Source organism: Bos taurus, chromosome X, assembly GCF_002263795.3.
Source record: "Bos taurus isolate L1 Dominette 01449 registration number 42190680 breed Hereford chromosome X, ARS-UCD2.0, whole genome shotgun sequence".
Taxonomy (NCBI): Eukaryota; Metazoa; Chordata; class Mammalia; order Artiodactyla; family Bovidae; genus Bos; species Bos taurus.
Window position 1 is genome coordinate 32,494,042 of NC_037357.1, and position 72,089 is coordinate 32,566,130.

General features: G+C 42.1%; 1 pseudogene; it reads left to right on the top strand.

Annotated features, from left to right (window-relative positions):
* Nucleotides 1-70,655: 70,655 nt before the first annotated feature.
* LOC782715 (pyruvate dehydrogenase E1 component subunit alpha, somatic form, mitochondrial-like) lies at nucleotides 70,656-71,856 on the top strand (annotated as a pseudogene).
* The last annotated feature ends 233 nt before the right edge of the window (nucleotides 71,857-72,089 follow it).

Consider the following 72,089-nt stretch of genomic DNA (forward strand, 5'->3'; position numbering starts at 1 on the left):
TTTTTTAAGTGTGGCATTAATATTTAAACACATTAATAATTAACATAATTGCTTATTATTGTTATTAATTATTATTCAAACTAAATATTTTAAAAAGTAGGTTTCTGTAATACTCTTTTCCCTCTTTGATTTTGTTCAAAGATGATTATCCTTTTATTGAAAGAATCTTTCCTTTAAAATTATTAAGAGTGTTGGTTGCTTTGGCAAGCTAGGGCATAGTCCATTTATAGAGAAGCTTTACTTAAAAGCAAAATGTCAATGACTTGGTGTAGTCCACATGTTGAATATGCTGTTTTGGGTCCCAAGTCGGTTACTCTCTCTTTCTCCACACAAACATACATATAGTATCTAGGTATATGGTCATGCAGTTCAGCCTGATTTTGATTATGTAAATATGTGAGTACTCAACTATTTATCTATTGAACATTTTAAAGATTTAAATAGCTGAATAGTTCTTTCATTGACTCTTTAACATGAACATTGTAGAATCATTACAATGAATTGTTAACATTTAATATAAATATATGTAAAATAACAATGGGTTCAGGTTGATCTCATTTGGCAGGCTGTATAAGGAGATGATTAAACGTGTTTTGTTTCCATTATGTACAGATACACATATGTTTATGTGACCCAGGCAACAACATAAAATGTACTGCCTACTGTGGGTTGTAGTCGGAAAAGTTTAAAAGGCAATGATTAAGCAAAAAAACAGCCACAGCTTATTCCAGTTTTGTCTGTGCTTACCTTGTAGTGGGTTGCTCCCTCCGGCACAGAAGGGTGAGAAAGGGTCGGAGAGAAGGTGGTTTAAATGGAATGCATCACCCGGTGCGTCATAGCCCGTGATGGTGGTGAAGTGTTGGTTGTCCAACTTGAGATACACAGGACCTAAGTGAGAGCTATGTGAAAGGAATTGCCTGCCATGAGTCTGGAGTGAATTCATAATTGGAAAGCTTTCAAAAGGAAGTTTCCCTCTGTGTGTCCAGTGTAGTTGGCAGTAAGAAATAGGGAATGACATTGAAAACCTTCTCTTAGCATGGACTCTTGACTACAGAAATGTGGGTGAGTGGAGAGAGTCAACTTCTGTTCTCTGCAGGTGGAACAGGCCTGGTTTTCACCTTCCTATTTAAGGCTTTATTTACACCGAGGACTCTGATGACTCTCATGATGCACTGAAATACATTCATAAGGGCACACAGTTCTGGTAATTAAGTTCTGAAGCTTTATTTGCTTGTGATTACATTTCTAAGGTTGCCGTTTAAAACTGCATTAAAATTAAGAAGTAGGTTTGACAGGCTGTTGACAGCGCAAGGCCTGGAGGCTCAGGCAATTCACAGGCCAAGTTAGAGCCCAAGGAAAGCCTTCAGCTGCTTTGTATGGCTTTGGTTATATGTTTATTTACTTAGTTTTGGAGACAGTTATTTTTAAGTACATTTAGAATTTCAAAATCTATCAAATATGGTTTAAAAATAAAATTAAAAAAAAAAAAACATGTTTTTGACTGTGCTGAGTCTTCGTTGCTGTGCAGGCTTTTCTCTAGTTGCAGTGAGCGGGGGCTACTCTGCAGTGCACACTTCTCTTGTTGCAGAGCACAGGCTCTAGAATGCTGGCTCAGTAGTTGTGGCACTCGGGCTGAGTCTCTCCACTGGCATGTGGCATGTTCCCAGATGAGGGATCGAACCTGTGTCCTCTGCATTAGCGGGCAAATTCTTTACCACTGAGCCACCAGGAAAGCCCTAATTTTTTTTTTATATTGTGGTAAAATACATGAAATATGAAATTTACCATCTTTACCATTTTTTAATTTTAATTTTTATAATTTTATTTATTTATTTTTGGCTGTGTTGGGTTTTTGTTGCTGCACAGGTTTTCTGTAGTTGTGGCAAACCGGGGCAACTCTCTAGTTCTGGTGGCAGGCTTCTCATTGCCGTGGCTTCTCTTGTTGTGGAGCATAGGCTCTAGGTGTGCGGGCTTCAATAGTTGTGGCTCCCGGGCTCTAGAGCACAGGCTGTGTAGTTGTGGCACATGGCCTCCCAGATGACTCAATAGTAAAGAATCCCCCTGCCAATGCAGGAGTCACACGAGATGCAGGTTCAATCCCCGGTTGAGAAGATCCCCTGGAGAAAGAAATGGCAACCCATTCCAGTATTCTTGCCTGGAAAATTTCGTGGACAGAGGAGCCTGGCAGCCTACAGTCCATAGGGCCACAAAGAGTCAGACATGACGGAGTGACTGAGTACACATGCATGGGCTTAGTTGCTCTGCAGTATGTGGGATCTTCCCGGATCAAAGATCTAACCCATGTCTTCTGTATTGGCAGGCAGATTCTTTACCACTGAGCCTCCTGGGAAGCCCATATTTACCATTTTTAAATATATGTTTCTATAGGGTTAAGCACACTCACATTGCTATGCATGGAAACTCCAGAATCATACATGGGTTTGAAGCCAGAATGGTATAAGAGCTTTAATGTAAGAAAGCTTTTACTCTATGATTTTAACGATGTTTTAGTATTCTGTTTTTCTGTTACTCCACCAGTGTTTTTTTTAATTCATGCTTCTGAAATATGTAATATAAATAAAAGGAAATTCTTGGTTACTTGCTCACTGCTATCCCCTCTCTGTACTCCTTTCTTGAAAGTTCTTGGTCAACTCAGTTTATCTTGTAATTATTTTTAAAGGAGTCTTGACCTTTTATTTCAGGCTTCCCAGATGGTGCTAGTGGTAAAGAACCTGCCAGCTAACGCAGGAGACTTAAGAGACATAGATTCGATCCTTGGGTTGGGAAGATCCCCTGGAGGAGGCAGGGCAACCCACTCCAGTATTCTTGCCTTGAGAATCCCATGGACAGAGGTGCCTGGTGGGCCACAGTCCCTAGGGTCACAAAGAGTTGGACACAACTGAAGCAACTTAGCATGAAAGCATGCATGACCTTTTATTGCAAGAGACATGCAAAATTTCAGACTCAAAATGGTGTGGAAATATTAATACTTTCTTCTGTAGGACTCATTCCCTGGAGAGGGGCATATCTCTTGGGAAAAATTAAAAGATTTCAATCTTGTGTTGTTTTGCAAAAATTTTGGTCTAATTCAGTTTTATGTGCCATCCATATATGAGTTGTAAAATCATTTTCATTCTAGCTTAGCAACTGCTTTACAAATAGCTCTCTTGGTGATTTAACCCTACCTTCAGTGAAAGCTCCTCATGGAAGTTGTTAATGGCATATGTATGTAAAGGCTTTCATCCCAGCCTGCATGTTGAGGTCTGACTACTGACATTGTTTTGGATTGAACAAGAGAGTTGTCTAGGACTCAGGGATGGGTGTGATGAATAGGAAGCCCATGAGGCCAGGACCAAAACTCACATTTTTGCTGATGGCTCTGATGACAATGTCCTGTACATAAGGATCACAATTCATTAAAAAATTGATGTGCAGTTTGCATACCTGAGAGTAGTGAATGCAGTGTCCATTCTCTGGGACAGAGGAGGGGGTTAGATTTTACTAGAAACTGCATTGACCATGTGGCTTCATATCCTGTATTAAATGTAGCTGTCACATCATAACCCATTGTATATCTTAGATTCTTCCCTTGGAAGCTGATATCTTGCCTGGCTTGTATAGATGATTAAATTCAAACATGGGGAACCTCAAAATTATTGACATTTGACTTTGGGGTATTTATTTCTTGCATTGTTTCCTGTAGATATTGTTAGCTCTGAGTATTCAGAGGTTGATGGCATGAGAAAGTGATCCTAAACACTTCAGTAAGTTGGCCACAAAACAGACACTGACCAAGTACTGATGTTATTAGAATAGGAACTCTGAGCAGAGCCTGGTCTACATCCTGTACCACCAAGGGTCATTTAGAAATGGAAGGGCTGCCCCGTCTCTTCTCGCTGTGGGTTTTCAGTCTCCCTACTGCACTCTCATCATCTTCTGTTGCCTTTTTCTCTCCATGGGTCTTGTCCAGCCTTCTGCCTCTTCAGGGCAGCCAGGGAGGGTGTGAAGTGGACTCCATGGAGAAGAAAGAGGGGGAACAAATGAAACGTCTTTTCTCGTAGAATCTTTAATCTGTCGTATCTTCTTGACTATTTACCTAGTGATTTATCTCCCTCTCATGAACCCAAACATACTCATATTAGAGCTAATTTAAGTTTGGATTTCTTTCTGACTGTAGACATTTTCTGAATCTTGTATATATAAAGAATCACTATTTGCATCTCTGGAACACTGCCTTTCTGTTTTAGGGTTAGAAGTGGAGGATGGTGATAGAAGTAGAGGTTTTATATTTTTCTAACTATAAAAGGAATATATTTAATATAGAAAAATTGAAAGTTTGAAAAGATAAGAACAAATCTACCAGTAGCCAGTCCCATGAAGACCATTACTATTAGCATTTTGATATACTCTTTTCTATTTGTTTCTTAAGTGCTGTTGACCTCATACTGTCTCTTTAGTTTTACTTACTTTCTAAAAAACGCTTTTCACCAAAATACTTCACTGTATTACAAGTTCTTTACAATGCTTTTAATGACTTCATAACATTTTGCTGGGTTCATGGACTGTTAAAAGGGGGAGGGGAGTGTGGGTTGAGGAGTCACAGAGCATGTTGAGTTTTTAGATAACCAAGGATTGTAAAACCCTTTCAACTAGTAAAAAATACCCTAACGAAACGTCTCCTCCTTTGTCATTCGTATGTGTTGTGTCAGTTAACTCTGCAGTCACCTACTTCTGGAATGTGGGGCACTTTATTAACTTTAGTCTAGAAACAGTTGATCAATGTTAACACACTTTGAAGAGAGCCTCTTAAGAAGTTAGGGTTGTAATTGACTCTATCTCAGCTCTGTGAAGTTAGAGAAGATATCGTTTGTTACCTTATTTTATGCAGATGTGAAGGAGAAAGAGTCCAGTTGTAGGTGTTTAAATGAAGTTTAAAAAAATGAATTTGATTAAAACTAAAAATTGAGGAAGTTCTAAAAATGGAATCCCTTATGAGGTATCTCTCACAGTAATTATGCTTCAAGAAGAGGGATGAACACAAAAAATTGGAGTTGTTTTTGGATCTTATATAGCAGAACACGTGTAATCAGTTTCTGAATGTCTTCCTCTTTGTGAAAAAAATAGTAAAGAGAGGAGTCAGGATATGTCCAGAAAAGTTTGGAATGGTAACAGGCTGCTTTAATCAGACAGTTAGGTGGCTGTGGTATTTGGCCTTTTTCTTTTGTTCATCTTGGCCTTATAATGTCCTGCCTTTGGGGTCAAGGCTGCTGTCTGCTTGACCTCCCCCGCCAAGAAAGTAGGCAGCAACATCACTTCTGACCTTGATTAATAGATGCACTTAAAAGTCAGCAGGGCAGCAGGAGAGGCTTGGAGAAGTCACTGCAGCACTTTATCAAGTGGAAGTGCTTAGGCTCCGGGACAGGCTTCTCAACTTACAGTTTTCTGTTAACACCAATAAATGTGCTTTAAGATGGCAACAGATGTCTATAAAAATAGATAATTTTTTAAAATTCTTGATCATATATTTTTGAGAAATGTTGGATTAAACAATTTATTTACTGCAGTATGTATGGACGTGAGAGTTGGACTGTGAAGAAAGCTAAACACTAAAGAATTGATGCTTTTGAACTGTGGTGTTGGAGAAGACTCAAGAGTCCCTTGGACTGCAAGTAAATCCAACCAGTCCATCCTAAAGGAGATCAGTCCTGGGTGTTCACTGGAAGGACTGATGCTGAAGCTGAAACTCCAATACTTTGGCCACCTTATGCGAAGAGTTGACTCATTGGGAAATCCCTCCCTGTTGCTGGGAGGGATTGGGGGCAGGAGGAGAAGGGGACGACAGAGGATGAGATGGCTGGATGGCATCACTGACTCAATGGACATGAGTTTCGGTAAACTCCGGGAGTTGGTGATGGACAGGGAGGCCTGGCGTGCTGCGATTCATGGGGTCGCAAAGAGTCGGACACAGCTGAGCAACTGAACTGAACTGATTTACTGCAGTAATTTTTTTTAGTTTATTTTTATTGGCTGTTCTGGGTCTTCATTGCTGCAGGGGCTTTTGTTTAGTTATGGCATCCAGAGGCTACTTGTTGCTGTATTCAGGCTTCTCACTGTTAGGGCTTCTCTTGTCATGGAGCACAGGCTCCAGGTCATGCAGGCTTCAGCAGTTGTGGCTCCCAGACTCTTGAAACAGGAGCTCAGTAGTTGGAGTGCACGGGCTTTCTCTGTGGTATGTGGGATCTTCCCAGATCAGGGATTGAACCCGTGTCTCCTGCATTGGCAGGTGGATTCATTACCTTTGAGCCAGCAGGGAAGCTCTCCAGGAGTTACTGAACATTTTTAATTTGCTTAGGGGCTCTTTTCAGCTTTAAGAAGGGAGAATAAAGTAAGAAATATCTTCAAAACTCATTTTGCCTGTTTAATCCTTTTTTAGGAGGACCTCTGTTGATGTCTGGGCTTCCCTTGTGGCTCAGCTGGTAGAGAATCCACCTGCAATGTGGGAGACCTGGGTTTGATCCTTGAGTTGGAAAGATCCCCTGGAGAAGGGAAAGACTACCCACTCCAGTATTCTGGCCTGGAGAATTCCATGGACTGTATAGTTCAATCAGTCAGTCAGTCAGTTCAGTCACTCAGTCGTGTCTGACTCTGCGATCCCATGGACTGCAGCACGCCAGGTCTCCCTGTCCATCACCAACTCCCGGAGTTTACTCAAACTCATGTCCATTGAGTTGGTGATGCCATCCAACCATCTCACCCTCTGTCATCCCCTTCTCCTCCCGCCTTCAATCTTTCCCAGCATCAGGGTCTTTTCAAATGAGTCACTTCTTCACATCAGGTGGCCAAAGTATTAGAGTTGCAGCTTCAGCATCAGTCCTTCTGGTGAATATTCAGGACTGATTTCCTTTAGGATGGACTGATTAGATCTCCTTGCAGTCCAAGGGACTCTCAAGAGTCTTCTCCAATACCACAGTTCAGAAGCATCAATTGTATAGTTCATGGGGTCTCAAAGAGCTGGACACAACTGAGAGACTTTCACTTTCACTGTTAATATCTTGGTCTAAAAACATTTGTAGCAGAAGCAGGATTTTGTATCTAGGGGATGTGGATGAATGCTTTTCAGACTTGACTTTGATGTGATTCACCTGGCGATCTCATTAAGCTTCATCTCCTAACTAGGTGCATCTCGGGTGGCCCCTGAGACTCTGTGTCTCCCAGAAGTGCCCAGGTGATGCTGCCACTGCTGCTGCACAGACCATGTGGAAGAACAAGCTAGTTAACTGTGGATTAGTAGTTGCTGACCTGGGGCCCGAGGAAGATGAATACTTGCCGGGTGGTTTTAGTAGCCTTCCAGAAGGTTCCCTTCTGGGCCGGGTGAGCTGATTGGAAGTTGCTGATGCCTCTTATGTTGAAAGGAGGATTTCCAGAGGGAAGCTAGAGAACTAGATCCCCTTAAACTCCAGGACTGCTGGGTGAGCGGTGGGGTGTGTGCTCTGTGTCTTGTTCTGGCTGAAGGAATCACTGGTTCTGTTCTCTGCGATTGTCATGGGCCTTTGTGTTAGAGTCGAACTTTGTAGGGGAGGAGGGAAACCATTTGAGGAAAGACTCTGATGATTTGTTAGAGAAAGGAAATGATGTCCAAACAGATTAGATGAAATAATTGGTAGGAAGACTAGAAAGGAGGGGATTCAGTGGAGGGAGAGGGAGACCTAAATCAGTGTCAGGGGAATTGACCTCGTCAGCACCGATGCAGCACAAGGCCCATTAGACTCTGCTCATTACAGACAGGGAACCTGGGGAGCAAGCGACCCTGTTTTGAACCCTGCACATGGTGAAATCTGCTGTGTCAGCACACACAGAGAAGTGATGGGAAGGGTGTCATCACTAGAAACACTGAAAGGAAATCCCCACAAGACGTGAACTAAGTTCTGATTCCACAGTGTGGCTATTAGAACGTTTTGGGAGAGAAGAGGAAGTGACGGACCCTGGTGTGGCCGTAACGTGGGCTTTCAGTAGACCTCAGATGTAAAGAGGGCTTCCCAGGTGGCACAGTGGTAAAGAACCCACCTGCCTATGCAGGGGATGCAGAAGACGTGGGTTCAATCCTTGGCTCGGGAAGATCCCCCTGGAATAGGCAATGGTAACCCACTCCAGTATTCTTGCCTGGGAAATCCCATGGGCAGAGGAGCCTAGTGGGCTACAGTCCTTTATTGTGCCCTTTGCATGTTACAGTGTTCCATTGGTATCTCTAATTTTCTTGAAGAGATCTCTAATTTTTCCCATTCTATTGTTTTCCTCTATTTCTTTGCATTGTTCACTTAGGAAGGTTTATCTATCCTTGCTGTTCTTTGGAACTCTGCATTCAGATGGGTATATTTTTCCTTTTCTCCTTTGCCTTTTGCTTCTCTTCTTTTCTCAGCTATTCATAAGGCTACCTCAGACAACCATAAACTGTATGGAAACAGCGTCAACTGTATGGAAACTTAGATGAGAAGAAAGGGATTCCAGGCATAGAGGATATTGTGTGCAAGATTCAAATGTTTGAAACAAGGCATATTCTATATGACTGTATAGATTGGTAATTCCTAGTTAAAAGTAGTTAGTGAAACTAATTGCTTTTGTTTATTTTAGTCTTGGGAGCCAGTAATTGTTTTGACCTATTTCTCGTGTTTATGTAATATGTCAGTGAAGTTGGAAATGTGTCTTAAACAATTTTGAAGGAAATAATCTTAAATGGCAGCAAAAGATTATTTGGTTCCAAATGAAAAAAATTCTTACTGATAACCAGTTACTCACTGTAATATATTGCTAGGGGGATTACAGAGCTCCTCCTGCTCTGAAAAATTTAATAGTTTAGACCAGAATTGGTGAACTTTTCCTGTAGAAGGTCAGATACTAAATATTTTTTATCAGGAAAATGGCCAGAGGTACATGAGGCACAGCTGTGTTCCAGTAACACCATGAACCTGGCACAGCAGCTGGGTTTGGCCTGTGAACCCTGAGCCCTCCTGCCTCGGGTCACTAGATGAAGGCAGTTGAATGGTCTGGAGACCTCCAGGTGTCCTTTCCGGTACTGTATTTCTAAGGTGCTTTGTATGGTTTTGGTGAGTAATTGAAGAATAAAAACTCGAACTAGTTTCTAAGTCTTCCTTCTGCCAGAGGACTGTACATTATCACCTTTATTGATTTTTGCAGCTTTCAAAAACTTGTGTACAAATTAACAAGAAACATTAAAAAGACTGATTTATTTCCAGAGCCAACAAAGAGAAGATAGCTACTCCAAGGTGTGTTTCTTTTGCACATTTCTGACTTGGCAGTAGTGTAGGAAAGGAAAAATGAACTTTATTTCCTCTTGAAGACTCCACACAAAGTGACTTATTGAAGTCTTTTCCACTACAAAGAAATAATTAGCATTCAAGTGGATCTATAAGTTTTAAAGCAAGCAAATGGCACCCCACTCCAGTACTCTTGCCTGGAAAACCCCATGGATGGAGGAGCCTGCTAGGCTGCAGTCCATGGGGTCGCAAAGAGTCGGACATGACAGAGAGACTTCACTTTCGCTTTTCACTTTCCTGCATTGGAGAAGGAAATGGCAGCCCACTCCAGTGTTCTTGCCTGGAGAATCCCAGGGATGGCAGAGCCTGGTGGGCTGCCGTCTGTTGGGTTGCACAGAGTCAGACATGACTAAAGTGACTTAGCAGCAGCAGCAGCATATATTATTCAGTGTATAAAAAAAATTCTGTATATGTGTATATGTTTCATATATATGTGTGTATGTGTCTGTGTGTGTCTTTCATATTGACTACTTACAACAGAGTTGAGAAACTTGAGAAAGGAATCTGGGAAGGTGGTGGGTTTCATAGGTTTTGAGGGGGTAATATCCTGCCTTATTCCTTGGCCTGGGAGTCTGGGTTACCAGGTGATGTGGCAGTGGGAGGAAGTCACCACTGGCTGTGCAGCCCCTGCTGTGCTCTGTAGAAGGTCCTAGACTGACAGAAGGTGGAAGTCCCTCTGGGGGTTTACAAGGCTGTTTAAGGAGAGATGAGCTACATATGCAGGTGGAGCCAGGAGACACACCAGTGACAAATACTGAGAAATGTTTAGTGGACCAACCAGTGGATTGGTCACAGGAGGCTCAAGACTTGGGTGAACTTCACACAGCATTTGTGTGGGTTGAAGGAAGGGCAGGATGTGGAAATAAAAAGAGATACGGGGATCAGGGGTCATGGCAAAGGCTTGGGCATGGAGGTGAAAATACACACTGTTGTCAGAGTAAAAATCAGACCAGCTGTCTGGCTAGAGTGGGGAGTTTGCAGAAGAGACACGCAGCCAGGATTATGTAGACATTGAGAGACTGGCCACTTGGGTAAAGTCTTAGAATATTGTCAGTGAGTGCATAAGGAGCATAAACTGTTTTAAAATAATTTTTTTAAATAAAAAAGTAGTATGTAAGGAGACATTTTAGGGAGGTTAATCTAACCTGTGTGAAAGTGCTAGAGGCCAGAATGGTCAGGGGGCCAGGAGGGTCATTCTGTTGGGCAGCCCAGGATGATAATGTTATAGAGAGAGCAACTTTAATACAGAAATAGATGCTGTATTTGAAATAATATTTGAATGGTTTTTGAGGCTTTGTTTATGGGGAGGAAAGAGGCTATTACTTAAACATTTTTTAATTTCATTTTGAAATGATTTCAGACTTAAACGTATAAATACCACAAAGAAAGCCTTATAACCTTTACCCAGCTTCCCCAAATGTTAACATTTTATGTAACGTGTCAATACCAGCATTGACACTAAAGTAGCTCAAATACAGACCTCATTCACTGTCTGCCAGCTGACCTACTAAGGTCCTTATTCTTGTCCAGTATGGCACTCAGGATCGGATTGTCTTTCCTTGTCAGTTTCCTGTGTTTTCCTCCAATCCAGGATGTTGCTGCTGCTGCTAAGCTGCTTCAGTCGTGTCCAACTCTGTGAGACCCCATAGATGGCAGCCCACCAGGCTCCTCTGTCCCTGGGATTCTCCAGGCAAGAACACTGGAGTGGGTTGCCATTTCCTTCTCCAATGCATGAAAGTGAAAAGTGAAAGGGGAGTCGCTCAGTCGTGTCTGACTCTTCGCGACCCCATGGACTGTAGCCTACCATGCTCCTCCATCCATGGGATTTTCCAGGCAAGAGTACTGGAGTGGGGTGCCATTGCCTTCTCCATCCAATCCAGGATAGATTCTCTGTTTTTCTTGGTCTTTCCTAACCTTGACAATTTTTGCAGAATACGAGCTAGTTATTTTGAAGAATGTCCCTCAGTTTGGAGTTGTGTGATGTTTTCTCACAATACATACCATTTTTTTTTTTTTACAAAAAATATCCTGAAAGTGCCTTTTTCAGGGTATCATATTATTAATAGCAAGCAAGTGATGTCAAGTCTCATGATTGGTGATGACTTTTATCACTTAATTAAGATGGATCTGCTGAGCTCCACTGAAAAGTGCCTATTCTTTCCTCTATTCCTTAATAGCTTGTGGGGAAACACTTTGACACTATGCAGATGTCCTGTATCTCAGAAGTACTTTTGTTCTCTTGTTTTGGCATCCATTGATGATTCTTGCCTGCAACGCTTGGTACTTTGTTCTTTGCCTAATGGTGATATTCTTTGCCTCTTCTCATTGCATTTAATAATTGAAAGAATTCTGTATGAAAGAGCTGTTTCCCCACTGTGCCCTCTGTCCCATGTTTGTTTATTCAGTGATTTAGATCAGTCTGGACTCCTGGGTGTTTATCCTACTGGTATAATGTAATACTTGCATTGTTTTGCTGCTCAAGTCCTGGATTGGGCAGGTGGGAGCTTATTCACATTGGCTGCTGAGAAAAGGGTTCATCTTGGAGTCCAGGTGTGACTGGGGGGTTGATGTTACTGAAGGTAGGGAATTCAGTGACAAGTGGAGATAAGTAAGCTGCCAATTTAACTGCTGATCCAAAGTCTTTAGTCACCTGCTTCCTAAACTGTAAAGGCTTTTCTATGATTGCATTAACTGAGGAATCCCACCCTGTTAGGCAGTTATGTTCTTGTTTGTACACATGCTGAAAAGAAAGATACTTTTCCAAGGAAAGAAAAAAAAATCAAGTTTATGACACTTCGGGGTTTGTTTCCATGGTACCTATTGTATATTTTTTCCCAGAAGCTGCTGCTTCCTGCTAATTTATCTCCCTAGGCAGGCAAGATTGTGAAATATTTATAAATACTAGGCCCCACTTTAATTTTCTCTTTTGGCTTTTAAGTGGGGCAAACAGGTTTATACTAGAAGAGAATCCTCAATAGTGGAAAATGGAAATTAAGTCTAATGCTCCTGATGCCATTAAAAGGGGGATGTCCTTTCAGAAGGTGTGTAGGTAGGATGCTGCTCTGCAGACATGAGGCACCTTGGCTTAGGGCTATGTCTGGGATGGGGTGGATAGAAAACACACACCACAAGAACAGGTGCAGATTGTGATTTACTGAGACACTGACTCTTTGTTCTACACAAACCAGAGTAAGAAGCTCAGTCACAGACCCCAGGGCTATTTTTTGGATGGCCTGCACCTCTGCTGTGTTTGAATCTCTGGTGAGCATGTGAGGGAGAAGATGGTCGAGGAGTGCGCCCAGCTTCACAGTGGAGGTGGGCGATAAGAATTTCAATCACTGTTTTGTTTTGTTTTTTAGTTTTTTCTCAAGCCAGGGTGCATTAAAAGCTACCCTGAGGAGCTTGAAAAAAATCCTACTCAGACTGCTCTCCTGTAGGTTCTAATTCTGTAGACCGGAGCTGTTTGATGATTTCTTCAGTTTCTTTGATGGTTCTAATTTCCATCCAGGGTTAAGTGCCTCTGGATCTAGCAGAGACAACTATCTGTGACATCTTCATTCAGTCATATAGGCTTGCTTGTCATGTGATTCTGAAATTGGCATATTCTATGTTATAAGATAAATATATGGGAAAATAACTACAGACAGGCTTGGGTGGCAAACTTCGGTGAAATTCTTAACCTCTTCAAGTCTAACTTTATCATCTGCAAAATGAGATTAATAATACCTCAGAGTTTTTCCAAAGTTAAGCAGTATGTTACATGTAAAATAATCAGTACAATCTCTAGCCCACGGTACAAACGCATTTATTATTTAGTAACATGCACCATGTTACAGTAGAGTGGTGACTTTGGAATCAGTCAAAATTTTCCTCCAGCCCTGGCTGTATAAATTTCTAGCTCTGGGACCTTCAGTTCAGTCGCTCAGTCGTGTGCGACTCTTTGTGACCCCATGGACTGCATCAGACTGCAGCACGCCGGGCCTCCCTGTCCATCACCAACTCCCAGAGTTTACCCAAACTCATGCCCATTGAGTCGGTGATGCCATTCAACCATATAAACCTCTGTCATCCCCTTCTCCTCATGCCTTCAGTCTTTCCCAGCATCAGGGTCTTTTTAAATGAGTCACTTTGAAGTGTCTGCTTGTGAGACTGGCTGTGACTTTTCTCTTAATTTAAGGAGCCGAGTGTTGGACAGCTGGACTCCTGGTCTGAAGGTCAGGTGAGGAATGCTCAGCTGCAGGTGTGCACAGGCTCCTGAGAGTCTCCACTCTGCTTCCTCCAAGACGTGATGTTTTATAATGATTTTTTTTGGGTGTGTGCTGCGTTGGGCCTTCTATAAATACAGGTCCCTTCTATCAGAGCTCTGTAAGGACCCTTTGGAGGTCCCTGGGGGAGAGGGCCACTTCTCTGGCTCTCTAGGTGGGAGTGAGCTGCCCCTTCAGGAGCTGCAGGGGGCGGAGGAGGGCCAGGTGGGCATAGGGATGGCGCTTCTCTGCCTTGGCAGGTGAATAAGGGTGGAGGTGTTAGAGTCAATGGATGGGCGTATGGTCAGCTTAAAGTACATCTGGACCAAGAAGAAAAAAAAGTTCAGGACACATGTCTTCATTTCATGGAGCCATTTTGAGAAATAACAAAACTGAATGACCAGCTTTTTATGAATATTTTTCCAAGTAAAGGTATTAAACCCCAGCAAACAATACTAAAACTACAAAAATAAACAAAGAACCACTGTCATTTATTATCATTGTTTGTTCTTACAGAAATGAGACTACAATACCCTGAAATATAGGAAAGAATATTCAGAAAAAATGATGCAAAAAAAAAGGAGGAAAGATTCTCAGAATAAAGACGTTTCTTTGAGTTAACTAAATTTAGTTTTGTCACCATCTCCTTATGGTATTTTCTTTTTTTTCCATTTGCCACAGATGGGAAAAATTTCATCATGGCCTAGATTTGGACGGATAGAGCTTCCTAACCTATTTGAGTAAGAAAGACCCCCCCTTTTCTGTTGAGGCATAGTTTACATACAGTAAAATGCACAAATCTAAGAGTACAGCTGGATGAATTTTTAATTATTACACATACCTATTGTGGCTCAGCTGGTAAAGAATCCGCCTGCAATGTGGGAGATCTGGGTTCGATCCCTGGGTTGGGAAGATCCCCTGGAGGAGGTAAAGGCTACCCACTCCAGTATTCTGGCCTGGAGAATTCCTTAGATTGAATAGTCCATGGGGTCACAAAGAGTCAGACACAACTGAGCGACTTGCACTTTCACTTTCATGTGACCTCTGTCTACAGGAAGGTCTAGGGGATTTTCACACCCTAGATGATGTCTTCATGTCCCATCCCCATCAGTAACTGTCCCAGGCTGACAACTTGTTTCTAATCAAAAACTTGGCAGGATCTGTAATCTTAGACACCACTGAGCAACTCCGTAGTGGAGATGAGAGAACTACAGTGAATTAACACTTTACAATCCCATGTCTAATTAATCTTACTAGTATTTATGTAGGTTTTGATGCCTTCCACATAGGTTAGACATGATTTATTATGTTGAGAAACAGTGCTTTTGTGTACATGGAAATGTGCATCTCTTTAAAAAGCTCCAAGATCACCTCCACCCACTTCCTCCCATAAGGAATTGAAGCCCCTAAGTCTGAAAACCACTAGCTTAGGGCCCAGGTCAAGTAGTTGCAACAGGCTGGGATGGGGGCTGTGATGATAGTTGTATTACTTCATGTAGAATCTCTCTGTCTCTTTTTTGTTCTTTAATAGATGATGGTATCAACTTTAGATAAGTCTAAATTTTTTTTCTTAAAAGCTAAAACTGCCTGTACAAGCATACCTCAGAGATACTGTGGGTTTGGTTCCAGACCACTCCAGTGCAATGAGTAGCACAATAAAGTGAGTCACATGGATTATTGTGTTTCCCAGTGCATGTAACAGTTATTTCACTGTAGTCTATCAAGTGTGCAATTGCATTATGTCTAAAAACAATATCATGCAGTTCAGTTCAGTCACTCTGTCGTGTCCGACTCTGCGACCCCAGGGACTACAGCATGCCAGGCTTCCCTGTCCATCACCAACTCCCAGAGTGTACTCAAACTCATGCCCATTGAGTCAGTGATGCCATCTAGCCATCTAATCCTCTGTTGTCGCCTTCTCCTCCCACCTTCAGTCTTTCCCTGTGTCAGGGTCTTCATGAGTCTGAGTCTTCAGCAAGTCATCTGAGTCTTCAGCAAGTCATCATCTTTTTGTTAATGAAGGGTTTGAAATTTTGTGAGAAGTACCAAAAACAGAGACACAAAGTGAGCAAATGCCATTGGAAAAATGGCACTGATAGACTTGCTGCATTCAGCTTGCCACAAACCTTCAGTTGGTAAACATAATGTCTGTAAAGTACAGCAAAGGAAAGTGCAATAAAACGAGGTCTACCTGTGTCGGTCTTTGGGCCTAGCTGTGAGCAGACTCATAGGATTATTTTTTGCTCCTATATAAGGCTGTATGTTGGACTGGTCCTTGCTCTCAGTTTTGTTGCTGATTGATATAGACTGAAAAACAATTGGAAGGTGTCCATTAATCAGATTCATGGAAAAGAACCATCTATCCAAGAAAGAGCATACTTTGGGTTTACCAGGAGTAGAATGTGGCAACAGTGTGGGTTTATAGTCTAAGGACTGATTAATGCTCTGGGTTTAGAGACAAAGTGCCAACATGATAGCCTAGGCTGGGTCATTTTCATTTGTCTGGTAGTAAATTGAGTATCACATGAGAATTACTTTCACAATTTTGATATGTTTTTCATTCATTTGGTACTATGTGAAAAATCATACTACTTTTTTGAGCCTTCATGTAAGTCTAAGTACCACTGTCCCATTGAATGAGATGAGGGTCTGTCTGTACTGCTATGAACTGGTTACTAAAACTGTAACTGGAGACAGAAGGAGGCCAAGAAAAGCCAAGTGTTCAACTTCAGAGATTAGTAAAATTCATGTTTTGCTGTGGCAATCATATTGGCCTTGGAGCCGTCACCTCTGTATCATAATGTTTGTATATAGCATCGGGGCACTGGTGAGATCCCTGTGTACTTAGAACAGCTTCTGGATTCAGTACAAGACTGAAGATATGTGGGGAGTAAGAACTGCTGTGAGTGTTCACACTCCTCCCTTCCAGGCATCTCTGATTTCTCCACCACCCTCCTCTCAGTCCTATAGGTTCAGGGACTTAAAGTGGATTGTTGCTGACCTGGTCCACAAGTCAAGGAGGTTGTTGGTTAAGAGCAGTGGCCACTCACCTCATTTTCTTTGCTTTGGTGGTATTGTTGTTCAGTTGCCAAGTTGTGTCTGACTCTTTGCGGCCCTGTGGACAGCAGCACATCAGCCTTCCCTGTCCTTCACTATCTCCCAGGGTTTGCTCAAACTCGTGTCCACTGAGTCAGTGAATTGGTGGTATTAGTGACAGTATTTATCTTTATCCCAATGATGTTTTGCCTGGTGCAAATGGATTGTCGAAAGCAGTTTGAAACACGGTATGATAAATTGCAGGTGGGGGTAGAAAGAGATCTTGCACAACTGAAACAGTAGCTTACTCTGAGAGCGGGAGCTTGATTACTAAGTAATAACTACACATGACAGCAGTCATGGCTTTACCGTGTTTTAGGAAATCAACTCAGTCCTGCCCACCCTGCTCTCCTCCCTGCCCCTGAGACAGAGCGAGTCTTTCCCATTGAGAAGGTAGGGCTGGGTCACTGGCCTCATCTGGCAGCCCATTAGAAGTGAGTGCTCTGAGGCTGTACCAGAATCATATTAACAAGGCCCCCCAGGTAATTCCCACTCAACACAAACATGGAAAGTCCTGTTCTGAGAAATGTCTTCCTGATCACCCATGAAGAAACAAGCCAGTGCATCTGTCTAGTCACCGTTTGCAGTTTGAAAGTTTAGTCTGTTTAGTAAATGTTTTGTTGTATCCTGCCAGGTTCCAGGTGGTGTCAGACACAGAACAGGCAGAGGAGCTGTATGTATTGTTCTGAAAATGAGGATTAAGATGATAAAAGTGCTTTACAAGCCCAAAGATGCTGGCTAATTGATGGTGTGAGGGATTAACACTTTGAGCATTTGCTAATGAAAGTCATCCATAGAATTAGAAGTTAATATTGACAGTTTGGTCTAGTTGCCTGTTCTGTTGCAATCTGTTTTCTTGTGTTGTTTCAAAAAAAATCCATTTATTTGACTCTTAATCTTTCTTTTGTCTTACTGCTAACCTGCAACTGGAATTGTACAGTTGGTACAACTTAGAATTGCCTTAATGACCTCAGAGTATCTTTTAAATCTTGACCCAAGAAAGTAATATTTTAACTAAAGCTAGAATAGTTGTTCAGATATCTCAGCAGAAATGTTTACTACCTTATTTTTCCATCATCCATGAAGATAAAGCATCTCATGGCATTTCTTCATTTTGTTGGTTACTGGGTGATTTCTAGGTATTTGTGATTATTCCAGACATAAATTTGTATTTCTGTTCTAGAAATACAAATAAATCTTGGCATCTTTTGGTCCTTAAATAGAAAATATAGGAGAAAGATAGTCTTTTACATGATACATGTGTTAAAAAAATCATTTTGGTGTGACTTTTTTCATATGGGAGAGTGGGTTTCAATGAAATTTCTGTAAATTGAAGAACCTTATTTCAGAAAGTTTTCTTCATTTGGTTTTTCATCTGAGGCTGATAAAGATGGAAAAGTAGGCATGAAAATACTGCTTGTAATATCCAGATTGGGGCATTCTTTGAATTCAGCTGTGTATTTTACAATGGATTACAGAAAGTATTTGTTCAGGTGGTTAGCATAATCTGTCATCCAGCTTTGTGGGTTTATGATCCAGGCTGCTTGGTGAATTGCTTAGACCATATTAACATTCAAATTTATTGTTCTTTGAGACAGATATTAGGCTTAATTTCTGTTTGAAAAGTAGAAAACAAAACATCTTACTCCTTACAATGGTGTAGCTTGGTCTAATCTTGGAATTATTTTGTTCTCAAAAAGATGAGATAAAAATGTGTAAATGGCTGCAACAAAGTTGATCACCACTTATCAAGGCAGAAACATTGTCTTTAAGTAAAGGACTGCTAAATTTATTCCTTAATTTATTCAAATGTATGTATTCAGAGAACTTGCTGTGTGCTTAGACTGTTCTAATGTTGGGGTTTAGTCATGAGTTACATGTACATAGTCCCTTTTCTCCTGAAAATTATTCTCAAGGGAAGAAAGCAAGTATTATTCATTTGGAAAGATGGGATATTGTTATATGTTAGGTGATGTAAAGAACAAGTGTAAGAGGATATGTTTCTAAGCTTCTGTAAGGAAGTGATATTTGAGCTGAAATCTGAAACATGAATAAGAAGTGCATGTCATTTATTCTTGAGTTGCTTGTCTAAAAAGCACATGTATACCTGTGGTGGATTCATTTTGATATTTGTCAAAACTAATACAATTATGTAAAGTTTAAAAATAAAATAAAATTAAAAAAAACAAAAACAAAAACAAAAACAAAAAAAAAAAAAATAAAAATAAAAAGCACATAAAATGGATGGTATTAAATTTCTTTCTTTTTTTTTTTTTTGGGCAAATGGGTGGCAACCATGTCTTACTGTGAATGGCTTTGCTTTTGTCTAGGAGAAGCTGCACTGGGTCAGAACTGGTAGACCAGCTTCTAGAACACTGTCCTTTCATCCAGTGCAGATCTATGGCCATAGGAGTCTGGCAGCTCCTACTGGACATGGGAATTCTGTCATCAGGTTAGTAGTATGTGTTCTAAAGGCACAGAATCCAGAAGCTCTTAAAGTGCCTGACCAAAATGTGTTTGGTTTTCTAGATGATATTATAATCAAGATGGAAATTGTTTTTGCTGGTAAATATTTGTGTTCTCTTATAAATGAAGGAGATCAGCCCTGAAATTTCTTTGGAAGTGATGATGCTAAAGCTGAAACTCCAGTACTTTGGCCACCTCATGCGAAGAGTTGACTCATTGGAAAAGGCCCTGATGCTGGGAGGGATTGGGAGCAGGAGGAGAAGGGGATGACAGAGGATGAGATGGCTGGATGGCATCACTGAATCGATGGACGTGAGTCTGAGTGAACTCCTGGAGTTGGTGATGGACAGGGAGGCCTGGCGTGCTGCGATTCATGGGGTCGCAAAGAGTCAGACACGACTGAGCGACTGAACTGATAAATGAAAGTGGCAGGTCATCTTTTGTTATTTCTCACACCTTTTGGTACTTGCTGATTCATTAACTACAACCTGTAAGAGTCTTTCCCTCACCCCATCTCTTCTCTACTCAAAATGATGCTCATGATTTTTAAAAAGATCACTGGACATCTTTAGTTGCTCTAAATGTGTGATTTGTCTTGCTGTACTTAGAATACTCATCAGAAACTGACTATATGAATAGAAGGCACATGCCATTTTAATTGTATAAGGAATCATGAACAGCTAGAAATACGATCTATGAAAATAAACTGTTTAAATAGAAAAGAAAATTGATGTTAACCAGACACTAAAATTGGACAAGGAAATGGCAGCCCACTCCAATATTCTTGCCTGGAGAAACTCATGGACGGAGGAGCCTGGTGGTCTACAGTCCATGGGGTTGCAAAGAGTCAGACATAACTGAAACGACTTAGCACAGACACTAAAATAGATAGTGAATATCTCTTTTCTTTGTTGAGTCCAGGGAATTGAAGAATTAGAAGTCAAGAAGATTGACAGCAATGAAGACCCAGCACAGTCAAAAATAAATAAATAAATAAATAAAAATTGTAAAAATTATGTAGAAAGCAAAGGGATATAGGCTTCCTAAGGATTAGTCATTCCTCTACTTTCACTGCTAGATGTGGACAATGCTGCCTATTTTCTTTTTTTTTATTATATTTTTTCCTTTTATTTTATTTTTTAACTTTACAATATTGTATTGGTTTTGCCATATATCAACATGAATCCGCCACAGGTGTACACGTGTTCCCCATCCTGAACCCTCCTCCCTCCTTCCTCCCTGTACCATCCCTCTGGGTTGTCCCAGTGCACCAGCTCCAAGCAATGTATAGAACAGTCTTTTGGACTTTGTGGGGGAGGGAGAGGGTGGGATGATTTGGGAGAATGGCATTGAAACATGTATAATGCTACCTATTTTCAAAGTGAACTGCACAGAAAAGTTAATTCTTCATCGTGGTTGTTAGGATTGTATTAATACAGAAAATTCAGATGAAACCTATTTTTGTTTCAAAGCTGAGGTCATATGCTTAATGCTCTTACATTACTAAAACCATTGAAAGAGCTAACAAGTCCTGATGTTTGTTTATTTAGGGGATTGCATCATTCATAATGGTTGAAATATTAAAAGTAAAATACCTAGAGGGTTGAAAGGAAGATAGATTCTCTGAAGGAGTAGATTTGAGACCAAATGTTAGAGGACGTCTACTCAGAAAATCCAGCAAAAGCCAAGTCTACGGATCAATTGCCTACCTGGGTGCAATTTGCCTAAGTGCATTCAAACCCTTTTTTTTTTGCATTTGATCCTGACCTTTCAATACAGTATTCCTTTTTACAGGTAGAAAAATTGGGTCTTCAGTTAGGAAGTTGTCCAGAAAGACAGATCCCAATAATCAAACTGCAGACTTTGTTCTTATAACTAGAGACACAGAGAACTAGAGACACAGACATAAAGAACACAAGGGGGATAGGGGAGTGGTGGGATCAATTGGGAGATTGAGATTGATATATATATATATATCAATATGTATATATATATATATACACATACATACATACACTATTGATATGTGCACACTAAGTCACTTCAATGGTGTCTGACTCTTTACAGCCCTTTGCAAAGTCTCCAACTTTGACTGCAAAGAATATAATCAGTCTGATTTCAGTATTGACCATCTGGTGATGTCCATGTGTAGAGTCTTCTCTTGTGTTGTTGGAAGAGGGTGTTTGCTATGACCAGTGCGTTTCTTGGCAAACCTCTATTAGCCTTTGCCCTGCTTCATTCTGCACTCCAAGGCCAAATTTGCCTGTTACTCCAGGTGTTGCTTGACTTCCTACTTTTGCATTGCAGTCCCCTATAATGAAAAGGACATCTTTTTTGAGTATTAGTTCTAGAAGGTCTTGGAGGTCTTCATATAACCATTCAACTTCAGCTTCTTCAGCATTCCTGGTCAGGGCATAGACTTGGATTACCGTGATACTGAATGGTTTGCCATGGAAACGAACAGAGATCATTCTGTCATTTTTGAGATTGCATCTAAGTATTGCATTTCAGACTCTCTTGTTGACCATGATGGCTACTCCATTTCTTCCAAAGGGATTCTTGCCCACGGTAGTAGATATAATGATCACCTGAGTTAAATTCACCCATTCCAGTACGTTTTAGTTCACTGATTCCTAAAATGTTGATGTTCACTCTTGCCATCTCCTGTTTGGCCACTTCCAATTTGCCTTGATTAATAGACTTAACATTCCAGGTTCCTATGTAGTATTGCTCTTTACAGCATTGGACTTTACTTCCACCACCAGTCACATCCACAGCTGGGTATTGTTTTTGCTTTGGCTCTGTCTCTCCATTATTTCTGGACTTATTTCTCCATTGATCTCCAGTAGCATATTGAGCACCTACAAACCTGGGGAGTTCATCTTTCAATGTCCTATCTTTCTGCCTTTTCATACTGTTCATGGGGTTCTCAAGGCAAGAGTTCTGAAGTGGTTTGCCATTCACATCTCCAGTGGACCATGATTTGTCAGAATTCTCCACCATGAGCCATGCATCTTGGGTGGCCCTACGTGGCATGGCTCATAGTTTCATAGAGTTAGACAGGGCTGTGTTCCATGTGATTAGATTGGTTAGTTTTCTGTGATTGTGGCTTTCAGTCTGTCTGCTCTCTGTTGGAGAAGTATATGAGGCTTATTGAAGCTTCATGATGGGAAAGACTGACTGAGGGGGAAATTGGGTCTTGTTTTGATGGGCAGAACAAGAAAGAAAGAAATGCCAAAGAAAGGCAATGCCAGAGAATGCTCAAACTACCACACAATTGCACTCATTTCACACGCTAGTAAAGTAATGCTCAAAATTCTCCATGCCAGGCTTCAGCAATACGTGAACCATGAACTTCCAGATGTTCAAGCTGGTTTTAGAAAAGGCAGAGGAACCAGAGATCAAATTGCCAGTATCCATTGGATTATCGAAAAAGCAAGACAGTTCCAGAAAAACAAACAAACAAACATATATTTCTGCTTTATTGACTATGCCAAAGCCTTTGACTGTGTGGATCACTTCAAACTGTGGAAAATTCTGAAAGAGATGGGAATACCAGACCACCTGACCTGCCTCTTGAGAAATCTGTATGCAGGTCAGGAAGCAACAGTTAGAACTGTACATGGAACAATAGACTGGTTCCAAATAGGGAAAGGACTAAGTCAAGGCTGTATATTGTCACCCTGCTTATTTAACTTATATGCAGAGTACATCATGAGAAATGCTGGGCTTAAGGAAGCACAAGCTGGAATCAAGATTGCCAGGAGATATATCAATAACCTAAATAACCTCAGATATGCAGATGATACCATCCTTATGGCAGAAAGCGAATATGAACTAAAGAGCTTCTTGATGAAAGTGAAAGAGGAGAATGAAAAAGTTGGCTTAAAGCTCAATATTCAGAAAACTGAGATCATGGCATCTCATCCCATCACTTCATGGCAAATAGATGGGGAAACAGTGGAAACAGCGTCAGACTTTATTTTTGGAGCTCCAAAATTACTGCAGATGGTGACTGCACCCATGAAATTAAAAATGTTTACTCCTTGGAAGAAAAGTTATGACCAACCTCGACAGTATATTAAAAAGCAGAGACATTACTTGACAACAAAGTTCCGTCTAGTCAAGGCTATGGTTTTTCCAGTGGTCATGTACAGATGTGAAAGTTGAACTATAAAGAAAGCTGAGTGCAGAAGAATTGATGCTTTTGAACTGTGATATTGGAGAAGACTCTTGAAAGTCCCTTGAAATTCAAAGGTATCCAACCAATCCATCCTAAAGGAAATCAATCCTGAATGTTCATTGGATGGACTGATGTTGAAGCTGAAACTAATACTTTGGCCACCTGATGCGAAGTTGTTACCCATTTGAAAAGACCCTGATTCTGGGAAAGATTGAAGGCGAGAGAAGAAGGGGATGACAGAGGATGAGATGGTTGGATGGCATCACCGGCTCAATGGAGATGAGTTTGAGTAAACTCCAGGAGTTGGTGATGGACAGGGAGGCCTGGCATGCTACAGTCTGTGGGGTCTCAAAGAGTCGGACAGGACTGAGTGACTGAACTGAACTGATATGAGTAGATGATCCGAATTGGGAAAAAATATGATTTAGCTGAAGCTGGAATAAAATAGTAACTGACATCTTATCCTCTAGCTTAGTTGTGACTTTCCTAAGAAAAAGCTCATCAGACATTTCTGCAGATAATCTAGAAGCAACATATGGGGAATTAAAACCCATGAATGATTATCACATGAAGACACTGAGTCACTATATGATTAAAATGAATTAAAATGAATTCATTAGAGGAGGTTTGGGAACAGGACTTGAATCGTGATATGATGAATCTGACATGCCTTTGTTTATCCACAACATTCATAACAAGCTTATTTCAGTATACTCAATCACAGATTAAAAATTTTAATTAGTAGCTTTTGTATATTTAGTTTCTAGAATACATTGAGATTAGAGGACAAGTGGTATTATCCTCATGTTATGGGTAATAAAAATAGGTTCAGAGAGAAACACCTACAACCATAGCAAAAATGAATTACTCTTGATTAAAAAAAGACAATATTGAACAGTTAATACAGGCTTTTAGAAAAGATAGAAATGTCAGAATAAGACACTAATAGGTTGATTGTAGAGAATGCACTTTGTGTCATGAACTATGTGATGTGCTTTATATTTCTTTTTCTTTTTTTTAATTTTATTTTATTTTTAAACTTTACAATATTGTATTAGTTTTGCCAAATATCGAAATGAATCTGCCACAGGTATACATGTGTTCCCCATCCTGAACCCTCCTCCCTCCTCCCTCCCCATACCATCCCTCTGGGTCGTCCCAGTGCACCAGCCCCAAGCATCCAGTATCGTGCATCGAACCTGGACTGGCGACTCGTTTTGTACATGATATTATACATGTTTCAATGCCATTCTCCCAAATCTGCCCACCCTCTCCCTCTCCCACAGAGTCCATAAGACTGATCTATACATCAGTGTCTCTTTTGCTGTCTCGTACACAGGGTTATTGTTACCATCTTTCTAAATTCCATATATATGCGTTAGTATACTGTATTGGTGTTTTTCTTTCTGGCTTACTTCACTCTGTATAATAGGCTCCAGTTTCATCCACCTCATTAGAACTGATTCCAATGAATTCTTTTTAATGGCTGAGTAATACTCCATTGTGTATATGTACCACAGCTTTCTTATCCATTGTCTGCTGATGGACATCTAGGTTGCTTCCATGTCCTGGCTATTATAAACAGTGCTGCATTTCTTATTTCATCTTCAGATGAATTGTATAAAATAGTTTCTATTATTTTAAAGTGAGGAAACTGAGGCATACAGATCAGGTAACCTATCTAAGGTCACACACGTGGTGTGTGGCATGTTCCATGTCTGTCTGGCTCTCATACCCGCACTTTTAACACCTGCTAGAGTGTGTGCCTAGGAGTTATGGGGGTCATTCTAGCTTCCCTTCTGAGATGTGATAATCAGAAACTATAAAATTGTTAGACTGACTCTGAAATGGTTACAATTCAGTGCCACTGGCACCACCACTGTTCACAGAACACCTTGCCATGGTAAAGCAAATTCAAATAGGATGCATCATTCGACTAAGTATGGAAATTTTCTTTAATGTAGCATGCTTTTAATATAGGCCAGAAGTTTCCCAGGAAAAGTCAAGGAGCATTTCAGCAAATTTTAAAAAGCTTTCTAAGAAGGAGTTGAATTAAGCTAGAGGTGGCTGTGACTTTCTGTGACTCCGTGGACTGGCATTCTCTGGCAGCTCTTCTTAACTGTTTCCTATCCTGGACTCAGAAGTGTGTGCAGTCCTGATGGGTGTACCCAGAGTAATGGGGGCATAAGGGGGTCTGCAGTAAACTTGCAAGCAGTCCTCATGGTTTAGCTCCACTCCTTTCTCCCCCACTGAGGAAGCAGATTGGAATGCCAGTGAGAGGACCTTGTTACAGGGAAACCCTAAGTCTGGTGTAGGTTCTAAAAATGAAACTCTTAGAAAAAATTTGGTTCCTGGTATTAACTGCATATTACTTGCAGTCTTTTGTCACTCCGATCACCACATACAGTGCTATGCCTGTGGAGTTGACAGTCACTGTAGCGTGCATTGTCAGCACATTCTTTTTCTCTTGGTGTGATCGTGTACATTTGGGAATGGTAATTCCTCTGGGAAAATTGGCAGTGGGGAGCTATAGACCTGTTTAATCCCATATTATAAGTACAAACTATGAAAAGACAAAATTAATGAACCCACTGCAAGTCTCTTCTGGAGAGAAAATATCTTTTTTTTCCCTCTGTACTAGAGGTATAAGCAAACTTCTAAGCTCTGGTAAAATGTTTTGGGCCAAATTTTTTTTAACCTAATCAAAGATTAGATTATCCAGACTCAGAATGAACTATAGTCAGAGAAAAGGAAGGTGTCCAGGGACATCATCCTTTTCCAGTTGTGTTGTCACAGCTCTTCCTAAGATTCAGTGCTTATGATCCCATCATAACTTCTGTTCCAATCTTGTGATCTCCGTTCATTGTAGCCTGAATCCTACGGTTGTTTATTTCCTCATGCCCTTGTAAAGTTCTGCTGTTTCCTTGTCTGGTCAGGTTCTTCCCTCCCCTCAAGGGGGAGCCCAAGTCCTACCTTGAGCACAGAGCTTCTGTGATGTCTGCAGTCTGTGGCAGCCTTGTGTAATGGACACAAGTGTGTGTGTTAGTCGCTCAGTCGTGTCCGATTCTTTGCAACCACATGCACTGTAGCCCACCAGGCTCCTCTGTCCATGGAATTCTCCAGGCAAGAATATTGGAGTGGGTTGCCATCCCCTTCTCCAGGGAATCTTCTTGACCCAGGGATGAACCTGAGTTTCTCACATTGTAGGCAGTTTTGTTACCATCTGAGCCAGTGAAGCCCTCACTTTTAGTACTTTACTGCTCTTGCTGTTTGTATCAAAAAATTTTTTTTTCCATTTTCCTGTGTCATTCTTGGTATCCTATGGTATCCATTCCACTATATTATCCATTTATTTTTACCCATTCTAGTGAAATGCCCTCTAAAGTCCTCTTGACTCATTAACTTACATTGTATGTCCACAAGCTGAAAACCCAGTCCTGTGGTTCTTTCAATACCTTTTTGATATCTGAAGGCTCTGAAGTTCTGCCTGTGCAGTTCCACACTGGGGTTCCTCTAATTTGCTGTCTTCTCTCTAATCCCTTTAACACTATGCGAGGAAACTGCCTCTTGTCTCTGCTGCTGCCAAGTCACTTCAGTTGTGTCCGACTCTGTGCGACCCCATGGACTGCAGCCTACCAGGCTTCTCCGTCCATGGGATTCTCCAGGCAAGAACACTGGAATAGGTTGCCATTTCCTTCTCCAACCTCTTGTCTCTATGTAAATATAATTCTGTTCTTTAAGAATGGGTTTTTTAAAGAGAGACAGATTTTTTTTCCATTAAAATAAAATGTTTAAATCAGGAAAATGGAACTATTGCAGGTTTTTAGTCTCATGTGAAGAAAAAAACTCCTCTTCTATACAAAATAACTTTTAAATCTAAGCTGAGTAGATCATTTGAAAGAAATGAGTGCATTGGTTGTCAAGGGTAATCTCCGGGGGAAGAAAGAACAGTTGTGGTAACTTATTCAAACTGAAAGCCAAATCAAGTCAACCAGAATGTACTTTTTTTCTAACTCTTTTCTACTGCTGTGTAGGGGGGAGGAAAAGTGGAGGAGGGTAGGAATATTGAAGTCTCGCTGTAGCGAAAGGCAGCCTAATAATTCCTTCAGGACGAGTAAGACATGTTTCTCTCTTAACACTGACTCGTTGGAGAATTAAGCTGTGTGTCATCTTGGCTGTTTTCATTCAGCCACCTGTGTTACAGCCCTCCCAGCTTGCCAGGGGAGGGAGTGGTGGTGCTGTGAATAACTGAGTCTGTGAATCATGATACATAAAACTGTATTCTACCAATTACAGGGCAACTAACATTTATGCTGCTGTTAAAAGAGTCATAGAGGACTGCTAAAATTTAAATCACACTGCACTCAGGCAGGTAAAGAAAAATGTAACTTTGTTTTTCTCTAAGCGGTCTGTTATTTGCTGTTCACATGAGCCTCTGTCCTGCTGGATCACCAGAAAGAATGAAAAGAGAAGCCCCCATAATTTTAGCCTAATCAAGTAAAATTATTCTAGCAAGCAGATTTTTAAAAACTTCTTTGATTAGCTCCTGAGCATAGTTTGGTAAAATGGTTCAGTCTGTCTGTGCTCTCTCCTTGCTCCTCTGCAAGATAGCTTTTGGGGATATGGTGGGTGCTGTGGGCCCTTGACCCTGGGCTCCCCTGTCAGGGTGGCTCTTTCCCATGCCCACTGATCTTGCCTAGTGACCCTGGAGTATAACTTGGGTGAGCTGTTATTGTGGAGCCAGGGCCTGGCACTGGGTCTGTCTCTCTGGGCTTGATCAGTGCCCTGTGGTCCTGGCCAGTGTGCCCTCCTGGATGTGTGCTGGCATTCTGATGCCCCTGAGGCCCACAGACCTCCATTCATTCACCTGCCCTCTGCTCTCTCTCCCTGACCTTCCCTCTATCCTGTTTAAAAAATCATACCTGTTCATTGTTGTTCCTGTTAATGAGCAGAGCACTTAATTGGATGGCACCTTCAATTCCTCACTAACGAACTGTAGGGAAAGCTCAGGCCAGTGGGTTAAGAGGATTTTGTTCATATTCATGACTCCATGGTCTAAATAGAGAAACATATGGGTGGGTTTTGAAGGTAGAAGGTACAGTAAGGAGAGCAGGAAGTCAGGAAGATGCGTGGCGTGTTGAGACAATCCAAGGCAGCTTGATATGTCTGGAGCAGTAGGTCACAACCAGTGGAACTCAGAACCTTAAGAGGAGTGGGGAGCAGGCTCAGATTGGTTACAGGGGTCTGAAAATCTACAGGGAAGCCAAGCATTATCTTTGTATTGAATAAAGAGAATGACTTAACTGTATATAGATGCTGCTGAAATAAGTAAGATACAATTTACTTGAATTCATGGTAATATTTTGGTCATATATTTGCTTAACAGGTACAGAGTTTATGTGTCTTTGATCTATTTCTATGTTAAAGGGGACCCCCCCACACACACTAATAAGATGGGCTTCCCAGGTGGTTTAGTGATAAAGAATCCACCTGCCAGTGCAGGAGCCACAGGAGATACTGGTTCGATCCCTGGGTCAAAAAGATCCCCTGGAGAAGGGAATGGCAACCCACTCCAGTATTCTTACCTGGAGAATCCCACAGACAGAGGAGTCTGGTGAGCTACAGTCCATGGGGTCACAGAGTCAGACACAACTGAGTGACTGAGCACAGCACGCAACTACTTAAAAATGGGAAACAAATAAACAAATGGCTTGGGCTAACCTAACCTAGCAGTGACAATAATAATTTTTAAAAATAGCAGTAATAGTTAATACTTATATGTACTTACCACATTCTGAACATTTTACATGTGACTCATTTAATGCTTACAACATTTGGAGCTGTTCTGATTTTACAGACGAGGAACTAATATTGTGTAACTTGCCCAAAGGGCAGGCCTCTGTACTTGGTGGCAGCAACGTGAACTGAAGGCAGAAAGCAAAGCATGGTTTGAAACCATGATACCTTAAAAATTAAGCAGATATAACCTGAGATCTCATGAATCTAGTTTGGGTTAGAGAGGTAAGACAAGGATATCAGTATTTTTTTTTTTTTTTTAAGAAGAGGCTGAGGCACACCAAGGTTGAAATCTACTGGTCTATGACATTAGTCCTACAGAAAGAGCTCTGCTAAGTGACAGGGAATGTGAAGGTTAAGTAAATCACAGTCTCAAAATATTACATAAAGAAGCCAGATTAATTTTATCAGGACATAAAGATTTTATTGAGCATGATACCTGTCACACTTGGCTAACACTTCTGAAATTCTGTAAATTTAGCTTCATAAACATTTATATCTGGAAAGGGATTTTCTAGGTAACTGAATTTGCTCTTCTTAGTTTTCAGGTAAGGAAAAGGGACAAGAAATAGAGAGCCTAGGAAAAGACACCCTCTTGCCAGACTCTTCACTGAGTGACTTACTTAACAACATTCATGTACCTTCAGGTTTGTGTTAATAACTGTGCTAAAGCCTTGTAAGAGATGTGACCACATATATGTAAGTAATGGAAGGCCTTTTATGAGACCAGTGTTATTATGACAAAGTTAAGAAAAGGAAACTGAGTGTAAACATGAAAACTGTAACAAATATTACTGAATGGGATCTGGCAATATATAAAAATGATAATATATGATAAAATGATATTTATCCCAGGAATATTAGGGTGATTCAACATCTAAAAATCGCAGTATAATCCACCATATTCAGTCCCCATAAGAAAACCAAAAGTATATGACAAACTCTGCAGATGCATGAAAGCATTTTTAAAAATTCAACATTCATGATAAAAAATTTTCAGAAAACCGAGAATGTAAGGGAATTTCTTCAATCTGGTATAACCTTACATGAAACATATAGCTTACATCATACTTAATAGCAAAAGACTGAATACTTTTCCGCTAAAACTGTGAACAAGGCTAATATATTGCCTTTTATCACTGTTTCCAACATGAGCCAGTGCAATACGGCCAGACAAAGAAATGGTATACAGATTAGAAGGAAAAAAAAATAAAGCCATCTTTCTTTGTAGATGACCTAATAATAAACATAAATTATATACAGAGAAGATTCCAAGGAATCCACAAGAAACCCACTAGACCTAGTAAATGGTTTAGCAAGATTGCAGGCTATAAGATCAATGTACAGAATCACATTTCTCTGTACTAGCACAAAAAAGAACCTATGAAATGCTTAGGTGCAAGTCTTAAGAAAGTGTGTAAGAGCTGTATGTCACACACTTCATAAGCCTGATAGTAAAAAATCAGGAATTAAGTAGGGAATCTATTCATGTTCATGGATTGGAAGCTTTGATATTGTTTAGATATTAATTCTCCCCACATTGGCCAGTCACTTCTATGGCTGTCATCTCCTGCCCTGTTGCCCTCACTATACCTATATAATATAAAACCCATGTTTGGAAACATTGACCTTTAAGCAGGGAGTGTCTGGAGCTCAGTCTTCTTTTTTCTGCTGTCTCTCTGGATGCACCGTCACTCAGTCATATTTTTAATATCAACTCCACAGTGATGACTCCCATAATTCAGATCCCTGTCTTCTCCGAGGACTTTATTATATAATAATAGCACCACCACCAATTCCTGCATCACCTCTGACCCCTTTATTCTCCTTATCCTGCCTAACTTGTCCTTTTTTATCTGACATGTGTAAGCACCATGAGAAATCCATTGGCATCCTTAATTTCTGAGATGGTGCTAGATTAACACCTAACTGGAAAGATCAACTGCAAGTCCGCATTCCTGCTTCCCCAAACTGCACTTTGTATTCTTGACTTTTTCTGATTAGATTCTCATTTTATGATCCTTGGAGAGGACGAAATACTGGATGAGTAAACAAAGGTTTTTTGAGTATCTCTCAAAATTTTTTTCATGATGAAACTTGGCATAAGTTTTGTATTAGGGTCATAGTAAAAACTGCTATGAAATCAGCTGTTCTCAGTCTTTGTTATTACTCATCACTCCTTCTCCTAAGGAAAAACTAAGTCCTCTAAAATTTCCATTGTTTACAGATAAGACTTGCTCCAGGTGTGGAAACAGACTGCTTTTCTCTATCAGTTTAGGAATAGAATAGGAATTTTAACAAAAATTAAACTTTTAGGCTTGCTTGGGCCAACATTTGAAATGTAGCTGTTTAATTAAATAGTAAACATTAGTTCTCAAATCTTCAGTGTGAAAAAGTGACATCAGTAATATTTTATTCAGTTTTAGGTGAATGTGTAGCTATATGTCCTGGACCCTTAATGAAACCTGTCACATTCGCAACTTTATCCTGTTTGGTAAATTTCCTCTATAAGCGTAACTAGTAGCCTGATGCTATGAAAAGTCACCTTCTCTTGAGAAGTTTGAATAGGTATTTGTATTCATGATATCAGTGATCTCAAAAAAATAAAATCCAATTGTCACGCAACCAGCATCCCACTTTTTCTTTTTGTTATAGGAATTTGCTTTGTGAAGCAAAATAGACCTATCTGGTTATAGGTGTTATGGGAAGATCTAAGGTGGGATAGTACTTGAGTGTCAGATATCCTCTTGGGGTCCGTAGGTGTTGGATGTGGTAGAGATTGACTCTGTGCCTCTTGAAGAACATTCTGTTGTGGTGTCGAGAACTTGGTGGCAGTGGTTTCTTAGGGAAAAAACTAAATCTGGCCCAGGAAACATTTCTGGGGGGGGGAAAAAAAAGGTCCCTAATGCTTTTCGTTGCCTGATATTTAACAAGGATGGAATGGACTCTGGGTTGTCCAGGAAAAGGTGGATTCTGGCGTTGCCAGCTGACCGGTCATTGCTTCCTGACATGATGGGGACGAGTCTGCTCTAGACTCACTCTTCTGCCTGGGCTGCAGGTCCTGCCCCTCCTTGATGACTTCGTGTGCCTGCTTTCTCAGTTCCTCACCCTCTGTCGTATTCTTACTTTTGCTTCCATCCTTTTTGCTTTACAGCCAAACACCTCAGCAAAACACCCAAACTCGTTAGCAGTAGCAGACATGCCCTGACTGTCCTGGCCTTGGCTTTGCCTCTCGCCATTTCCAATTTCCCTGTGCTGATCATCCTGCCAAGTTCCAGAACCTCACCTTGGATAGCACTTCTCCCAAGACGCCTCTGAATCACAGATCAGGCTAAGTGACTCTTGCTTCTGTTGGCAGAGTATTTCAAAGATGGATTTTTCTAAGCCAACTAAATAGTCTGTAGGTTTTGTTTTTCATATATTTGTGTGCTGTGCATCTTCTGTTTGTTGTGGAATCATGTTTGACAGATTCCTGTATAGTTTGTCTTGGTTCTGGTTCGTTCCATGGCCTAGAATTTCACCAGCCTCTTGCTGGGGTCATCTGAGATTCCTGCTAAAACCTGGCTTTTCCTCAGCTCCTTCCAAACATGGCAGGGCAGCAGCAGCCTGGCTCAGGATGGGAGGTAGGGACAGGCCTGCCCCAATCCCCGGGCCACCCTCTTCCTGACAGAATTCTGATTTGGAGACAATGTGTTCCCCACCTTCGTTAAGTCCCAGTCTAGATTGTCTAAGGTGAAGGTTGATGTGTAGTGTGTATATAAGAAGCACTCAAGCTAATGACAGGCCCTGTGGTGGCACTAATGGCAACTTAACATAGAAACTGACTGAGGCCACGTCTCACATTGTTAGCGTCCTCTGTGGGGTGCAACATGCTCATGCCCAAGATAGTGCTGGCTCACATGTGCATGGAAGGTCATGTGTGACACCTCCACTGGATTAGCATGTGCCAGTTATTCATGGCCCACACCTCTTGAACCACTAGACTCCAAACTTTTGTCTGTTTTATGGCTGTTGGATGCATTTAACACATTTTCCTCTAGGAACCGTGTTATGTGTGGAGTGGTAGCTCCTGGCAGCTCAGTGAACATGCTATGCAATATTGAGACAGACATAGATAGGACTTGTGCATTTTTAAAGTTACATCAATATACAAATGTAAAGTGATCTTATTTACATAATATTTCTGTAAGAAATACTTCCAGCTTTACATCCTGAAATTCTAGGAAATTTCTTCCACTGTTGAAAAGGAAATAGAGTTTTCCAACTCCAAAATGATACCGGTTGCTCTTGAACCTTGAGGTACAAGTATTTTGGTGAAAACCTCAGTAAAGTATGTGGGTTTTATCTGTTATCTGGAAGATGTATGGTAGCTTAATTTTGAAAGACTTCATTTGAAAAGACTTAATTGGAAACCCATTACACTAATTCTCATGAAGGAATTTTCACTAAGAGAGTTCTGGAAACACTTGTAGGGATACCAGTTAAACTCAAGTTTCTAGAAATTGTACTAAATCTAACTGGTATAAAACAAAGTCTATTATCCAGGTAATGTCTCTTGTGAATTGCTGCCTGAGGCTTTTTGTTGAAACTAAACACCGACTGTTCAGCCCTCTCAGAGCTGAGAGTCTCTGTTGGGAGATTTTTGGGGGTGGGGAATTTTCTGCAGCTTCTCTGGTGCAGTGTGAATTGTGTAGATAATTGTGAGACAGTTGGCTGGGTTGGAAACTGTCACCAAGTCTGCACTAATTATTTCTTAGGGGAAGATGAGTAGTGATTGTGACCGTCAGTTACTGTTATTTTGTTTAAGGTATTTGCAAAGTCACCGTCTCTTTAGTGTTTGATATTAGAAAGTTATTCATGTTGGATTTTAGTGACAAGGGAGTAAGAGGAGGGACTGCTGCTGGAAGCTGGGAGGATGATGGAAGAGCTGAGGGGAATAGCTCTGGGGTATAAGCAGGGTCCCTTAGTTGAGCTGACTGCAAAGAAAAAGTTGAACTCTTGAGCAGCAGTCATCTGGTGAGGTTGGCATAGTACTCTCTGAAATTTAAGGTCCTCAGTTAATTTCTTCTACAAAGATCTATTGAATGCTTCATATGGATGATGTTGTGCTCTAAGTGTTAGGACTGTTGGTGGTGGTGTTCAGTTGCTCAGTCATATGTGACTCTTTGCGACCCCATGGACAGCAGCAGACCAGACTTCCCTGTCTTTCATCATCTCCCATAGTTTGCTCAAACTCATGTCCATTGAGTTAGTGGTGCCATCCAACCATCTGGTCCTCTGTCGTCCCCTTTTCCCACCTTCAGTCTTTCCCAGCATCAGAGTCTTTTCCAGTGAGTCTGCTTTTCATATCAGGTGGCCAAAGTATTGGAGCTTCAACTTCAGCATCAGTCCTTCTAATAAATATTCAGGATTGATTTCCTTTAGGATTGACTGGTTTGATCTCCTTGCAGTCCAAGGGACTCTCAAGAGTCTTCTTCAACACCACAGTTCAAAAGCCTCAATTCTTCAGCGTTCCCCCTTCTTTATAGTCCAACTCTCACATCCATACATGACTACTGGAAAAACTGTAGTTTTGACTAGAAGGGACCTTTGTTGGCAAAGTAATGTCTCTGCTTTTTAATATGCTGTCTAGGTGGGTCATAACTTTTCTTCCAAGGAACAAGCGTCTTTTAATTTCTTGGCTGCAGTGATTTTGGAGCCCAAGGAAATACAGTTTCTCACTGTTTTCATTGTTTCCCCTTCTATTTGCTGTGAAGTGATGGGACTGGATGCCATGATCTTCATTTTTTGAAAGTTGAGTTTTAAGCCAGCTTTCTCATTTGCCTCTTTCACCTTTATCGAGAGGCTCTTTAGTTCAACTTTGCTTTCTGCCATAAGTGAGAGGGTAACAGGCAGGAAGGCCAGGGGTCTCCAAATGGAGGAAATAGCCTGCAAGTGTCAGACATTTTTATCTCTCTTAAGCTGGCAGGAGGAAACAAACTAGCAATATTTTTTCCTTTTTCTATACAAATTTAAAAGGAGATTCTCTTAAAATACTGTATTGCCATAATGACACCTGGTTTCACCTGAAGTTAACTATTCTCAAATCTAGAGATAACCAATGCATTTCTCTTATGGAAATGTTTATTTTAAGCTATGCTAATGTACTATGCATTTACCCCAAACTCTGTCTTCAAGTCGGTTCTGCCTCTTGGCTCAGAACCTACTTGACAAACCAGTATGTTATATTCAGATATTGTTCCCCTAATCTATGTAAATGAAACTATTTGTATGGTGCTCTGCCCTTCTTCAAGATTCAAGTTAATCATTTTATGGCCCGGGATGAATCATCTGGTGCCAAGATTATCCCAAAATGCATCTTATGGGTGAGGGGCCTGGTGCCATTCTGAGTTTTAAGACATTCCTTTCTTTCATTAACAGACTGCTAGTGACTATATAACATCCAGCTAAAGACTAGCAGGGAGGTACTCTTCTGCCCCTTTCTGATGCCTATGTCAGAAGCTTTCTCTATCTCCTTTATACTTTAAGAAAACTTTACTACACAAAAGCTCTGAGCGATCAAGCCTCATCTCTGGCCCCATTGAATTCTTCTCCTCCGGGGGCCAAGAATCCCGGTGTCTTTTTTCATTCAACAACAACCTTTCATAAGGATGTGTCATCTGCATATCTGAGGTTATTGATATTTCTCCCTGCCTTGATTCCAGCTTGTGCTTCATCCAGCCTGACTTTTCACGTGATGTACTCTGCATGTAAGTTAAATAAGCAGGGTAACAATATACAGCCTTGATGTACTCCTTTCCCAATTTGGAACCAGTCTGTTGTTCCACGTCCAGTTCTAACTGTTGCTTCTTGACCAGCATACAGATTTCTCAGGAGGCAGGTAAGGTGGTCTGACATTCCCATCTCTCTAAGAATTTCCCACTCTTTTCTGTGATCCACACAGTCAAAGGCTTTAGCACAGTCAATGAAACAGAGTAGATGATTGTCTGGAATTCTCTTCCTTTTTTGATGATCCAACAATGTTCGCAATTTGATCTCTGGTTCCTCTGCCTTTTCTAAATGCAGCTTGAATATCTGGAAGTTCTCAGTTCACATACTGTTGAAGCCTAGCTCGAAAGATGTTGAGCATTACCTTGCTAGCATGTGAAATGAACACAATTATTTGGTACTTTGAATATTCTTTGGCATTGCCTTTCTTTGGGATTGGAATGAAAACTGACATTTTCCAGTCCTGTGGCCACTGCTGAGTTCTCCATATTTGCTGGCATACTGAGTACAGCACTTTCACAGCATCATCTTTTAGGATATGAAATAGCTCAGGTGGAATTCCATTATCTCTACTAGCTTTGTTCGTAGTGATGCTTCCTAAAGCCCACTTGACTTAGCACGCACAATGTCTGGTTCTCGGTGAGTGATCACACCATCATGGTTATCTGGGTCATGAAGATCTTTTTCGTATAGTTCTTCTGTGTATTCTTGCCACCACCTCTTAATATCTCCTTCCTCTGTTAAGTCTATCACCTAACAGAAACCTAATGATTTTTGTCCTGTATTGTGCCCATCTTTGTATGAAATGTTCCCTTGGGAGCTCTAATTTTCTTGGAGATGTCTAGTCTTTCCCATTCTGTTGTTTTCCTCTGTTTCTTTGCACTGTCCACTTAGGAACACTTTCTCATCTCTGTTTGATATTCTTTGGAAGTCTGCTGTAACCAGGAACAAAACAGGTGGAAATCTCTATTCTCATGTCTAGGAGGGAAAGACAATTTCATAAATAAACAGATTTATGTCAGTTAACAGTGGTACCCCCATCCAAGGGCAAAAGAGAAGCCTCAGCATGATGGTAGGAGGGGAGAATTCATATCTACAATAAAACCCCATTCTCACCAGAGATGCTCAGGGGCCTCAAACAAACCTTGTATGCACCAGGATCCAAGGATCCCACAGAGACTGAGCCAGAAGTGTGTTTGAGCATCTCCTGTGGAGGTACGGGTCAGCAGCGGACTGCCACAGGGACAGGGGCTTTGGTGCAGCAGACTTGGGTATGGCATAACCCCTCTTGGAGGAGGTCGCCATTAACCCCACCTTAGAGCTGCCAGAACTTATACAGGGCTGGGAAATAGACTCTTGGAGTGCACAAACAGGACCTTGTGCACCAGGACCCAGGATAAAGGAGCAGTGACCCCACAAGAGACTGAGCCAGACTTGCCTGTGAATGTCCAGGAGTCTCCAGCGGAGGCATGGATTGGAGGTGGCCTGCTGCAGGGTTGGGGGCACTGAGTGTAGCAGTACATGCATAGGATCATTGGAAAGAGGTAACCATTATCTTCATTACCTCCACCATAGTTTACCTCCCAGGTAAATAGCAGGGAGGGAACACAGCTCCACCATCAACAGAAAATTGAGGAGGGTTCAGGATGGGGAACACATGTATACCTGTGGCAGATTCATTTCGATATTTGGCAAAACTAATACAATATTGTAAAGTTTGAAAATAAAATACAATTTAAAAAATTTAAAAAAAGAAAATTTGATTAAAGATTTACTGAGCATGGCCCTGCCCATCAGAACAAGACCCAGTTTCCCCCTCAGTCTATGCTATCAGGAAGGTTCCATAAGCCTCTTATCCTTCTCCATAGGGGGCAGACAGACTAAAAGCCACAATCACAGAAAACTAACCAATCTAATCACATGGAACACAGCCTTGTCTAACTCAATGAAACTATGAGCCATGCCATGTAGGGCCACCCAAGATGCATGGGTAATGGTGGAGAGTTTTGACAAAACGTGGTCCACTGGAGAAAGGAATGGCAAACCACTTCAGTATTCTTGGCTTGAGAACCCCATGAACAGTATAAAAAGGCAAAAAGATAGGACACTGGAAGATGAGCCCTCCCAGGTTGGTAGATGTCCAATATGCTACTGAAGATCACTGGAGAAATAAGTCCAGAAAGAATGAAGAGACGGAACCAAAGCAAAAACAACACACCCAGCTGTGGATGTAAATGGTGATGGAAGCAAGGTCCAATGCTGTAAAGAGCAATACTACATAGGAACCTGGAATGTTAAGTCCAGGAATTAAGGCAAATTGGAAGCGGTCAAACAGGAGATGGCAAGAGTGAATGTTGACATTTTAGGAATCAGCAAGCTCAAATAGACTGGAATGGGAGAATTTAACTCAGATGACAATTATATCTACTACTGTGGGCAGGAATCACTTAGAAGAAAAGAAGTAGCCATCACAGTCAATAAAGAGTTCAAAAATACAGTACTTGGATGAAATCTTAAAAATGACAGAATGATCTCTGTTCATTTTCAAGGCAAACCATTCAATATCATGGTAATCCAAGTCTATGCCCAAGTAATGCTGAAGAAGGTGAAGTTGAACAGTTTTATGAAGACCTCCAAGATCTTCTAGAACTAACACCCCAAAAAGATGTCCTTTTCCAACCTAGATAGCATATTAAAAAGCAGAGACATTACTTTGCCAACAAAGGTCTGTCTAGTCAAGGCTGTGGTTTTTCCAGTGGTCATGTATGGATGTGAGAGTTGGACTGTGAAGAAAGCTGAGTGCCGAAGAATTGATGCTTTTGAACTGTGGTGTTGGAGAAGACTCTTGAGAGTCCCTTGGACTGCAAGGAGATCCAACCAGTCCATTCTGAAGGAGATCAGCCCTGGGATTTCTTTGGAAGGAATGATGCTAAAGCTGAAACTCCAGTACTTTGGCCACCTCATGCGAAGGGTTGACTCATTGGAAAAGACCCTGATGCTGGGAGGGATTGGGGGCAAGAGGAGAAGGGGACGACAGAGGATGTGATGGCTGGATGTCATCACCGACTCAATGGACACAAATTTGGGTGAACTCCGGGAGTTGGTGATGGACAGGGAGGCCCAGTGTGCTGCGGTCCATGGGGTCGCAAAGAGTCAGACATGACTGAGCAACTGAAGTGAACTGAATTTTAATTTAATTGATTTAATTTTATGGGAGTTTATTTGGTCTACTTCTGCTTCATTGACTATGCTAAAGCCTTTGACTGTGTGGTCACAACAAACTGTGGAAAATTCTTCAAGAGAGGGGAGTACCAGACCATGTTGCCTTCCCCCTGAGAAATCTGTATCAGGTCAAAAAGGAACAGTTATTTCCGGACATGGAACGATAGACTGGTTACAAATTTGTACAGCAGCATGTCAAGGCTGTATATTGTCACCTTGCGTATGTAACTTTTATGCAGAGTACATCATGTGAAATACCAAGCTGGAAGAAGCACAAGCTGAAATCAAGAATTCCAGGAGAAATATCAATAATCTCCAATATGTAGACGATACCACCCTTATGGCAGAAAGAGAAGAGGAACTAAAGAGCCTCTTGATAAAAGTGAAAAAGGAGTGAAAAAGCTGGCTTAAATAGATAACTCAGATAACTAAGGTCATGGCATCTGGTCCCATCACTTCATGGCAAATTGATGGGGAAGCAGTGAAAACAGTGACAGACTTTATTTTCTGGGGCTCTAAAATCACTGCAGATGGCAACTGCAGGCAGGAAATTAAAAGATGCTTGCTCCTTGGAAGAAAAGCTATGACCAACCTAGACAGCATATTAAAAAACAGAGGCATTACTTGCCATATAGTCAAAGCTATGGTTTTTCCAGTTATCATGTATGGATATGAGAGTTAGACCCTAAAGAAAGCTGAGCCCTGAAGATTGATGCTTTTGAACTGTGGTGTTGGAGAGGACTCCTGAGAGTCCCTTGAAGTGCAAGGATATCAAACCAGTCAGTCCTAAAGGATATCAGTCCTGAATATACATTGGAAAAGACTGATGCTGAAGCTGAAGCTCCAGTACTTTGGCCACGTGATGTGAAGTATTGACACACTAGAAAAGACCCTCATGCTAGAAATGATTGAAGGCAGGAGGAGAAGGGGATGACAGAGGATGAGATGGCATCATCATGAGTTGGATGGCATCATCATGAGTTGGATGGCATCACTGACTCCATGGACATGAGTTTTATCAAGCTCTGGGAGTTGGTGATGGACAGGAAGCCTGGCATGCTGTGGTTCATGAGGTCGCAAAGAGTCGGACATGACTGAGTGACTGAACTGAACTGAGTTGATTTACAATGCTGTGTTAGTTTCAGGTGTACAGTACAGTGATTCAGTTATACATATACATGTATCTATTCTTTTTCAGATTCTTTTCCCATTTAGATTATTTAGCTTCCCAAGGACATAAGGCTTGCTCATCAAATTTCCAATCATAGTACCCCCGCTTCCCCAGGAGTCTGGAAACCAAGGACAAGTTTCGAGTGACATGTGAAGGTCTCACAGTTTCCCCATTATTTCACAATGGACCTCCCTTTTATATTTCAATCTGTGACATACTGACTCGAGTGCAGGAAAACTGTCATCCAGAAAGCCAGTCCCATAAGAAAACCCGCTGCCTTCTGTCCCCCACGTTTGGAGAATTGATTTAACATCCTGGCATATCTCTGCTCTTCATGGATGAAGTAGCCAGGGAACTAGATGTCCTCACCTCTTCCCAGAAAAAGGAGATGGTCAGTAGTCCTCTGTCCCAAGGCCTCAAAGGGGTATGGACGCCAAGGCACTGTCTCCACTGCCACCACAGTGGTGCTAATATCCTAGTTAATGTCATCATTCCCTCCTTTATGGCCTGTCCAAGGTCTCCCTGCTGTCAACCTGCACTTCGGCTGGCCTGGGTGGCTTGCCTGGTGGGGTAACACTGGCCTTTGACCCCGAGGTTTGACCTCCCAGTGGGCTCACTGTGTCAGGCATATGGTTGTGGACAGTGCTGTTTTTGGCCTTCATGGAGTGTGGAGCTGCTTGGAGGGGCCAGTTGGGTCCTTCAAGCACAGATGGCAGAAGCAAAGGTATGGGGAGACCTGCTGCTTTTCCAAGTCATGTTTCACAGCTTCATTTCTAAGGAGCAACAAAAACAGAACCGCATTTTCTCTGCTGATGCGTCAGCCTCTTCAGTCAGCCTCGACCCCATGATATGTGTCTCCATGATGTTTTCTGGCTGTCAGAGCATCCAGCTTACTGGGCTTAAACCTCTGCAGGATCTTTCTAGCTGGACATTTGAAAGTCAGGGAAATGATTACATCTGAGGCTAAAAAGTTTACTTGACATTATATCAGCTTGGAAAATGGAGAATACAGAATTACAAAATCTCAAAACCAGACATCTCTATCATCATCTAAACTTGTTTTAAAGATTAAAAAATAATTCCAAAGACTCGAAATAACCTACTTTACCATGATCATAAAAAGATGCGCTGACATGTCTGGGCTCAAAATAGGACCAGGTGGCAAGTAATTTGTGATCACATTGGAATATTCCTTTATTTATACCTATTTTATTGAATGCCTTAGTGTTATTAGCATTTTTATGAAAATAAATCTAGATTCTGTTAAAGGAACATTTAAACTATTTCAGCATCTCTTATTTCTATCATTAGGTGATGTAGAACCAGTGTGAATTAGGTGCTTAAAAATTTAGTATGGATGTGGTCAGGTGTGTTAGAAAGGGGCTTGGATGCACTGAAATAGTTTGTTTAAAATTCAATGACTAAATAGCCTCCTCTCCCAAATACACACACACACACACACACACACACACACACACACACTTTTCTCTGGAGGTAGAGGTGGGAAAGAGGAAAAGAGATAAATATTTGCTTACAAGTGTGTAGTCATAAACTATTTTTAAAGACACCATACTCTAGAGGTTTCTGATTTAGGTAGTCAAGAAAATTAGAATCATTCACACTAGAAATCCTAAAGTTAAAATCACAATTATTTGACACCTCATTAGTAAGGCACTTTTTTTTTTTTTAGTATTTTAGTATTTTATTTAGTATTCAGTATTTTTCTAGACTATCCAGTATCATCTGATAATTTCACATGCTGAATGTATTCCCTGTGCTGTGCATCACACCCTTGTATCTGATTTTATACCCAGCAGTTTCTTCCTCTTCATCCCCTTCCCCTATTTTACCCCCACCCCTTTCCCTGCTGGGCCACTAGTTTGTTCTCTGTATCTGTGTGTCTGAAAGCACTTTTAATTGCTTCTTTTTCCCCCCAAATTTCACTATTCTTGCTGGAGGCACTGATGAATGGCTGATGTGGAGCCTTCTGAAAGGCATGCAGTACTTAAATAATAAAACAAAAATTTTTGGTGGAGAAGAGATTGTTTATGCTTCTCTTTTTTTGCTCACTTAAGGACAACATCTACTTTAGAGAGATCCATATTCCTGAATTGCAAACTTTGTAGAAGCCGAAGGAAATGGTCCTTGTCAAGCTGAAATGTTAACCCTCTCTCTGGTTGCTATCCCAACCCACCCTCTCTTCCTCCTTAGAAAACATGAGCTGGGTCTGGGCTCCTGAGAGATCAGTGCAGGGTGCGAATATCTGCTGAGGCTGCACCCGAGTCAGACTTTGAATGCTTGGTTGATAGTAAGAGGATGCGAAATGATATAAACTAGAACACTTTCTAACACCATACACAAAAATAAACTCAAAATGGATTAAAGGTCTAAATGTAAGACCAGAAACTATAAAACTCCTAGAGGAAAGCATAGGCAAAACACTATCTGACATAAATCAGCAGGATTCTCTATGACCCACCTCCCAGAGTAATGGGAATAAAATCAAAACTAAACAAATGGGACCTAATTAAACTTAAAGGCTTTTGCACAATGGAGGACATCCTTTTAAAAGCCATCCGTGGCTTCAGAGGGCAGAAGGAAAAATATTGAAAGTGTAAACACAAAAAGAAGTTCTAGAATCACTGACCTGACAGCACTGTTTTGTCTCTTGGTAGTGAAGTTGCTTATTCTGAATAATGTGTATCTACTAGTCTGGCAACTTAAAGTATTTTGAGGCTGTAAGGAGTATTTAGAATGTACTTAGTTGACATGGAGTTTCTAAACATTTAAGCTCAGTCATCTTGCAGACGATTCGTGGTGAGGGCCTCTTTGGCCTTGCTGAAGGGTGTTGAGGAAGAGAGGACACATTTTTGCTAAAAATTCAGCTCTGAGGGCACTTATTTTTAGTAACATAGTCTGAGATTATTACCTTTAATTATTGTGAAAGTCAAAGTGTGCATAAATCTCTTTGTGATCGTATAATACATTGTAAACTAGGACATGCGCGTTGCAACACAAGTATTTTTTATAAATGTTATGTGGCCATCTTAAAAACTTCACATTTGCAAGAGATTTTCTCTTTTTCTATACTGATTAAACTCTAAGTTGTCAAAGTCACATCTACATTTTCTTCTACTCAGAGAGTTTTCCTGAACTATCTGTTTTCACCTTTAGAAAATGAAATTTGTTAATGAGACCAGTCCTGTTGTCTACAGTTCAAATGTCTGTACTAATGTTGATAATGCTCTTTACTTGATAACTTGTTATCGTGCAGTTTCTAATTGTGAGCTCTCTAAGCCTGGCAAGGTCTCTTTTGGGGAAAATTCCTGGTGTCATTCTTCGAGGGAAATTTCCATATAATTTTGGATGGTTGAAACCAGGTAGAAATAGTGGGAAAGAGTGCATTCTTAGCTAGAGAGAAGAATGTTTTTCCCTAGAACACCTTGATCTGTGTTGTAAAAACTTGTAGTGTCCACAGTAAATCCCTGAGGCAGACTTGGGTCCAGGTGCCTGCGTGGCCTCTGAGAGGTGTGGGTACTGGCATCTGATAGCTTTTTACAAAGGCACGAGGTGTACTCCGTGACTCCAGGTCATGGACCATGACAACATCACACTGGGTAAGAGAGCGTTGCTGTTTGCCTGCTGAGGCTTTTCTAGCTTGAGAGTGCCTTGCTGACAAGTTCAAAGGCATATTTTGCCCATAAGCTCAGGTGACTCCTGAGTGGCAACATCACACATAAAATAAAGCAAAAAATTAAGCAATTAGGCCACTGTCATCAATCAAACTGGATAATTTCAGACAAAAATAAACAAAGGTGGATTTTTAGAAGTGGCTTGATTTTTTTTAATTTTTATTTTTTAATATAAGGTTATTTATTTTAATTGGAGGCTAATTACAATATTGTATTGGTTTTGCCATACATTGACAGGAACCCATAAAGTGGCTTGATTTTTTTTTAAATGAAAGTTTGGGTATTAGTCATCTGTTGCTGCATACAGATTACCCAAACATTTAGCAGCTTACAGCAACAAACCCTGCTGCAGAGTTTCTAAGAGTGGGGAATCCAGGAAGGTTCAGCTGGTGCCTTCAGCTCCGGATCTCATGGGCTGCAGTCAAGGTCAGTCAGGGTGCAGTCAAGGTTGGTCAGGGTGCAGCCTGTGAGGCCCTCTTCCAGGCTCACCATCTCCTCCTTTGCTGGTGCTGGCTGCTGGCTGGAGACCTCGGCTCCTTCCTTTGGGCCCTTTCCTTGGGACAACTTGCAGCCCAGTGGCTGACTCCCCTCAGGGACCAGGGGTACCCAAGATAGAAGCCCCTAAGAGGGATCCTGGTACTTTCACTGCCTCTGGTCACTTGGAGCCCCAGGTCCAGTCCATTCATGGGAGCAGGGGATCACATATGTACGGATGTGAGAGTTGGACCATAAAGAAAGCTGAGTGCCAGAGAATTGATGCTTTTGAACTGTTGTGTTAGGGAACACTCTCGAGAGTCCCTTGGACTGCAAGGAGATCCAACCAGTCAATCCTAAAGGAAATCAGTCCTGAATATTCATTGGAAGGACTGATACTGAAGTTGAAGCTCTGATACTTTGGCCACCTCATACGAAGAACTGACTCACAGGAAAAGACCCTGATGCTTGGAAAGATTGGGAGAAGGCAATGGCACCCCACTCCAATACTCTTGCCTGGAAAATCCCATGGACAGAGGAGCCTGGTGGGCTGCAGTCCATGGAGTCGCTAAGAGTCAGATATGACTGAGCGACTTCACTTTCACTTTTCACTTTCATGCGTTGGAGAAGGAAATGGCAAACCAGTTCAGTGTTCTTGCCTGGAGAGTCCCAGGGACGGGGGAGCCTGGTGGGCTGCCGTCTATGGGGTCGCATAGAGTCGGAGACGACTGGGGCAACTTAGCAGCAGCAGCAGCAGCAGGAAAGATTGAAGGTAGGAGGAGAAGGGGACAACAGAGGATAAGATGGTTGGATGGCATCACCAACTCAATGGACATGAGTTTGATCAAGCTCTGGGAGTTGGTGATGGACAGGGAAACCTGGCATGCTACAGTCCATGGGGTTGCAAAGAGTTGGACAGGAGTGAGCGACTGAACTGACTACCCCCCTGGGTCGTCCCTGCCTCTCCTTAAACATTTGGGACTTTGTGATAAATAATGGAAACTAAAAGCTCTGCCCTGAGAACCCAGGATTGGGCTCATTTCTCCCTCTTCAGTGTTAGTGTTTGGGAATGTCCTCAGTGTACACATTTCCAGTGTGAATGATTTGATACCTTACAGAACGAGGTTATATAAAACCAAAACAGTGACAAGCATCCTGTGGAAGGAATGTTCTGGCCCCCTGAGACCCCAGTGGTTTCCTGGGGATAAGTGAGGAAACCTGCATCCTCAGGTTTGGATGAGGTGAGGATGTGGAGTAGAGGCTGCCAGATTTCCTGGTGGAGATACAGAAGCAGGACGAGCTCACAAGCTCCAACCTCAGCCTGGCTGTGCTTCCTACTCCTGTTGCTTTGTCATGTGTAGAGAGAATAAAAACAGGATCTGTGCAAGGAGGGTGGTAAGAGTGAGAGGTAATGCACGCAGGGCAGTGCTGGTGTGAGCTGACACTGACGTGAACTCACGTCATGTGTCCTGGGCATGTGTCTCCAGAGTAATCTGTCTGAAATGTCTTCTTTTCCTTGTGGTCAGGGACTAGTTATGTCAGCTCCACATTCTCTCTGACGAACGTTCATCCCCACACTTCTCCATCCTGTGAATCTCTTCAATGGACCAGCAAGTGAGTGGGGCCTTGAGCCTGGGAGCCTGTCTTGTCAGACAAGGTGCCTGAGATAACTGGGGTTGAGCCCAGCCACAGAGCTTTTGACAAAGCCTTTTTTCCTCTCATCTTTCCCTTCAGTCTCACCTGTCCTTCCGCCCACAGCCTCCCCTGAACACCTCACGTGCTCACAGTCCATTGCCCCGCGTCTTTGCAGCACTTTTCATCTGTGATGGATTTCGTGCCTCCTTCCAGGGGTGCTGGTGCTGCCTCCTGGTTAGGTGATGGGAGCAGGGACCGTGCACTGTCATTCGCCAACTCTAACCATGCTCCACGTGATGATGGGCATAGATGGATGCGGCTGTGTTTTCTTCCTAACAGAAGACACGCTGGGGCCACATGGCCACCAGACTCCTTGGCCAGAGGCCACCATCACCATCACTAATGCCCTCTTCTCTCCCCACAGCCTGCGCCTTCCCGTACAACGGACTCTCCTTTGTCTTCCTCATCTAACTCCTGTTTATCACCCTGTTCTTGGAACCGACTAAAGCCACCATGCAAGGTAAGAACCCCTTGTTCTCTGCTCCAGGGCGGGGTGCATCTGGGGGTCCCCAGGGTGTCGTTATCAGATGGGAGAGATGCCAGTCCAGTGTGGAGCTGGGGCATATGGTGATGACGTGTTTCTGTCACTTGCGGTTGTTTTCCCGTACATGTTCCCCAGCAGGCCTGCATTTGTAGGTGTGCAGAGGGTCTGGAAGGTTCTGGAACTCAACGTGTAGTCATGAAAATGAAGCAGATCTGCAAGTTCTCTGTGCTGGGAGTAGGCAGTGGGAAGTGCAGCTAGGACGGGAGCTGGAGGCTTGGGGAGGAAGCTGGCAGTCGTGGCTGCTTCACACGTCAGCTGGGATCTGACACGTGTGCCTCAGTCAGGTACAGAAAGACACGGATTCTAGTTCTAGTCTTTCAAGCGGGTGATTGCAAACCTGTAGCTCCTTCCCCATTGCTTTCCAGGAACCTGAAGGTGTATAGAGAAATAGTGACTGTTTCCTGAGGCTCCAATGAGGAAGCTGGTCTGGTTTGAAGTTCTTACACAAAGAGAGAAATTAAACTGCACTGAGTTAATCGAATTAATTGGTTTTTGAAATGATGCCATTACAAGAAATCACGACTGTGCCCCACATCTTAGATGAGAATGATGGCAGTGTGTTTACAGCAAAGGACAGGAAGTCAGGTTTGACGTGGGAATGGCTGTGGCTCCATGGTACCAGCTCACAGTGCTGACTTCTCAGGAAAAGCAGTAAAGTCCTGGTGTAAACAGAGCAGTAAATCATGACTCTGTCTTTCCCATTCTCCCCCCAACTGTTAAATTGATTGTTCATCCTGATGGTTAGGACTGCAGATGCTCTGTTGGTTTTCTTGCCTTAGGAAGAACTTAAATAATAGCTCTTCTAATTCACTTAAATCTTAATACACACAGTGAAGAAGGGCTAGAGAAATGTGAGTCTATACAAATCCTTATCAGACCAAAAATATGTTGTTTATAGGACCCCACCCACCCCAGTCTCCTTCCTAGAGTCCAAAATAAACAAAGACATTTAAATATCATAGCTTCTGGCCTTGGAACCAGGATGATAACACACAGGCAACTCCTACCTCATGGCTGGGAGCTCATGTATTAAAGAAAGCTTTCACCTCTAGAATTAAGTGCTTTAGAAATGAGTACCTGTTTGTCCTCGATTAAATGATCTGCTGCTTTTCTGTCAAGGTGTCCCCAGTTTTATCTGGAACCAGGTCACAGGGTTTCCTTGTCACACTTAGTGATGACACCTGGCTTTGCTTCTTCCCAAGTGACCCAGCCCCGCTCTGCCCAGGGCCTTGTCTCTTGTCGGGGTGGGCGTGTGTGACATGGCCCTCATCTCTGCCTAAGCATAGAGGGGGTGATTCGGTCAGGAAACACATAGGTGACGCATGAGATCAGATATGCAGAGCAGCTTCTGTGTGTGGAAAGAAATGTCTGAATACCCAGAGTGTTGCATGTTAGAACACAGACAGCATCGTGTGCACAGATGTCTGCCTCCCCGCCACCCCACCCCCCAGACACACACCCTACCCACCCGGGGCCAAGGGACTAACAGCTCAGAGGGAGCCTGCAGGCATCTTTCCACCTGGTACCTGGGGACAGGGCTTGGGGTTGTGTGTCCTGTCCTTCTGTCCTTCCTGTGTTTCAGCGCTGAGGGGCATGGCCAAGATTCATAACCTTATCTATTTGCTGTGTCTGGAATCGCACAGGGACTGGAGGGAGGGAGGCCCCACGTGGTCTATTATGACTCACAGTCTGGTCATAGGACTCACAGTCTGGCGGTTCTCCGCCTGTGATTAGAGGCACCTAGGCCAGGTGTTTCTGGTGGGGCCACAGTCCAGGGTTCAAACCACATGGTCCAGGAAGATGCCTGTGTGGCATCCACACAGATGGTGGTGGACCTGGTGGACCTGGAGGGGTGGTGCCCTGCAGCTTTGCAGGGTCTCTGGGTCACGTACCTTTGGCCTTTCAAGTTCCTGTTCACACACGTTTCTCACAAATGGGTAGGAAGGTCCAGTGTCATCTGGGAGAGAAGTCTAGGGCATCTGCTCTGCCTGCCATACAGGGCCTCTGCCACATGGATGCACACACAGGTGCATGCACACACCTGCATATACATATACATATATATGTATATACACCCACATATGTGCACACACATCCCCCACATATATACACACACATGTGCATGCACACACACACACACAAACACTTGCACACACATGCACATGCCCCCACATGCACACATACCCGCACATAGAGACAGGTGGGTGTGCACAGTCAGGGCTCAGAGGATGGGAACCCTTAGTAAGTCAGTGTGTAAATTGCTTCTCCTTTCTCCTTGGATTTCTCAACAGGAGTCAGATGTCAGTGTAGTTCAGGCTCAGGGTGGTCTCAGCAAAGCCTGTCTCCCTGGGCTGGGAATATCCACCCTCCCAACTCTTGGCTCCTCTGACATTCTCCTTTTCCCCTGTCCACTCAGGTCACCCCAGAGGCTGAGCCAGAGCCCACTTTAGTGCAGTTATTTATGGAGTCCCTCCTTATGCACCACCTCGAAGATGGCAAGGGTTTTGCTCTTTTGTTCATGACTGTGTTTCCAGGACCAGGGACAGCTCCTGGTATCTAGCCATCTGTCCATCAATATTTACAGAATGAATGAATCAGTGCATTTGTTTCCAGAGACTAGAGTTCTTGGCATCTAGGAACCCAGCCCTAATCCTCTGCTTCCCTGGGCCTCCACGAGAGCCAACGTCGCAGGACAGTTGATCACTCACACCTGTCTCTCCTCTGGGGACAGGGTCATAGGTCCTGGGAGTTTGCTACTTTAGATTTACTGGGTATTAACCCACTCCAGTGCTCTTGCCTGGAGAATCCCAGGGACAGAGGAGCCTGGTGGGCTGCCGTCTATGGGGTCTCACAGAGTCGGACACGACTGAAGCAACTTAGCAGCAGCAGCAGCAGCAGGGGATTATGAGTAATTGAAGAAATCAGAATGTTGTATGCTTTCCTTACAACTTTAGGGATTTTATTGAAGCCTAAGATACTGAAGGAAGGTCAGGAAATCTTCACTTGCTGTTTGCTTATTAGTGGGCTTTGCATTTAAATTGAGACTTCACTCCATTAAATAGGAACCAATATGTAGTTAACTTCAGGTGGCCCAAATATTCCAAGTTGATGAGATATTAAGTTCTGTAACTAGACATGTATGTATTAAGTTCCCTATGCCTATACATAATGCATATCCCCATTTTGGTGGAACAATTGGTATTTTGTTTGGATGGATGGAACATAAGTGGTGAAATGTGTGAATGTAAAAGTTCATATACTGTGTATACTCAGCACACACTGACTAATGATAACATGACTATTATTTTGAAGGATAATATTATTACTTTGAATGTCAGAGTGAGCTAGATTTAAAAATCTCAATCTCATAGCTAGTCCTAACCTCAAGATTTTTCCTAGTGCTCTGTAAATATCAGCTAAGAATTGTGTTATATACAGGCTTTCTTGTTAACAAGCCCAAGACACACAGGTACCATGTAGGTGGTCATGCTCTTAACCCCTGTGTTGTCTGACTGTGCCCAGGACAGAACACTGTTCTCAGTATTGCAAGCACAGAGGGAAGCCTAATCACTGAATAAATACTTGTTAGCTGATACGTTACCAGGCCCTGGGCACAAGGGACTGAAGAGATGATATGGGTTTGTTGAAGGGAGATATTTTAATTTGCTTCAGTGCAGATTGATGACATATGTGGATATTATATAGAAAATACATCTTATTGAGTATGATTATTTATTTCTTTCAACAAATGTTAGTTGAAAGACTTCCCTTCACAAAACACTATGTGTGAGTTTGTGGAGGATAAGAATGAGAAGAAAGCATGGTTCTTCACTGGCATGGTCTCCCAAGCATGCTGGCTCTTGTGTGTTTTATTGAAGGGTAGTTTTGTCAAAGAAGCTGTCTTTGGAAGCCACGGACTTATTCCAGTGAGGTTGTTATTTCTTTATACGTATCTCAGATTAATCCTCTGCAGTCTCCTTTGGACTTTGCCTTAAGTAGGTTCAATGGTGGGCTTCCCAGGTGGCTCAGTAGTAAAGAATCTGCCTGCCAATGCAGGAGACATGGGTTCAATCCCTGGGTGGGGAAGATCCCCTGGAGGAGGGCATGGCAACCCACTCCAGTATGCTTGCCTGAGAAATCCCACAGACTGAGGAGCCTGGCGGGCTATAGCCCATAGGGACACAAAGAGTTGCACACAACTGAAGTGACTTACCATGCACACATGCAGGCTCCATGGTGGCAGGTCACTGTCCTTTTAATGTGGGTCTGATGTGATAGTATTTGGAGTCAACTTTGATGGGGAAAAAACTGGTGATGAATTAGTTATGTCAATTTTAGAAAAGAAAAAACAGATAAAACCCAGAGTATAAAACTGCGGGGAGCTGCCCATGAGAATGGGGTCCTTTATCTAAAGGACACAGCCCTGGGAGCTGCCTCAGTCCTCGAGGGTTTGCCTGCAAACATAGCTCTCTGTCCTGCCACCCCAGAGATTAGGCAATTATTTACTGCAGACACCTGGAGTTCTGGACAAACTTCTCACGCACAGGGAAATGTTATCTGGTGTAAGAAATAATAACAGGGTGCCATTCCCATGCTCTCAAGATTTCTTGTGACTTTTCGTAAGATGTATAGGTCAACCAAGAAAAATGTTAACTGTCTTGTTTTTCTCTTGCTCTCCTGTATAAATATAAGGTGCTGAATAAAGTCGTGGTCAGACCGCTTCCCTTTGTGGAGACGTGTCTGATCCTCTCGACCCCATCTTTGCTGTAGTATTCTTTTGCTGTAGTATTCTTTCTCAGCCACGTCGTGCACGTTCTCGGGACCTGATCAACTTTGCTGGCTGGCTCCGGCATAAAACAGTGTCTGAAGGTCATGCCTCATGATGATTGAGGAGGTTTAAGATTTATTGGAATGAGAGCACCGTGGATGATATACATGAGTGACAAAAGATGGAACATCTTTCTGAGATGGGTTCATGTGGATGTGTGGATGTACAAAACTAAAACATCAGGCAAAGTGAGATGGGGGAACCAGGAAGCAGCATCCTGAAGGGGGTACTGATTAGCTTGATCTCCCTGAAATCTTGACCACAGCCATCTGGCTGCACCCACTTGGCCCAGACCAGAGAGTCAGGTGGAGTGTCTTCAGAGGCCTAGGGACAGGGTGCTAAGAGGGGTCAGTTTCCTATGTGTCAGGAGCTGCGGTGAGTGCTCCCTATACACGACCTTGTTTAATTAGTGGATGGAAAAATGATTGATTGAAATGGCATGAACCTCCCTCCATTCTGGAATGAAAAAAACCCACTGGGTTATAAATCCACTTAACCAACTAGGAACCTGCATGGTGAGGGGATGGTGTGACTGCACTCTCCTCCTGCCATGGAGATTGGTGAAACTCAGTCACTTTTTGGACAGTCTAGACTCCTGACCATTTCCTGTCCCACCTCACCAGCCTTTCCACCAGTCAGGGAGCACTTCCCCCATAAGGCTGGGATTCACCATCAGGTTCCACACACCCGATCATACTTTCTTAGATTTTGGTTCTGTAGATGTTCAGAGTCCCGAGTCCTTTTCAGTTGGTTTCAACAGAGAGTTTTACATCCTTGCATGCAAGGACAGCTCTCACTTTATCAGTAAAGTGTCCGGGGTCTGCGGTGAGAGCCACAATCTGGTGTGGGATGTGGACTTTGCTGTAAATCACTTCTCTCTCCTTGCTCAGTCCTGCCAGCATCTTGTCTTAGTTCTCATGCCCTCCTGTGGGCTGGGGTGGGTAAGAGGGCCTTCTCCATTCTTTTCTTTTTTGGCGGAGAGAGTCATTTATTTATTGGGGGCTGTTTGAGAAGGAGTTCTCTAAATGTCAAGATTACGGTGCTTTTTGGGCAATACTAGCCATTGACCTGCAGCGAAGATATCTTAGAAGCATCGTCATCTAATCAGTTCACAGGTAAAATGTTGTGTCTCTCTGTCTCACACACACACACATGCACACACACACACAAGCTGAAGGACCAGAGATATGGGTCATCTCTGGTGGGTAATTATTTCTAACAGCAAAGATGTTGTTTGGTTCAGGGACCCTCACTCATTGGAAGCCTTCTCTGAGACTGAACGACTCATAGGTGGGAACAGAGCCCTGGGGGGTGGAGGGGGACAGAAGGGCATTGGATTCCTGGGTGGGTCTTCCTAGGTCTCCCTGTTCAGTCACAGAAGCCTTCTGAAGGCTTCTGAAGGTCCTTCTGAAGGCTTCTGAAGGTCCTTCTGAAGCAGGTGAAGCTCACATGAGGATCCAGACCTGGCTGAGGTGGTCAGGTTGCCAAAGGAAACCAAAAGGACCAAACTTTCAGGATATGGCTTCCAAATATTTTTCAACATGTGGTTTTTGTAGAGATTTTCTCCTTTTGTTAAAGGGGTGGGTTTCTAAAGTATCTTCTTTTTTCTACATAATTTTTCTGAGTAATTTTGAGCAAGGTAGCAATTTCCCCGCTGTGTTTGCCTAAGTTTACAATGACTCAAAAGTCATTAAGAAGGTCTTTTTCTCGTAATTTAGATCTCTTTCAACATTTGGGAGGAGGATAGAGTTAGAAGGGGGTGATCAAGGAGAGGCTTCATTGTGCTTTGAGGACAAGGGTGAGCGATTTAGCAGGTCAGGTTCATTTTTGTAAACTGTTGACAAAGTTTTTCGAAGATAATAGGGAAAATATTTTATTCTCTTCAGCTCTGAACAGGGTCCGAGTTTAAGAGGAAATTGTAATCATCATAGGATAGTGTGTGTGTGTGTGTGCGCGCGCGCGTGCGTGCGCGTGTAAAATAATCACCAGAAGGCCTCACCCTCATGTTCTGACCCAGGAAACACTTTACCAGAATCACTGAAGGCTCCTGAGAAAAGAAAAATGATGCTGCATTTGCTGACGTGAAGCAGCAGAGCGGTCTGTAACTTGTAAAGCTATGTTTAGATGTCAGAGAGGAAATAGTAGCAGATATTTTAAACTGCTGGCATCTGGTTTTTGTTAAAAACACTGTTACTCTTTATACCATTAAGCTTATTATTACTGTGGTTTATTATGTCATCATAAAGCAAAAGACAAGGAAATATTTCATTGAGCAAATTATTTGGGGGTAAGTGCTTTATTATCAATATCAGCTCAACAAAACAGAATGCTACCAAAATGATGAGATGCTTTCTTCTTGAATTTTTGAGTAAATTAATGGTAAGACTTCTAGGTTATTTTATGTGTTCTTTTTTGGGAGTGGTTATTTTGAATTTGGCAAAGAGCATTCAGTGACACAGAACTTTCAGACAACACATATAATTCTCATCTCAGGAAACACGGGGTCATATTATTATGAGTCATTTTCAGAAGTCCTGAACTTTGCACTTTATTTGGCTGTGATCAACCAAATCTGCAGTGTGATCTTACCTGTGATTTAGGTGCTGTTCATCATGACAAGGTCGGGGGTGGGGGGTGCTGAATTGGATGTCAGTTTGCTGATTCAATCTGGAAATGACTCTTCTTTTGTTTATTCACTTGATGGACACACACTGGTGCCCTGTACCAGCACTGTCCTGGGCATTTGAACACTTAGAAATAGCACAGGACATACATTAACGACATGGGTCCTGGGCAGCAGGTTCCTTCAGTTCTCAGGGTCCTGGTTTATCCCCCCATGCTGAGTCCACATGCTAGTCCTAGACAGAACACTAAGTCATCTGCCATGGAGTCAAGTTCATGGATACCATGTCCCGTGCTTGTGCTGAATAAATGGTTAAAGAGCTCAGAGGAGGAGGTCATCCCTTTTACTTGAAAAATGTATCTTCCCTTCAAAAGGATTCAGCTGATTCGATTTGCTTCTGTGTATATCTGGAGTACATTTATTTCAGTTTTGAAGTTGATTTACTTCACAGTCTGGATGAGACTAATTTTTGATGGATTGTCTTGTTAAAGTCTAAGCTTTGCTTTGCATATAACTATTTCTCTTAAACAGACCCATGTATGTTTGTATGCTGCCGCTGCTTCAGTCGTGTCCGACTCTGTGCAGCCCCATAGACAGCAGCTCACCAGGCTCCTCCGTCCCTCGGATTCACCAGGCAAGAACACTGGAGTGGGTTGCCATTTCCTTCTCCAGTGCATGAAAGTGAAAAGTGAAAGTGAAGTCACTTAGTCGCGTCCGACTCTTATAGATTCATACAAAAGAACCCTTTCAGATGAAGACTTATATTTAACTTTCAAGCAGTGCTAATTACTAATTGAAAGAACCACTAGGTAACACATGCAAGGCTTGTGTCTACCAGGCAGCTCTTCCAAGCTTTCTATACCTCATTGAGTCCTCTCAACACCCCATGAGATAGGAATCCATACTATTTATGTTTTACAGAAAAGGAAGCTGAGAAACACACAGAGGTTCATGAATAATTCCTGAAATGAACATTTTAAAAAATTGGTCCAATAAGTGAAAGCTTCTAATATAAATAATTCAGTTACTGACCAAGGCATTTCCCACATTCTACTGGTTTCATTATAAAATTAATACAGAGTGAAAATAAGTGGAGAGATTTTTGCATATAATCTAGCCGCCTTGTGACAATGTAAGTGGGTGGTTATTGCACTGCAAACATCATTTAGGATATTCTCTCAGCATTAAGCAGAGAAGAGGATCCCAAGGATTTTTTTTTTCTGAATGTTTAAAAGTTATTCATTTATTCTGAGTTAACTAAAAGACCATTCGCATTTCTTTATCTCTTTCTATAGATTATGTTGTTTATAGACATCTAAGGGCAGGTCACTAGGAGCCTCTGACAAAGGGTCCTGGACAAAAGAGTGTGTCAAACCTGAATTCTGACCCCTGTTTTGCTGACCAAGAGAAAAAATACTCCAGTACAGGATCATGTGCTTCCAGGGGAAGGGGTCCCATGGGGCAGTCAGCAGCAGTGGCCCTGCAGGGAAAAGGAGAGAGCACAGAAAATACATGTTTTACAGCAACACACAGGCTCCTGGAGATGAGTCCTGTTTGTTTACTCAACACAATCCCATCAAATCCACTCCTGACCCCCCAGCATCCTTGAGATGGACCCTGAGTGACCACCAGGCAGTGGTTAACCTGTAAGTTCCTGCTTCACCTCCCCAGAGAGACCCAGCCACCCCGAGGCCACAGAGATCCATCACTGCTTCATCTCAATGGAGATGTAGAGGCGAGTGGAGGAAGGGCTAATGGCCAGGCTGGGTCTGGAGAGCACAGCGATGGGCACTGTAGCCGCAGGACCAGGTCTTCTGGCCCCAGATGCCGTACCTCTCTGCTTTTCCTCTGTTTCTCAATTACTTCCTTGAGGACTGTGCAATAGGTGAGGATTAATCATCTCTTTGCCGCCAGGCTCATTCCATGGCCGGCTTATTGGAAAGGTGTGATCGTGTATGCCAGCTGTGCTGGCTGCTTGTTCATGAAGGTGAAAGTGGAGCAAACACTTGTCCATCAGACGAGCTCACAACGTGATGGGGGCTGGAGGGCTGCATCTGTCTGTAGATAGCTGGGATGGCTCTGTCATTCAGCCAGATGGTGCTCATCAAATATTCAGCAGCCAGGGCGTTTACAAAGGCCTGTCGTGGGCCGCGCACAAGCAAAAGGGAGCCAGAGGCCAGGCTTCTGGATGTGGGGCTGCGCTTGGATTTTTGTTTGGAAATGAGGCACTGGCTTATTGCATTGAAGGAAAGGGATGGGGGTAGTTACCTGGGGAATTAAACATATTTGTGGTCCAGAATTTTGCTATTGTTTGGACCATGTGTGTAATGCTCCGACAAGAGTCTCAATTAACGAGTCAGGCTGTATTAATTCTGGGGACACCTGTCGCAGGAAGATAGACCTACACTGAGTGGGGGGCCAGATGAAGTGTCGATTCATTCATTCATTCACTTAGTAGTCTGACAAATATTGGTGAGGCATTTACTCTTTATAAATGACATGTTGACAACTGGCAATAGCACAGAGAACAAAGGTAAACATAGCTCCAAAATCCAGAAATTTACTCTCCAGTTGGTAATACAAAAGGATGTTTAATTTTTTAGAATAGGTTGATCCTTACCATTGGCAGGATCTGTGTCTGTGAATTCGCCTACCTGCTAAAATTCATTTGTGACCCCCAAGTGATACTCTCAGTGCTTTCATGGTCATCGTTGGACCCTTGAGGAGGGGCAGGAAATTGGAGTTACCAGCTGTGCATGTGTGGCAGAGGAATGTCAAGACCAGGCTCTCCTTCAGGGTTCAGTTCAGACTGTGAACAGGGCAGTAGTTAGTGCCACACATACCACATTTTTGTTCTTTGTGTTGGTGATATTGCTGCCTAAAATGTCCTGAAGTGCACTGCACTTCCTGAGCACAGGAAGGTTGGACATATGATTCTGCAATCCCACTCCTGGGCATATATTTGGAGAAAACTCTAATTCGGAAAGATACATGCACCCCGATGTTCATAGCAGCACTGTTTACAGTAGCCAGGACGTGGAAGCAACCATAATGTCCATTGACAGATGAATGGATAAAGAAGATGTGGTATGTATACTTAGTGTAATATTACTCAGCCATAAAAAACAATGAAATAATGCCATTTTCAGCACCATGGATGGACCTAGAGATTACCATACTAAGTGAAGTAAGTCAGACAAAGATAAATATCATCTGATATCACTTACATGTAGAATTGAAAGAAATGATACAAATGAACTTATTTATAAAACAAAAGACTCACAGACATGGGGGAAAAAACTACGGTTACCATGGGAAAAGGATCAAGGAGGGATAAATTAGGAGTTTGGGATTAGTAGATAAAAACTGCTATATATAAAACAGATGAACAACAAAGACCTACTGTATAGCACAGGGAAATTTATTTAATATCTTGGGATAACCTATAATAGAAAATAATAAGAGTATAATAGAATATAATAGAAATAATAGAAAAAATATGATATATCAATATTTATATTGATACATATGGCAGAATGTGAAGAAGAACTATAGAGCCTCTTGATGAAAGTGAAAGAGGAGAATGAAAAAGTTGACTTAAAGCTCAACATTCAGAAAACTAAGATCATGGCATCAGTCCCATCACTTCATGGCAAATAGATGGGGAAACAGTGGAAACAGTGGCAGACTTTATTTTGGGGGGCTCCAAGAAATTAAAAGACACTTACTCCTTGGAAGGAAAGTTATGACCAACCTAGACAGCATATTACGAAGCAGAGACATTACTTTGCCAACAAAGGGCCATCTAATGAAGGTGATGGTTTTTCCAGTAGTCATGTATGGATGTGAGAGTTTGACTATAAAGAAAGCTGAGCACCGAAGTATTGATGCTTTTGAACTGTGGTGTTGGAGCAGACTTTTGAAAGTCCCTTGGACTGCAAGGAGATCCAACCAGTTCATCCTAAAGGAAATCAGTCCTGAGTGTTCATTGGAAGGACTGATGTTGAAGCTCAAATTCTAATACTTTGGCCACCTGATGTGAAGAACTGACTCATTTGAAAAGACCCTGATGCTGGGAAAGATTGAAGGTGGGAGGAGAAGGTGACGACAGAGCTTGAGATGGTTGCATGGCATCACCAATTCAATGGACATGAGTTTGGGTAAACTCCGGGAATTGGTGATGGACAGGGAGGCCTGGCCTGCTGCAGCCCATGGGGTTGCAAAGTGTCAGACATGACTGAGCGACTGAAGTGAACTGAACTGAACTGATATCTGAATTCAGTTTCTTTTAATGAAACATAAAGGAGGCTAGGATGTGCCTTGTGGGGAAAATGCATTTATCAGAGAGAGTACATTCAAGCAGAAGTCACAGCGCTGTTGGCTGTGAGTTCAGTGTTGATGAATCTGCAATAGGTATTGAGTAATGTGTCTCTAAACAGGTTACATATTGATTGGTTGATGAAAATGTTGTAACCAGTGGCTTCTGGGATCCTACTGTGTTTCCCCAAGGGCCATTATTCAGTATTATCTACTCAGTGTTCAGGGCATCATCACTGAGCATCACTGCCACAAGCAACAAGAGTTTGTGTGTGTGTGTGTGTGTGTGTGCGTGCGCGCGTGCGCATTCAGTCACACAATCGTGTACAACTCTTTGCGACCCCATAGACTATAGCCCACCAGTCTCCTCTGTCCATGGGATTTCCCAGGCAAGAATACTGGAGTGTATTGCCATTTCCTACACTAGGGAATCTTTCAACCCAGGGATTGAACCCACGTCTCTTGCATCTCCTCCATTGGCAGGTGGATTCTTTACCACTAGTGCCACTTGGGAAGCCCTGATGAGAGTTAAATGTATATGTTTTGCACTGGAATGTGAGGCTCAGGGTTGACCTGAATGAACACAGATAAGGACTCTCGGGGGCTATGGTTGGTTACAGGATTACCGGCAATGCCTTCCTCCTTAAGGACTGAGTCTCTCCTGGAGAGATCATAGATATGTGAACAGGGGTCACCATCTGCCAGGAGCTCAGAATATGGCCCCACCACCAGGACAGTGGGACCTGGTTGGAATGAGGAGGAGACACTCTTTCTGTTCAGCTTCAGGTTATAACTTCTTTAAAATTAATTTTTATTGGCATATAGTTGCTTTACAGTGTTGTGTTAGTTTCTATTGTACAGCAAAGTGAGTCAGCTGTATGTATGCATATTTCCCTTCTTTTTTGGATTCCCTTCCCATTTCAGGGACCTAAGAGCATTGAGTATAGTTCCCCTTGCTACAAGCAAGTTAATAATTTTTGATGCAGCTGAATTTTGCACAAAGTGTCAATATAGATGTTGAGTGCAGAGATGTTACTGTGTCAAGAATTACATGAAGATGTAACAAGTAGATGAATTCCTTATAGGCTGTTTCACTCAGTTCTCTAGATTTTAGAACAGTTATATATTTTTAAGTGGTATTCAAGCAATTAAGTAATATGTACTGTTTCTCACAATAAGAAGATCCATACAATTCACAGAGCAGGAAAATGAACAAATTTAGTCCAAACACACAGACACAAAAAAACACAGATGCGGACAGATAATGTGGTAAAATAAACAATGACGAACATCAGAATTCCTCCAGTTTCAACTGTTTAGTTTAAAAATCCACTGACCTTTAGCAACAACAAGAGTGAGTGTCTGGATCTCAGGAGGGGTTCTGTGTGCTGTTCATTCTGAAATGGCATCTTTGTTCCTCTGTGGGTGGAGGGCATGCAGCCCAGTCATCCCTCTTCTAATCTCTGTGGGCCTCTCATTTCCTGCAGTTGGTTGGCTTGTTCTTTCTCCTCCTTCTTGGAGCCTTGGGATTGAATCTGGGAGGCATATGAGTTGTATCTAATCTCCAAGTGCCCACATGTGCCTGCACCTCACCATTCAGGGTCCCCCTGGCCAGTCACCCCAGAGGATTGGGGGTAGTGATCATAGAAATTTAACTGAAGATAAGCCATTCAGTGATTCAGTTTTCCCACCTGCCATGGACCATCCAAATACCAACATCAGACTCTTCCTCCCCCTCTTCTCACATCTTCAGAAGACACCCCAGGTTCTAGGCTGTGTGATATGGTCCAGTCCATCCAGAGAAGGTTCTGTTTCCACCAGAGGGAGCCACTTTGTCCAAAACAGCAACAACTGTGGCATTTCAGGGCCTTTTAGGCAGTTCCCACTAACCCCACTTACTTGGCCACATTGATATCTTTTTTCCTATAAAAAAATAATTTTAAGTAACTCTTTATTGTGAGTACTACTTGAATTTAATTTATGAAAAACAAGCATTTTGGGGAAAGGAGACTGATGCAATCCAGTCAAATATCCTAGAAAGGAAAGTAGCACTAAGTGCAAGAACTTAATGATGAAACCAAAACACACTTTTCACCCCCACAGTGAAGTTCATTTGAGGGGTAGAGCTCTGAGGGTAGGAAAAAACATTTCAGAAAGGGAAGTACCCTATCCTAAGTATAAAGTTAGGAAGTAACCTATAGGTTACATAGGTAACAGTAGATGATACATTTTCTATATGAATGATGCAGTCCTGAGCATCTCAGTGTTCGAAGTCAAGTCCTCTCAAGCTCTCACCCAGGAATGGCAGCAAAACTTCTAGGAAAGTAACTAACCTAATGACACCGCAGACACGAAACACAATTATCTCATCAACAGTGGTGATGATGGTTACCCTCTCACTGTTATCATCACTCAGGATACCCAACATCTCTGAAGTCTTCACTGGAGATTTTCCAAGTTAGGACTCAGGACACAAAGAAATGTAAATAAGTCAACATCTCTAAATTCAAGGAGTTTCCCATGTAATCCTGAGATTATACTTGGAAATTAAGAGTCAGTGCTTAAGTGTAACATCATGTCAATAATATGATGAATATTATGATGGATAAGTGTGAGATCATGTGAATAATATGATGAATATGATGAATAACAGCACAAGTAGCTTAAGTTTGTTAGTCGCTCAGTCATGTCCTGCTTTTTGGAACCCCAAGGACTATAGCCCACCAGATTCTGTCCATGGAATTCTACAGACAAGAATACTGCAGTGGGTAGCCATTCCCTTTTCCAGGGGATCTTCCTGACCCAGTGATTGAACCCAGGTATCCTGCATTGTAGGCAGATTCCTTACTGTCTGAGCCACCATGATATAAATGATATATACATGTATATTATATATTCTGTAACTAAAGAGGATGGGAGGGCAGTTCCTGAAAGCTCTGATTTTACTTGAGTGTCATTGATTTGTAGTCTGTTTCTCAGACAGTGTTTGGCCAACAATCCTGTGTGTTTTTGCGATGTCTTCTGAAATGTGCAAGCAAGGCCACGCCATCTGGGTGGAATGAACATGTGACTCTCCAGGCAGCAGTTTATCTGAGGCTGTTGGATTTGTGAGGCTCTCTGTTAAAGAGTCCAAGTCTGTGTGTCTTGAGGGGGTGGTTGGGGGGTTAATGCAATTGTATTTCCCCCCAATTGTTTGTAATAAAACTTCAGGAAGAGATACCCTTGAGGGATCTTAACATATCAAGTACTTTAGCTGCTTTTTGCTAATTTTTGATCCTGAGGGTAGTGATGGAGTGGAGAAGAAAGTGTGTATGTGTGCATGTATGGGAGTGTGTTCGTGTGCATTTTCAATAGATCCAACGTCAGAAGGGAGTTATTTATGTCCAGGAGAGGAGAAGAAAGGACAGAATGAGTTAGGAGAACTCAGAACATTCACCTGAATGTTTGCAAGGAGAGAAATACTGTAATATAAAGCCAGATTGTGGGGCATCACAGAAACTTCCCCAAAGCAGCCTGGGTTTTCAAGAAGTCTGTTAAAATGATGTCTCTACCCTATCCTGGAACTTGGCACTGCTTTTTCCCCCTTCTGCCTATAGAAAGCTTCATTCGTGGGAAGAAGTCCAGTCAGTGCCTGGCTGTTACATTCTGCAGAGCGTGTGTTCCCACCACCTAATCCGTGCCCAGCAGCCCGGACCCTGTGCCTGTGTGCAGACTGTGCCTGGTGCTTTATGACTCTCAGTGTCCAAGGGTATTTCCTTCCCATCTCCCTTCTTTCTTAACTTCCCTCCTCCATTCTTTTCATCTTCACTGTGGAATCCTGCAGACAGTGTGAGTCTTGTGAGGACTAATTTTGTTAATTAGTTGTGCTATAGGCAGTGCCCCCCTGGGTCTGGTATTTTGTCTAAGGACTCACTTATCCACCCACTTCTGGTCAAGGCTGCAGTGGTGATGGTCATGATCCTTACTGTCTTGTCTATTGTCTTCAAGAAATGGGGGGAAAAAAAAGAAATGGAAAAAAAATGAAAAATTAATCATTGCCCTTTATAATTTCTTTTTTAATTTACTTTTTATTTTATATTGGAGCATAGTTGATTGACAGTGTCAGTGTTAGTTTCAGATGTACAGCAGATTGATTCAGTTATACATATACACTTATCCATTCTTTTGTCAGATTCTGTTCCCTGAATAGGTTATTACAGAATATTGAGCAGAGTCACCTGTGCTGTACAGGAGGTCCTTGTTCACTATCTATTTATATATAGTAGCCTGCATTTGTTAACCCCAGTCTCCCAATTTATCCCATCCCTGGCCTTTCCCTTTTGGTAACCATAAGTTTTTGAAGTTTATAATTTTTAAAAGCATCGTATGTGCTCTAATTAGTCTGTCTCAGCTGTACCTAAGGGTTGCATGGAGCTCATTTCACTTTAATTCTTTTCTATTGCATTTTACAAATGAAGAAATTGTAAACTTTTTGGGGGTCTGGACGGTTAACATCTGCCTGAGAAGGTGCGCCGGTTTTACACCCAGATAACCGAGTGGCAGGGAGGCAATAAGTCGCAGCATTGGCGCTTGCCAAACACCTCATCACTTGAGCTGCTCGGACCTGGGAAGAGCACAAAACTCAGGCCCAACTGAGTCTGCACCTCTGAGGACTACCCAAGTGCCTGAACCTGAGCGGCTTGGACCTGGGAGGTACATGCAACCCAGGGCCAGCCTCGGATTGTTCCCGGCGGAACAACCTAGAGCCCGAGCAGTGTGGGCAGGGAGGCTACACGCGCCGTGAGCGGGGGCAGACCCAGTGTGGCTGAGGCACTGCGAGCGCACGCCAGTGTTATTTGTTTGCAGCATCCCTCCCTCCCTCCCCACAGCGCGACTGAACAAAGAGAAGAAATACAGCTCCACCCATCAGAACACCGACACAAGCTTCCCTAACCAGGAAACCTTGACAAGCCACCTGTACAAACCCACACACAGCGAGGAAAAGCCACAATAAAGAGAACTCCACAAACTGCCAGAATACAGAAAGGACACCCCAAACTCAGCAATTTAAACAAGATGAAGAGACAGAGGAATACCCAGCAGATAAAGGAACAGGATAAATGCCCACCAAACCAAACAAAAGAGGAAGAGATAGGGAATCTACCTGATAAAGAATTCCGAATAATGATAGTGAAATTGATCCAAAATCTTGAAATTAAAATGGAATCACAGATAAATAGCTTGGAGACAAGGATTGAGAAGATGCAAGAAAGGTTTAACAAGGACCTAGAAGAAATAAAAAAGAGTCAATATATAATGAATAATGCAATAAATGAAATTAAAAACACTCTGGAGGCAACAAATAGTAGAATAACAGAGGCAGAAGATAGGATTAGTGAATTAGAAGATAGAATGGTAGAAATAAATGAATAAGAGGAGAAAAAAGAAAAACGAATTAAAAGAAATGAGGACAATCTCAGAGACCTCCAGGACAATATTAAATGCTACAACATTCGAATCATAGGGGTTCCAGAAGAAGAAGACAAAAAGAAAGACCATGAGAAAATACTTGAGGAGATAATAGTTGAAAACTTCCCTAAACTGGGGAAGGAAATAATCACCCAAGTCCATGAAGAAATTGAAGCTGTATAATTCATTTAAAACACCACCAATAAGAAGTGGCAGAGCTAACAGAGGCACCCACATTTTGGGTTCTGATTCCGGGCTCTTCCTTAGCTATCATGTTGCTAGGTAACCACAGAATGATGCCCCCTACCCCGTAGGTACAGTCCAGTCCTCATGCAAGAGATTTTCATTCAGGGAACCACATCCCAGAGCTCATAGGTATTGAAAATGGTGGAGGAAAAGGCGAAATGGGATTGGGCCTAAACTTTTGGAATGGATGGAGAGTCTGAAATCAGGGCCCTGGCTTACACTTGCCAGGGGCATACTTAGCTTTTAATTTCCTATCATTAAATAAGTTTGAGTTAAAAATCAGGGAAAGAAAATACACCTTAGATATAATACTGCCAGCTCAGCAGTTTGAAGGCTTGTGGTTCTTCTCTGCAAGTATTTTACATTATCCAAATATAACATGAAGAATCCTATGTGAATAGGTGGTATGGTTTTTATGGCTATGCTGCTTTATAGTAAATCTGGAGAAGAAAGTTATACAGAAGCTAAGATGCCAAGGACCTCTTACCATATTTGAGCTGATAAAAACCAAGTGTGATGCTGTCTGTCGTATATGTATGTGTATATGTATCTGTCGTATGTGTGTGCGTACGATGTGTGATGTGTGTGTGAGATCTGTGTATGTGTGGTGTGTGTGTGTGTGTGATGTATGATGTGTATGTGTGCTTTAAGTCTGTATGTCTTTCTGATTGTCTATGTCTATAACTTATAGGAGAGACTCCTCCATATACAGTAAATTCATTTGTAAATGTGAAAAATGGAATACAGTTTTAGCACTTCACATTTAATTTTTGTTTAGACCTTTGTAGAATTGCTGAAAATACTATTTTCAGAAGAAATTATGTGTTCAGATCCTAATCTAGACACCCCCCAGCATAGTTCTTTGTACAGCATCACTCAGCACCAAACAGTATTTGCAGACACAGGCAAGCTATATATTTGTAAGCTCAAGTTTGAAAAATCTGATAAGTTGTAATATATCTTGTGATTAAATACTTTCAGTGATAAAGAGAACTTTCATAAATAATAATTTACTTTTTTAATGATTTTTGCATTTATTTCTACAATGTAATTGTGAAAGGATACCCCACATGGAACTCAAACCCCACTGAACTCCCATTCATCCATCAACCAATTACCTAAGACTGATGTTTAAATTTGCTCCAATTTTTTTAAAAAGATACCAACACTGCTGTCTGAAGAAAACCATACAAATAAATATGAACTTGCTGGTGACTGCAGATGACTTTTAGGTGTAGTTGTCATGCAAAGCCTATATCATCTTGAAAATTAAATATATGCTTTCAAATTGTGGTGCTGGAGAAGACTCTTGAGAGTCCCTTGAACAGCAAGGAGATCAAACCAGTCAATCCTAAAGGAAATCAACTCTTAATATTCACTGAAAGGACTGAATATTCACTGAAGGACTGAAAAGGCCTTGATGCTGGGAAAGATTGAGGGCAGGAGGAGAAGGGGGTGACATGAGATGCTTGGATGGCATCACTGACTCAATGGACATGAATCTGAGCAAACTCTGCTGCTGCTGCTAAGTCGCTTCAGTCGTGTCTGACTCTGTGTGACCCCATAGACAGCAGCCCACCAGGCTCCGCCATCCCTGGGATTCTCAAGGCAAGAACACTGGAGTGGGTTGCCATTTCCTTCTCCATGGGCAAACTCTGGGAAATGGTAAAGGACAGGGAAGCCTGGCGTGGTAGAGCCCATGGAGTTGCAAAAAATTGGACATGACTGAGCGACTGCACAACAAAATTCCCTTCTCTTTTTCAATTTGATTCCTTTTTTTAAACCTCTTGAACCTCGTTACTGGAGCTCCCAGCAGGACCATGACTGCCTGGAAGCTCCCAGGGTCTGCATGGCTGGTGGGTTCCCTCTCACACTCAAATGGGAGCCCAGAGCTCAGGGTCACGGTTGCTCCTTCTGTTCCCTCCTCCCAAATGCTGTTCCCTTCATCTCTCCAAGTCTCACCCAAACTCCTGGGTCTGTTCAGATACCCCTGACCCTGAGAATTCTGCACTGGCTTTAGTTGTTCGGAGTCATCAATGTGAGGCTCCCGCTGCTCTGCACACAGCTCAGCAGTGGATGGCACTGTGATCTTTCCTGCATGTTGGTTGTATGTCACCGAATAGCCTTGGAGTACTGACAGGCAGAGTCAAGTCTAGTGACCATAAATCCTGGGCAGATCTTGGAAAGGGCTCCCATCAGCTTGAGGGCTTCCAGAGACACTTCTGACATTTCTTTCCAGGGCAGAGGTCTTTCCTGTTTCTCTTTCTTGAGGCTGGTTTGGCTCCACACTCATTTAATTGATGCTTCTCCCCCTATCCTGTCTGGGAGCTGATGATCCAGAGCTGAATGTGTGGTCTGTGTTCCAAGCCTCTTACGGTTAGTGGGGGAGATGGATACATCAACAGATAATACGTAATACACAATATAGTGGCAGGGCTTGGAAGAGGGTGTTGGGGAAACAAACAGAAATTGGCATCTGAGCCTCCAGGAATTCAGGATAAGTGTGTTCCACATGGGGTAGGGGGCAGCCTGCAAGGCCCAGCGTGATCTGTCTGCATCCCTGGCCAGTCCACTCAAACCCGAAATATTTCCTCTGAAACAACAAATGATGATCCTGCCTTATAAATCTCCTGTAAGATTTGTGAGGCTCAAAAATAATAAAAAACCCACAAATATTTAACAGATAGCTTACTACTTAAATGACACTCCTTCCAGAGTGTTATGTCTTTTAATAGCAACTGAAAATGACACAGATAGTTTGGTTGTCATCTCCATTGTGCTGATGGAGACTCTGGTCATAGAGAGCCTGAGTTCTCACCGCCCTTGTATAAAGGAGCTGAGAACCTGGCAACTGGTGTGGAGTGGCCCCCCACCCCGAGAAACCCCTCTTAGACCTACTTCCAGGAAAATAGAGTCTGTGTCTGCAGTGGGTGTGTTGCACATCCACCTGGAGGCAAAATTGCTGTCGGAGCATCTCGGCTAAGTGAGGATGTCCACTTCTGGTGGTGAAAGCTTATAATACCATCTGCTTTCTTACTTGTTTACCTGCTGGACTTCTTTGATTTTCTTTTCTTTTTTTTTTTTTTCTCAGCAGCAGCCACATGGTGCTGCTAGGAGTCTTACTAACTACTCTTCTGGTCCTACACTTCCTTTCCCTGATTTTCTTTTGGGTTAGGTTTGTTTGGGTTTGTTTGCTTGTTTTTCAGTTTTAAAGATAACAAGAACTAATCTGAAGTGTAAGATGGAAGAACCCAGTTGCAGGATAGAAGAACTTGCTTCTGAAATGATGAATTCCAAGTGTTCTTGAAGTTGCCTGCAAGCCCTCAGGCTTCAAGAAAGGATTCGATTAGTGAGACCAATTAATTATCTAGAAAGAAAGGTCTCATTTTGTGAAACATCTACTGTCATTTTGTGTGTCCCTTTTGCTAACTTTTGTTTAGGGCTCGACAGACAGCTAGAGACCTGTGATTTTAATGTTTTCAAAACACCACTCTGCAGTTATTGAGCAGTTCAGATACTGTTTGTCTGCCATAATCTTGCCCACAACCCTAAGAGCTGTGAGAGTTTATTTTTCAAGAAAAATCCAGCAATTCATTAGGGCCAGGCACAGACAGGAAAAAAGCGAGCCTGCAAATGTGTGAATCAAAAATACCTAATTTTGCATTTTTACTTGAACGAATGATGGGACATTATTGTATTCCCAGTGCCAGCTCAGTTTCAGCCAAGCAGGAATGTTCCTGCAGGAAACCTCAGGGGGCATACATTTATTTATTTATTTATTTTTTAGGGGGCATACATTTAAATCATCACATTCCCTGGAGCCTTAGTGTCTGTTAGTGATGCTGAGACACTGATGGGACCTGTCAGGCAGAGAAGAGTCAAGGATGACAAACTATGGGAATATAAATAAATAGAATATAACTGAATATAACTAAAAGTCACAGAATATAACTAAAATTTTGTATATGTTTTACAGAATATAACTAAAAGTCACATCTAATCTTTTAGCAAGTGGCCTCTTCCTGTGTCATCTTTTCTTGCCGAGGGAAGAATTGTTTTGTCTTTTGTTTGGTTTTAAATCAGTCCCCAAATCCTAAACTTTGAAAACCAGGAAACTGAAGTTTCTAACTTGTTTCATAGAGAAGCATTTTTTAAGAGAGAGAGCAATATTGGGTCAGATGGAGAATAGATCGACTTGGCCTCAAGAGAGTTCCTGCATTGGTGGCACCAGCACTTTTTGGGCTCGCATTATGCACATTAAGATGCCTCTTGCCTTCACGGATTCTCTCTCCAGTGATTGTAGTAAACAAAGAAGTAATTCCATTACAGACTGTGATTAGTGCTGTGGAGAAAGTCAACAAGATGCTGAGATGGAAAGTGTATCAGGCAGCTTTTGCTGCATAACAAACAATCATATCTCAGTGACAATCAGGAATCAGCATTTCTTGCCCACATCTGTGTCTCAGGCAGGAAAGTGAGGACATTTTGCCCAGCATGAGGCCTGGCCATATTAGGAAATATGCTCTTAGCTTCTGGGGATTAGATAGAGATTATAGAGTGTGGACATGTTTGGGGGCCATTATTATGTCACATACTTTTCAAATGGATAATTAACAAATAAAAGATTTGATCAGAAAATTTTAGAATGTATGAATAACCTAATGTTTTAAAAGAATATTGATAACCAATATAATGGAAGGACAAATATTATATTTGTTTATAAACTAACAAGTAGAAAACAATGGCTGTCTACTTTCTGGTTTAAAGATGTTTTCATGTGCGTGTGTGTGTGTGTGTTAGTCGCTCAGTTGTACCCCAGTCTTTGCAACCCTATCAACTGTAGCCCACCAGGCTCCTCTGTCCATAGTGTCATATGCTACTGCTACTGCTAAGTCGCTTCAGTCGTGTCCGACTTTGTGTGACCCCACAGACGGAAGCCCACCAGGCTCTGCCATCCCTGGGATTCTCCACGCAAGAACACTAGAGTGGGTTGCCATTTCCTTCTCCAATGCATGAAAGTGAAAGTGAAGTCGCTCAGTCGTGCCCGGCTCTTAGCAACCCCATGGACTACAGCCTACCAGGCTCCTCTATCTGTGGGATTTTCCAGGCTAGAGTACTGGAGTGGGGTGCCATAATGAAGAATATAAAAACATCAACCTAAAACACCAACTGGACTGTCATCCTGGAGTGTCTCATGAAAATCAAAAATGTATATTTAAACTGCTCACAGAAGTATTCACATCTGTCTAATTATTAAATAGAAATCAAGCTTAATTGAAAGTTGTTAGACTCTAGAGATGTGTAATAGGCTTTTCACGGTGTCTGGAGATGAGAGATGGGATCTGCCAGGACTGAGCTCTGTGCTGAGGAAGCAGACCACCCCTGGACACTTGTTCATGAACCTGTTGTACCTGAGAAAACCTGATCAGTAGACACTGTGAGTGGACATTTTGAGCTGATAGTTAGATGTCACCATGAAGCCCTTAATGAATTTGAAGAAGATGCTGAAAGGATGTTCTGAAATTCTAAGGAACAATCATTCAGATTTATACACTCTTGAAAATATTTTACCTTCAAGAATGGAGCAAAGCCCTCTAATGTCTCCCCTGGAACTTCTTTTTTTTTTTCCTTTTGCGAAAGAACAAGAATAACGAAACCATTGGTAATGAACTTGTTATATTCATGTTTATATATATATATATATATATTTTATGAACATATATATATATATATATCTCGAGGATTGTGGATTTAACTTTTCTTGGAGATACAAGTCAAAGAGCACCTAACTGCAATTTGGGGAGGGGGCTGCTCCCTCGAAGGCCTTGGGATGGGGTCCCCTTCCTTATGCAGTTATAGCATCTGAATGACAGAAAATAAATGATAGAAAAGAAATAGGAACGCCCATTGCAAAGTGCTCAGTTTTACTTAAAGTAGAATCCTAATTCTAATATATGAGCATAAAGCACAATTACTAGCATATTTAAAATAAACATTATCCAAATATATGTGGTAAAAAGGAATTCAGTAGCAATGGAAAAGAGATATTTAAATGTATATAAATATAAATACACTGCAAAATGAATAGAATTAGCATGCATTTATGCCTCCTTGCAGAGCCCTGCAATACATCTTTTCTGCTCCAAACTTCAACGTTTTGGTTTGGTCTCACTGTGTGTTGGGCACACGGACTTGTGTCTGATAACAGTTTCATTTAATCCCTTAATAGCTTTATTCCCCCTGATCCCTATTTTACCCCTCCCTCTGCCCAGTGTTAACCACTAGTTTGATCTCTATCTGTGACTCTGCTACTTTATTTGTCATATTCAGTAGTTTGTTGTATTTTCTCAGATCCCACATATAAGTGATACTATACAGTATTTGTCTTTCTCTGGTTTATCTGATAATCTTTAATTACTCGTGAAAAGCTGCACATTTGTTCAAGCCTTAAGCCTCTAGAAAAGGAGACTTGGACTCACCTGGGCCATAGTGTTCGGCTCGTTGGGGGTTTGCAGCTACAGCCACTGCCTGTGCTCCATGAGGAAGATGCTCACCGCTCTTCACATGTTGTTGGGTGTCGTCCAGAAGCCGGCAAGTAGAGTGCTGGTGGCATCCCGTCATTTTGCAAATGATGCTACTTTTGAAATTAAGAAATGTGATCTTCACTGGCTGGAAGAGGGCCCTCCTGTCACTATAGTGCTTACCAGGGAGGATGGACTCAAATACTACAGGATGTTGCAGGCTGTTCGCCAAATGGAGTTAAAAGCAGATCAGCTGTATAAACAGAACATTATTTGTGGTTTCTGTCACTTGTGTGATAGTCAGGAAGCTTGTTATATAGGCCTGGAGGCCAGCATCAACACCACAGACCATCTGATCACAGAGTACCAGGCTCATGGCTTTACCTTTACTCGTGGACTCTCTGTCCAGGAGATTCTCACAGAGCTTACAGGATGAAGAGGTGGTTGTGCTAAAGGAAAAGGAAGATTGATGCATATCATATGTATGCCAAGAATTTCTATGGAGGCAATGACATCATGGGAACTCAGGTGCCCCTGGGAGCTGGGATTGCTCTGGCCTGTAAGTATAATGGAAAAGATGAGGTCTGCTTGACTTTGTATGGCGATGGTGCTGCTAATCAGGGTCAGATCTTTGAAGCTTAAAATATGGAAGCTTTGTGGAAATTGCCTTATATTTTCATCTTTGAGAATAACCAGTATGGGATGGGAGCATCTGTGGAGAGAGCAGCAGCCAGCACTGATTACTACAAGAGAGGTGACTTTATTCCTGAGCTGAGGGTAGATGGAATGGATATCCTGTGTGTTTAGAAGGCCACAAAATGTGCAGCTGCTATTGTAGATCTGAAAAAGGGCCTGTACTGATGGAGCTGCAGACTTACTGCTACCACGAACACAGCATGAGTGATCCTGGAGTGAGTTACCATACCCGAGAAGAGATTCAGGAGGTTAGAAGTAAGAGTGACCCTATCATGCTTCTCAAGGACAGGATGGTGAATAGCAATCATGCCATTGTTGAAAAATTAAAGGACATTGATGTGGAAGTGAGAAAAGAAATTGAGCATGCTGCCCAGTTTCCTACCGCTGATGCTGAACCACCTTTGGAAGAACTCAGCTATCACATCTACTGCAATGATCGACCTTTTGAAGTCTAGGGTGCAAACCAGTGGATCGAGTTTAAGTCCATCAGTTAAGGCGAGATATGTACACCTTCAGCATATTTGGCAACAACTGTAAGGAATGCTTTGTGTTCTCAATTTTGTCAAGGAAGAAAACTCATACAGAGAAGGTGTGTAGATTAAGATAGTGTTTGCATGTGGTTTGTACAATGTTGCACTAAAAGAGGTGATTGCACACCTAAGGTTATTTTAGTTATATAGGTCTAAAATAGGTGATAGTTTGCTTAACCCTCCAAATTATTTCTTTA